This window comes from Neopsephotus bourkii, unplaced genomic scaffold, assembly GCF_033783945.1.
Source record: "Neopsephotus bourkii isolate Nb327-2 ecotype Australia unplaced genomic scaffold, CSIRO-AGI_Nbou_v1 NB_1572, whole genome shotgun sequence".
Classification (NCBI taxonomy): domain Eukaryota; kingdom Metazoa; phylum Chordata; class Aves; order Psittaciformes; family Psittacidae; genus Neopsephotus; species Neopsephotus bourkii.
In genome coordinates this window covers 8080727-8152552 of record NW_026902048.1, presented here as the reverse complement: position 1 = coordinate 8152552, position 71826 = coordinate 8080727, and the positions used below count along the sequence as shown (strand labels likewise).

Below are 71826 nucleotides of genomic sequence, written 5' to 3'. Positions count from 1 at the left end.
ACATTTAATCTGAGGACCAGACTAAATCTAGCCCAAAGTTAAACCATAGAAAAGTAGATTGCGTAGGCATGAAGATCTGAGAACAAATTGTTTTGATGTACTGATCCATTCCTATTGTGCCCCAAATTACTGGCTAATGTAGACATAATATATATTGACAAACTGGCAATTATTTGACTCTATTTTAATCTTTTATTCAGAGAATTACTCTGAACTTCTGCTTTGGTGCTTTCTGGTAGAAAAGCAACAACTACATCTGTTTCTGTGAACTGGACTGGCCATGCATTTGCTCTTTAGCAGAAAGTCTCCATTAGAAAGATTTCCGAGTCTCCCACCCAACCACAGATTCAGGAAAGGACATACCGAACCTGCCCTGAAATCTTGGATTTAAGTGTTTCATAATTTCACAGCTGGAAAGATAAACACCGGAAAGACACAGTGGAACTGTGTAATCCTCAAGATTCCCATACATATCACTCATTCCCCTACTCATCATTCCATTTTCCCTCACATTTTATGGTGTAAAGGTGATTCATTTAGACAGAAGAGAACAAAATAACCACTAGGCAGAAATCAATCTGTCTGCACAGAAGCTATTTTTAAAGCTGTTTAGAATAGCACACGCTTTTTCCTGAAATGTGTTCAAAGATCATCATTCATATGACAGAACAGTGTGTGTGCTCATGTAATTTCTGTTGGGTATTTTGGATTTCAGAGAAAGCAGGAGCTGCTTCAGAGCTAACAATTGCTAAAATGATCAAGATGCTATCATTTGAAGTCTTGAAAATGCCCATAAAGATGGCATGTCAGTAGTGAATTAACATTAAAATCTCTGGTATATAACAGGAAATTATGCTTAAATCTGGGGAAAAAAAACAATAGGCAGTAAGAGCTTTTGTATCTGGGAAGGATTTCCTTATTTTATATTTTCTTGTAAACATGACACGAATTCTGATGGAGCGTGGGGCAGTTTCACTGATTTACATGTCTGAGAACTTTTCTTGGTGACAGAAATAGCAGGAATTTTATTTTAAATACTTACATTAAATGCTACCTAATGTGATTGCAGGGGCTACCGAAACTTCTATTTCAACCTCTGCATTCAGATGTATTAAACTCTGATATTCCCCAATCAGATGTGTAACAATGCTGCTGGTTTTCAAAGGACAAAGAATCATAGAGGAGTGGCATACCAAACAGGTCTCAAGGGGCTGGCATTCTTTCTCACTTCTGAAGAAAATTAGTGATTATTTTAAATCTTACTCCTAAAATTTATCAGCGTGTGTGACCTGTTTGTGTCAGAACAGCAGTGGCTTGAGCAGAAGTTCAAATTGTCAAATCTTAATTCCCTCTGTCTCTGGGTACTAATTGAAATACTTAGGATATGCCATCTATTTCCATTAAAACTGTTCGTCTGAAATCTGTTTTCTGGTATAGCCTTGGATTCACTGTTCATGACTAGTTCTTTTCTAGTATAGCCTTGGATTCACTGTTCATGACTATTTCCTGGCAGTGCTATATTCTTATTAGCACTTTACCTTTTCTATATCATTATTAACATTCGACCTTTTCTGTCTGGCTACTGCAGAAATAACTGAACTGGCCAAACCCCTCTGGGTGACAGGTGACAGCAATATGAAAAAAAAGGGATTCTGAAATGAACATAGTGGAATGAGAAAATCCACGGATTGCACAAAATCACACCGAAGCCATGAATGGCTTCAACCAAAGGTCAGAAACTGCAGTGTAACTGAGTTTTACTTAAAGGATCTTTTCTAAATAATCACTTTTCACATACTTATTATTACAAAGTATTGTTAATAAGAATTACTGTGGATAAGCCACAGTCTCCAGGACTATCAGTGGTTTTCTGTTTGTCATCTTTATAAAAAGAAAACTGAACTTATTTTTTCAGTTTTTCAGATTTCATATTTTGTTACCCAGTGGTACAAGTACTTCCAGCCTTTTAAACCTGCTTTGCAGTTTTAGCTTAGTTTCAAGAAGACACTGATTTACTTATTAATGATTGAAGGCATTTAATAATGCAGGATTGCTTTGAGTTTTGCCAGCTTGGATCCTACCACCTCATATAGTAAGACATTATATCATCTGAAAAATAATTCTTGCACCAAGTACTGGAAGTGAATTATTAGTCTGAATTTCAAGGTCAATAGTACTTTTTGTGGCTAGACAACTATTAGTGCTTGGCACCACTGGTCTCTGCAGGGCAGAACATGGGTTTAAAAAGATATACACATGGTGACTGAAGACATGGTGCTACTCAGAAATTAATCCATTTTTTTAGTCCTTTCATAATTAGGTTTGCAGCCTTCAGGGAAGAGCTATGGTTAGGAAGATAGAGTACAAGTGCTTCTAGAAGGATGAAAAGGAAAGCCAGCCTTGAAACGTTTTCAAAATACATACAGGAAAAATAGCCATTAATTTATCAGCTTAATGAATATCTAAATATAAAACACAACCTGGCTTCTCTCTGCAGTATAAATACTCCCTTTAATGTGTTTTGTCTGCTGATAAGAACTAGAGGCCATGGAGGCAGCTGCTACACAGTCATTTTCATGCCACTCTTTCCTAGTGAGCACTAGTTTGCATAACAGAACCTGAAAGCTTCCCAACATGCTAAGCTCACTTCCATGGTGTGCTTTCACATGGAAGCAAAAAAAAGAAATCTCAGGAAAAAAAATCTCATCACAATGTCTGATTTCTACACCTAAATCTGGACACACAATGAGAAGACACCATGGATCTGTTACACAGGTTCCTCTTCACACAGACCAGTTTCAAAGGGTTTGTGCAAGGTAAGGGAGGGCTGATTAGGTCAGGATGCAGTGCAGAGCAGTATGATTTGCATTGTTCCAGCAGAGCAGGGTCAGCAGCCTAGCAAGCTTGCCAGACAGTATTTTCTTTTCCCAAGTTAGAAGTTGAGTGTGCCAATAGTGAGTTTCCTGGTTATTTCTGAATTGTAAATTGAGGGAGAGCCAGGTGTCCTGGCCTCATCCAGAGTCACAATAGAGCTAATCAGTGAGTCCATAGTATCTCACCACTGTCAAATTCAGTGGGAGCTGCAAACTGCTGGTTGCCATACAAGGAGGGGTTTGTCAGACAGTCATTGATAAGAGTACTGTAGCAGTCAACCCCTCTATTACAGCATCTGGATTTAAAAAGAAATCTTTGTTTTTCAAAAATCTATGTGATTAAAAAATAAACAAATGAAAGCTAAAATCCCAGCACTGTGGGTGGTTGTGTGCAATCTCAAGGAGGAAAAATGTATGTCATGTTTAAAAGTACCTTCTTACTTTGAGACCTCCTTCAGTGATGAAGAAAGAAGCAAATTAATCCTGATACTCCTCTGCTATTGGACGGAAACTTCAGCAAAGTTTCTTTTTCAGTTCTTGATAATCCTTCAGTACTCATGTTACAGATATCCTCAGCTCAATCACTATCAGACACTTGTTTTGTACGTGCACAAAATGATGGCTCACAATGTTTGGGGGTCTGGAATGAATGTTACGTGTTGCATTGCTGCAGTCTGCTGCTAATATTAGAACAGAATGAACAGCTCACTTCCTGTAGGCATCATCAAGCTTTATTTACAAATTTTTTCAGTGGTATCAGGCATATGGAATAAATTATCATAAATTGCTTGTGATTAAATATAAAGTACCAGAAGGATTTGCAATAGTCAATCCTTTTATTTCTGGGATCTGTGAAGAGCAAATTAAGCTCAAGACTGATACATAACTGGTTTTCATTAAAACTAATGCTTTTATATTACAGTATTGTTTTGTTTAATTATGGAACATAATTTTAGAAATTATAAGCTTTAGGAGTAAGGCAGGTGACAATGTACTGGCCTATAACTGCTGCTAGTCTGTATAAACCACAAATAGCAAAAGTGATAGAAACATTAAGACTTGTTCCAACATAATAAACTAAATCTTACTTTGTGGTAATACATTACATGGCTATGGCCAAAAGCAGAATTTCCCCCTAAATTCTGCTGAAAGGTAATCTTATATTTCCATATATTTTTACTTCAATCATTTGGGAGACAGTTTTGCTTTCCATTTAACTAAAATAGATGAATTTCTGATCAGAAAGGATTTCCTGAGGTAAGTGCAAGCCTGTGTTATAAAACCCAAACACCTCAAACAAAATGAAGTGAGATTTTGTTACCATGAAAATGAAATTACTCTCTTTCGTGGGAAGCCATTCTCCTTAATACTTTTTAAAGACATATTTGTTTGGGAATCAGTCTTTCTGAGATGTTATATGCTACACATTAACATAACTTCATCTGAAAAATGGTTCACTGGAATTACTACAGGTTGTGTGTCTAGTGTATGATGTAGAGCAAGACAAAGATGAAAGAGACCAGCAGAACCAGTATAGTGTATAGATTATGTGCTATGGTGTTCTCAGGTGCTCACTGATTCATCCAGCTGTCAGCAGAACATCCATTTCCCATGTTTTTAATTACAATTTCAGCTATTGTTTACTTCCGAAGATCATGAAATAGCAGTAGTTTCTTTATTGCCATCTCCGTGTATTTTAGTTACTGCCTGTTTTGTGAAGAGACAGCTGAACGAAGTGGGCGAACCAGAGAGAGCTGTTCAGCAATGTCTTACTCTAAACTGGCTCTGTTTTACTAATTAAAGCTATTTTTCAAACCTTTCTTGTTACTGAGAAGTCAAACCCTGAAGTAAGCCTTTCACAATTTATTTAAAGAAAATTTGCTTTGCTGTTACCACTTACAATGCTGAAATGCGAAGAGAAGATGAACAAACAGAGAAGGCAAGCAGAGTAAAGGACATGCACTTAGTTTCTCATTTGGATTCCTCTTTCTCCTCCTTCTCATTTTAGGTATCTACCAAAGGAACAGTTGCTCCTGATGTTTGGAATGTAAATACAGACATGTCTTGAGATCTGGACAAGAGGTGCTCTCAAGATGGTGTTCTCCTTCAGCAACAGGTGAGGGAGTTCTGAATTGCTGGTAGTTGTTCTGGGTCCATACAGCAGTCTGATCCTGCTGGCTAAGCACATTCTTTCTCCAGAGTCTCTGTAAGGATGCTGGGTTAAGTGTATTATCTACATGGCTACAAGAGTCTAGAAGTAAACCTCTAAGCCTGTGGTTCCATGAGGCAAGGTGAGCTGGTCTAGTAGCTCACAACTGCTGAAAGCTGTTCCTTTGCCTCCAGCTAACCACACCCAACTCTGTGTCTGGTCTAGCCCTTGGCAGACTCTCTCAGCCACTTCAACCTGCTCACCCAGGAAAAGGGCAGGGTTTTCCCAAGTTAATAAACCGAATTGTTTCATGCAAATACTTGATTAGTGCTATGACTGAGGCAAGGAGCAAGGGCAGGACCATAGCAGAGAAAGGGAGGAATGACATAAGAAAGGCCAAAACAAGAATCTTTGCTCAGTTTCTTGTGAAACTGCACCATGAGATACAGCTCTTGAGTTGTTTGTTTGATGGTTTGGGTTTGTTGTTTTTTTTTTGTTTGTTTGTTTTTAATTGAGGAGGAAAATAGAAGTGTTAATTCCAGGAAGCGGAAAATACTCTCTTGTTAAAGGGACAACAGAAGGTTATGAAAGAGCTCTGGGTTGGTAGTATGTTTCTTGTTTACCCTGTTTATAGTAAACATTCTTTTAAAATTGGTGCCAAGCTAATTAGGCAAGGTCTTTTCTTCAGTTCATTGGCATGATACCTTTGAAAGACTGACTTATGTGTCACAGGATCAGAAGTCTGACAGAAAAAGGGGAGGATGTGTGCTCACATCCTTCTTGACAAGTGAGAGGACTGGGATTGCAAGGAATCTCCCGTTAGGGTCTGATTTGTCTGACTTCTATGTGTATTTCTTCTTTTTCCATCTGGAAATTTGTTTGCTGGAGAAATTTGAGCCTTTTTCTACATTTGCCCAAGATTTATGGATGTTCAGTAAATTAGGCAGAGACACTGTGCAGCTTGGAGATTCCAGATACATTCATATTACATGTTCAGAACACAAGAGCACATCTGCAGTAAGTCAGATGGGGTTTGGGCAGCATCACAGATCTGGTTGTAGAGCTAATATGACTATTCTCAATAGTACCAGCATGATCCAGAACCACTGGACTGAAGTATTTCGTAACAATCATGTAGTTTTTACTCTGTGAAATCTTGCAAAATATGACAGCCAAACCCTGCTGTAGAGAACTGTGGGAGTAGGGAAGAGTGGACAAACCTCCTAGTATCCGTATGTGCAGTGAGCAGGATTGAAAACACAAAACACGCCACCTCTTGTAAGTAGAACTCGCCAAGGATATGTTGTAGGCTGTGAACATCAGTTCAACACAAACTAAGTTTTCTTGGAAGGCAGGATTTTTCCTTCTTTTCCACAGATTTTGCCCAATTGTCTGTCACTTTCTTTGAGCAGTTGCATCACATTTTCAGGCACTAGTATGCAGGTCAGTGTGTCTAAACCCGAGGGAACAGTATTTTTTTGCTGGTTTTGCTGCCCAGTTTCTGTTCCATGGCAGTGCACACATCCTTCCCCCCAGGACCCACCCTGTCTTACTGTTGAAGGTGGTATATAACCAGTAGCAGTCTCCTTCAGTCAAATGGGTGTGCTAATAAGCTAAAGACAACAGGCAAAGGAAATACTATTCAGAGACCTTGAGGTCCCTAGGGCTATGACTCAGATTTGGGACAGGGTGCAAAGAATTGCTTTATTTGGTATCTGTTGCCTTCTCAAGTGCAGCGTCATTGTTAAAAGTGAAAGACTGATGTACTCAGTCCTCTCCTTGTTTTTGAGGGTGAGGTATGTGGATCATACTCAGTTTCATACAAGGTTTTTCATGTTCTAGATGTAACTTGGCAAAGGCTGAGGGAGCCAGTGTTAAGACTGCTGTTGCAGATATAATTAACTCCAGTGCCAACAGCTACACAGTTCCATATGGACCATCCAGTGCCTACCGAGTTCTGTGTATTTGGTGAAGAATATTAATATTAAAGTGTTCTGATTTAGGGTCTGACTATATAAGTACTCCAAATGCCTGAAAAATTTCTAAGAATGTGGCATTTACAACATAGCAAAGTAGATGTTGGTGCTTTAATTGCAAGTGTGGCAGAAATGACCACAGTAATGTGGCAAGGGAAGAATAATCATAGTAAAATGAAAATCATAATCTTCTGACCTGGCACTGATTTGCAGAAGTATTGTGGCTCTTGTTCCTGGATTCCTGGCAAAGAATTCAGTGTATCCCAAAACCGTTTCTTTTATCAGATGCTACATGCTTTTTTATGTTATATAAAAGACTTCTTTATTTTTTTCAGTCCTGGGTTAATGTTATAATGAAGGAAAAAAAGAGCTCATTAACAGACAAAGAAATGTTTTTACACTCTCTGGTTTTCCAGCTAGTAGCTCTTGTGAGAGATAAATCACTTATATGAATGCACTAATATCCACTGTAGAGCTTGTAACCTACAGCAAGTTTTTACAGTAAATAAATTTAAGCTTTCTTCTGCTTTCAGTCAGGACAAGGTTTGCTAGTATCAGCACACCACGTGTTGCTGTACTGTTGTTAATTGTGAACAGGAGTTACTAAACAAACTTGAGGCAGAGACTGTGCATTTGGTTTCTTAAACTGCTCGCATGCACTAATGATCAAAATGGAATACTGGGAATGCTGCGTTTAAACTGAGTCTGACAGGAAGGATTAACTGAGGCAAATGCTGAATTGCACTTGTCCTTGAATGTTTCTGAAATATACAAGTAAGACAAGATAAATATTGAACCTGAGGGACATCCTGATCCTTTTATCTGAGCCCACTATAGAGCTGGGAGGGGGGAAGTTACTTTTACTTTTTGTGAATGCCCAAGTATCTGAGCATGCTCTGTTGAGCAGGATACAGAGCAGACTGCAGCTCTGTTCTGTGTCTGTTAAGGAAATGAGCCCCACCTCAGCTAAAATGGGCAAAACATCCTTGGTAAACAGAGCATTGGGCAGAACTTACACAATTAGCAATTACTCCATGAAACCCAGGCTGGCCACTGCCCAACTTTTATCCTCCCACAGCATTTTGTTTAGAAACTATTTTTATTTTTAAACAATAATGCTCACTAGCAACACCCATCCTGGAGGACATCAACTGCTCTGACAGCCGTCCCAACTCCCGCTTAAATTGAGAGCAGCAGATGCCATCTCTTCTAACAGAAACGATGCAAACGACGCAAAGTCAGTGACTAGTACTTCATGTCCTATACATCTTCGTTAATGAAAGGGAAACAAATTGCTTCTTCAGTGCTCTATTGTTAAACTCAGCCCTGCACAAAGGCTTCCTTACAGTCATTGTGACAGTAAGTTCTTCATGATGGGAAGTTATGTTGGGAATCTGTCAATCAGGGAACAGGCTGAACCCCTAAAATTGTCTGTCCTCAGACTGGATTCAAACTGTGTGTCAGAGAAATGCAGTTTTCTAATTTTTGCTGACTCCAGTTTATGTGAACAAGATTATGCCTTAGTCGTCTTCCAACAGTCAGCCTAATTTTGTAATTTGACAAAAAAAAATTGAAACTTTAGGCCTTGACTACTTCCAATAACAGCTTAGAGCAGCTCCTGGAGGTGGCCAGCATGACGAGTGTCCTGGGTTCAGCAGCGGCAGTCGTTTCTCCTTCTTAGTAGCTGGTTGCAGTGCTGTGTTTTTGACTTTCAGCCTGGGAACAGCGTTGATAACACCCGTGCTTTTAGTTGTTGCTCAGTAATGTTTAGTCTGACCAAGGGCTTTGTGAGTCTCGCGCTCTGCCAGGGAGGAGGGGAAGCCGGGAGGAAGCAGAGACAGGACACCTGACCCAAACTGACCAAAGAGGTATTCCATACCACAGCACGTCATGCCCAGTATATAAACCAGGGGCAGTTACTGCAGCATGACCGCCACTGCTGAACCCAGGACAATCAGCAAAATAAGTGCTTGCTCTGTGACAGTTGTGTAGTTCAGAGTAGCTGGGTACCTGTCCAATGTTACTTGAAACAGTTTTAACCACATGTTTCTCCAAATCAAGTACATTTTACCTTTCCTACGGGCATATCCAGCTCTTCACAGTCCACAGGCTTCGCAGCACTATTAGCTATAAGGCTAGTTATATTGCAGCCACAGCTTTATCTTTTTGAAAATAGAGTGGAAAGCACCACATATCAATAGGAAGTGATGTAGAGAAAACACGAGCATTGAATTTATTTTTGTTTCATAATCCAATTACTTTGTATACACTGAATCAATGGGGCTGCTCCAGCTCTGAGAATAAGGCCTGCTCATGTGAAAACGTGCTTAGAATCCCAAGCTCTGCCAGTTCATGCTGGCATGACTAAAGAGATTCCTGCTTCCTCCTCTCTCCCTTATTCTCCTGCTAGATGCTATCAGGCCAGTGGGAGGGGTGGCTGGCTAGGCAGTGTTACTGTCCTGAAAAGCCACTCTCTAGTGTAGCAGAGCAAGTTGCATAAAGTTCAGGTTTTATTTTCCTGTGAGCAGCAGTTACTGAAGGGTCTGATTCACAGCCCTTGATGGATTTTGACTTCAGCAGCTGAAAAGGTTATTATGCCACTGGCGCTCATAACTCCATGAAAAATTGTCATCAGAGCCTCCAATCTAATCACAAGCGGTTAAACTCAGTTCTTCAAGCTGTGAGCAGTATGGATCTGTCAAAGTCTTTGCTTACATCCAAGGTCAGTAAAATCACCTAGCCAATGTGTATTTATATACATAAACACACATGCTTTTAAATACACTGCTGCCAGATAATTGCTATCTCCCAGTGAGTGTTTGATTCCTATATAGTTATAAAATGAAGCTGGTTTTGTCAGCAGTTTGTCAGATCATATACTGACAGCTTTTCTCACCAAGAGGAGAAGTAGCAGAGCAGCACTGTGGAAAAAATGATTTATGGCACATATGTTATAAAGGAAGTTGCTCTGAAGAATATGTATAATTATGATTTAAATGTGACCTTCTGGGGTTTTTCCTCAAGAATGGAATAATAAGAAAATACTGAATAGATGCAGTTTTGCGTTCATGTGAGGAGCAATATTGGGTATTTTTTGTGGGAAAGTATGAAAAAAAACCAACAAACTATTGGTCTGATTTGGATAGATAATTTAAAAGCTATTCTGGGAGTATAGTCTCAAAATTCCTACCCTTTGGGTGTAAAGCAAGCAAATGTCTGGATTTGCTGGATAAAAATGATGCCAGTAGATAACTGTTTGGAATTATTTTGACTGCAACCAGCAAATATATCTCATCACTATGGTTGCAAAAACAAACACCCACCAAAGAACTCTATCTGACATGGAGAAAATAATTAAGGGAAATGGAACAATCTGCAGCCTGTATTAAATTCTTCACATTCCCTCACACGAATCAGTAGTTAGAAGTGGGAACTCTGACCTTGATGTGAATATTCTGTTTAAGTTCTTACCACTCTGACAGTAGCAAACAAGGCAAACATTACTTTAAAACAGAAAAGAACTTAAGATGTATCTTTCTACTCAAAATCATTCCACCCACATTTTTGATGATGAATCTGAACTCAAGAGTACAATTTTACTTTTGAGTCCAAATTTAAAATTTGCATTTTACCTCTCGTTTGGATATAGTTAAGCAGAACTTCCCAGAAATGCCATAATCTAAAGAGTTCTGCGAGTTCAAGTTTAATGGGATCAACCCATAGTTAAACAGGTAAAGCAGTTCTACACCACTAACATAAGTAATTTCCTGTAAAATATATTCAGATGGTTTTAATCCCAAATATTCCCAATTAAAAATAACAATAATAAAAGGAGAAAATAAAGGATTATATATCCAGGGTTAGATATCCGTAAATTCCATAGATTCCATAAATCCAAGATTCCATAAAAGGAATATAAATTCAGCACAGATTTTAGTACGAAGGGCACAGCTCGCATTGAAATGGCTGCTGTCCTTCCTTGATGTGTGGTGAAGCTACTGAACCATCAGCATTTACAGCCAGACTGAACATGAAATTGATGCTACTTTTTCATGGTTGGTTGTAAATAGCCACTTAGCATCATCTTTTCCAGGACCTGAGGTGACCTTTCTTAGCAGGGCAGTTTTGGAGGGAGCAGAAGGCAGAGTAAGAAATAATACATCTGTCCCAAAATAAGGCACCAGCTTTCACAAATCCAAGCTCTAAGATGAAGATGACACCCCTCCTCCCCAAGGCAAACAGAAAACCTCAAAACACCCCAAAATAACAGCTGTTATAAGAACTTCAATCCGCCAGTCTCTTATCTATAGTATTGTGCCTGAAACTGAGCTCAGTGAATCGTTCACTTTGCCATGAGTGATTCTATGAAGACAAGCTGTATCAGCAATTGTAATGTCCTTCCTTCTCCTTCTCTCCCTCTGGAAAGATCCAGTTTCCTTTAATAGTTCTGAAAGATGGTTCTCATCCATGGAACATGCATCCATTTCTCTGCTAAGAAGATTCAATTATGAAATAATACCTCTAAAACTGCAAAATACTGTATTAATTCTTTCTTCAGAAAATGTGAGTGCTCCTTCCCCACACCCCATGACTTGGAGAAGCTGAATCAGGAAGGCTGAAAGACATGTGAATCCATATCAGCAGAAGAGTTGACTATTAATTCCTGATAATATGCTTATTATTCCAGACTATGCTATCCAAAGAAAAACACTTTTATTTAACAGAGCTTACACTGCAATTGAATGATATATGCATATTTACAAAGGTACTGTACAGTTAAGAAATACAATGATACACTTCCAAAATTTTTTTGGCATCAGCTTATTTAAATAAAAGATGGAGCTTCATATTTACATTTCAGTTCACGATAGCCACAAACTTTACAGCAAACATTTCCTAGCTGGGAAGGGAGTGAGGACATAATTCCACCTTACCTCTTCTAATGTATTTTGCACCAGAAAATAGGTTGAAATTAACAATTTTCAAGTAGTTTATGTACCTTGCCTATGTATTTTAGAAAAGTAAATCATATAAATGCATTCTCTCCTCCCCCAGTCAAGCAGTAAGAATGACATCATCTAAAGGGAATGTACACAATGCCAAAAGTGTCCTGCTGGTTTGTATTAGTTTCTGTGGTCAGACACATCTTGTGTAGCACTAGTTAAGCTTTACCAGTTTGAAAATAGACAGTCTATTTGAATGAAGAGTTCCCTGCAGAAAAAAGCTTTCCTGAACCGAGCGAGGAGAGAGCAGAGATGTTAGAAACATTTCAAAGGTGGATGCATGTTTTTCCTCCCCAGGCACAAATAGGTAAGTGCCCTTTTGGTACAAATTTAAACCCTCCTCCTCCTCCAAAATAGTAATAACTGGATGAGGGGTAAATGAGATGGAAATTATTATAAATAGTCTTTCTAAATGACCCTCTTCATCCAGACAAACACTGACATGCTTCCCAAAACAGATGGAGAAACTAACCTGGGCACTAAGGCTAAAGTGGCTCCTTGGGCAAGGAGGGGGAAATAAGTGCTATTGTGTGTTTAGAACAAATTGTGGGCCATGTTCAGGCCTGGTAACAGAGACTTCTCACAAGGTTTGTTTCTGTGGGACTTTGCTGGAGCTTCTCTGCAGCTGCTGTTACATTAATGTGAGCACTATAAACACCTATTTCTTGTTATTAGTTGGAAAAAATTTATTTTGTGCTGAGAAGGGAGCATGGGGTGTCATTTCTTCCCTGGATAAAAATTCAGCTTCTCATACAGTGAGTAACAGCTGTGAGTAACTACGGAGATGCAATGGATGAAATGAAAGTCAACTTTAATATGTTTCCTTTTCCTTCCTGAAGTCAAGCAGCTATAGAATCCTTTCTAAAATATATGTATGCTACAATGGCAACTAACTTACTTTTTATTTTTATTTCATGAGGTACTCTTTGACTTGATGCTGGACACAGCCAAAAGAACTTTCTATTAAGTCCCTTATAGAATTCCTACTTGAATCCTTTAAAACATGTTTTTTGAGAGCATAATCTTACCCTAAATTCCTAATTCTTTTGGCAAAATTTGAGCAATGCTATGTTTGTGTGTCTGTGGGGGACAAAGGCAACAGCAGTTCAATGGAAACTCAGTGTGTGTATTTTACTTATATCTCTGCAGTAAACTAAAAATGGAGCTAATGTCCAGCTGCTGGTGATAATAAAGGTAGTAGTATCATTGTAGTTAATCAATGGTTGCTTTGAAAACTGAAGTTCTAAAGAAGATTAGAGAACAGAAAAAAAAAAGCAACCTTGTGTTTAAACTGTGTATTTACTGAAAGATCTCAACCCACTAGTAGGAGGTATATTGAGCAGATGGGTTGGCAGAGACACACAGACAGCTGGTTTTGTCTGGCATACAGGTGTTTAACTTGGCTGCATGTAGATTAGCTACTAGATGTCAGATTTTTTGAGGGGATCACCTTGTTTAAGAAAAACCGGCTCTTGTCCATTCCTACAGCAAGTTCAGTGAATGAGGCAGAGTGGCTATTTTCATTTCCTCCCTACTCACCCCTTCAACACAGTCCAAAAACCCCGTTCACTTTCTGCCAGAGTTGGATTTAGGTGGGAGAGTCTCTGTAGTTATGGTAGCATGATTTTGCCTTTTCTTGTGGCAGAAAGAAAGGAAGGAGTGAAACCAGATATTGATGATGTTCAATATTCAAACTATTGTTAATGTTTCAGCATTCTTTAGAGAATTCCTTTTGGTTTGTTTTTGATAAACTGACAAACATTAGCTATGTGTGCCTTTACTTGAGATAATGTTTTTCAGTAGTTCCAAGATGAGCTAGTACTTCATTGTAAGTATAGTGGGATTCAGTGCTGTGAAATTTTTGGGGTTTGTCCAAAAATAGCTGTATAATATCAGCAAAGCCAGTTTTCTCTTTTCCAAGTTGTAGTGAGCCATAACGTAAATGCAGTTTATGCACTGGTAATAGATGTCATCTGAGATCTTCAACTATGCTGTCAGATACCCATGATTAATGAAATGCTGACTACTAGAACACTGAGTGTCAAATGCAGACTTGATATAAGTAGGTCAAACAAATCTGCCCTGAGCATAATATTGTCATTGGTGTACTTTTCTTCTGATGCTAAGTGTGATTGCAGCTAGAATGATCTGAGACTGCTATTGAAGCCAAAGTTCTCTGGTTGCATTTTTGTCTGGTATTCCAACCTGACTGCCCTGTCAAGAGCAATCACTTGATTCCTTTTACAATATCTGTCTTTCTTGTATGGAATCAGATCTGTAAGAGGCTGGGCAACCTCACTTAAATTCACACATAAAATCTGACCATTGTGAAAGGACAACACTCAGAAGTTAATCTGGTTTTGTTATCTTTAATCAAGAAATATAAATATATACAGAGTGTAACATTTTGTTCTTGCTCCACAAAAGAAGGCTGGTTTTCATTATTTTAAGTTATAAGCACTCAAAATGCTATTAAAAAGCTCTAATATTGTGCTTTATCAATGCAAGCTGTGCAGTCAACTTCCCAAACAGTCCACTGGAAGTGTAATTCCTGCTATTAGGATGTACTTGGTCTGAAGAGCTTGTTGCAAGCTATATTTTGTGTTAAAGAAACCCATGTGAAAATTCAGCTTTTCAACTTAATCTTTTAGCAACAATTTTTGGCATGTGTTTGTAGCAGCAGCTACAGTCAGTTAACAGGTAGCTCCTAATATATATGTGTGTGTGACTGATTCAATAAACAAATACATAAATGAATTTTCTGCATATAATGAAATGTTAATTCTGCAGTAAAGCTGTCATATTACAATTTAAAATAAATCTATTGGGCCACAGTGATAGTAACTCTTAAGTACTCTATTTCTATGTGTTTGCTTGGGTTTTTTAAAAAGGAATCCTTTTTGGTTCGTTTGGGGTTTTTTGCTTTTTTTTAGAAAGGATGAGGTGTCAGATAACTGTAGGAAAAGAAATGTGTTTATATTTGAGATGAGCAATCCTATTTCCAAGTCAGCTTTAATGCAGCATGTTTTCATTATGTTTCAGAGAGACGGCAAAAAGGGGGGGGGGGAATCAGTGAAAGTGCAAACAGAGCCAAGTAAGAGTGAAATAAAAAATGAATCAAGAGAAGCCTCTGTGTAAAGAAGCGAAGTGGGAAAATGAAAATTTTAATGCAAATAAGTATCTGTGCCAGTCTGCTTTTTAGAGACTCTCTGTTTCAATAGAAGTTCAGTTAGTAGAAAACCAGGATTCTTAAAACTAAGAAAAGGGAGCCATTCTTTAAAAGTAATATGAATTTACCTGATGGAAGAAACAGGTCCATGAAGTGTAGCAAGTTTTATGAACACTAAATATAGATTGAGAAATTTGAAATGCTCTTTTAACTCTTAAACGGCTTGGTTTCTATTGTACACTCATAAATCATGACAGTACTCTCGTTATGAAATGTGTAACTTACTGAGTTCCTCCTAAAACTGCAATGCTGATTTTTTTTTAATGTCCTGCATATTTATATTTATTCCCATGTGATATGATTAGCTAAAACCTGACCACTTAATGATGTGTCTCAAGAAGTCTTGACCTATTATGCAACAGTCCAATAGTGTTAGCATATTTAACGATAACATATCTGAAGTATTTCAGCATCTGCCTTTAGAACAGGCATTCACTGTAAACGAAATATGGTATATGAGTTGCATTTTAGACATTCATACTGCCTGTTCCGAATTAATCAATCTGCTTATATCATGCTTAGTTACAATCATGTAGTGTTTTTTTATAGGTGTGGTAGGTGTGAAGCTGTTAGGTAGCAGCCCACAAATCCAGAGCAGTCACTGCTATACCATTTGGAACCTGGATGGACTAGTAAAGATATTATACAAATGTACTGGGTATTTCTGAGCGGATGTATTGATTTTTGTTTAGTGGATGGCTATTAGAAATGAAATTTGGAAAATACTGTGAGTCTGGACAAATTATCTCCCAAGTGAGCAGAGCTATTAGGACAGTGGCCTGCCTCCAGCCTGGATCTGTATGGGTGCCAGGAGTCAGCAAACCAAGGGCTCAGAAGAATTAAAGGGTAATTGTCCTTTGAAAGGCAAATTGTAAAACGATTGGCACCTTCTTTTCTCATCTGGCACTGGAGACTTACTCCAGCAAAGCCATCAGAAGACTGACATGCTGTCAAAAATGTGCAGCCCTGGGAGAGGATAAAGGAGAAGCAGCTTTTTACCACAGTCCAGCATCTTGGAGGAGTTTGCAAGTCTGTCACAGCTGGAGCTTGTACTCTCAGCCTGAGGTAAACCATGAAAGTTTGCTCCTGAACAGTCACTTTGCTGAGTGCCTCTAAATCAGTTTTTACAGTGATGCCAGTAACAAGTTGTCAGTCAGCTTAACTTAAACAGAGTGCAAGCTTCACTGTCCTTAATCCTGTGAGGCTGGTTTGGAAGGGATGGTGTCTGCTCCACCCTCCCTCTCTGGAGTACTGCAGCTCCCCATAGACCCTCAAATGATGGCTGAATGCCACAAGTTACACTTCCTCTGAATGTGTCATTACTAGTGTTTTACTGTAGTGACTGATTTATTATGCAAGTCTGTGGTTCCACTGTAATCAAAAATCTGTGTGGCTTGAGGGAAACAGGATAGGGTAACCAGCATTAGTGCAGGGTGGATTTGAACCTTTAGGTGTTGAGTTGTCACCAAAAATATTTGGCTTCCCTTTATGATATCATGCAATAGATTGCCTTCGTATTGTAAGCAAAAAATGATATTAATTAAAAGCTCTTGTTGTATATTAAAGAAACTCAAAAGACTTGAAAGAGGGGAACAAAGGGGCAGTCATATAGAACATGATATCCGAAACAAGAGCCAAGTTAAAAAATTATTAGCTGTTTACTGGCCAAAGAAAACAAGTCTCTGTTAGACCTAACCTGCCTACTCCTCTCCTAAGGCTTATATAGCAACACATGGGAGCTCTACAGTGGAAATTTACATTTAATTCTGTTTAGTTTTACTTGGCGATTGTATTCCACCAAACTTATTGATTTCAGCATTCAATATTTTAATACTGTGTCTCAATTAAAAATACCTAAGAGTACAGTCAGTCCTGCAAAATAGTACAAATACCACTTCCAGTTAATGACATGAGACATGAAAAAAAGGTTCTTTTCCACTATACTTGACCCATGAAGATCTAATTTCATGTCTCCACAGTAGATAACATGAAAAATGTAACAAGTAACAGTCATTAACTGACCATTACAACTACAGTCTTAATTCTTGATTCGGAACATATTCACTAATGAGCTTATTACTAGTACAGCATTTTTGTATTTGCATTTTTTAGGTGTAAAATGACACATGATTTAGTTTTGTTAGAAAATAAGAATGGCCTTACAGCCCATGGGCTCATCTAGTCCAACATCCTGTCTCCAAAAGTGGAGCGTTACAGACAGTTCTCTCATGATTCCTGGATGTGCAAACCAGCAGTATCAAAAGCTGGCGTAAAATCATTTTACCACCCAAGGTAGTGGGCCAGTGGTACTGAGGAAAAAAGATTGACCTCACCAAGAGAGCAGGGGAGCTGACAGAAGATAAGGAGGAGGATATTTTCACCAGTAAGCAGAATTCCTAGCAACACAAAATCTTATTCATACTTGTCCCAAACTCAGATAAATTTCTTGCATCCATGATATCCTTGTAAACATGTTAGCATGTAAGCATAAACATTCAAGCTAGGTTTACCAAGTTAGCTTATTTAAGAGTAATAGTTTAGAAATGGAGTAAGAAGTTTGTCAAGCTAATTTCCACAGCAAATTACAGCATTGACTAGACCATGACCATTTCAGTTTAGGACTGGCTTGAGTATGTCTACATTATGCTATGAATGTATATGAATGTTCTGTAGCTCTTTGAAACTATGGCATCTGTTTTAGAGAGCTCACTTTTTTTTTCAGTTGTGAAAGCAGAAAAAAAATGATCTATCATTTACTTTGATCCTTCACATGCCAAGCATCTCAAATTGAAATAATTTCTGTATTGTAGTGTCTCAGTCAGGAAACGCAGTGTACTTTACTCACATGAATGTTTTAACCATCATGCTACTTCTGTGAACTAGCAAAGTGTTATTAACATCACTTTATAGCTGAAAAACACAGAGATAAAAGAGACTAAAAACCACACTGTCAGAAATTCCCTTTAAAAACAGAAGTTCAGAAATTCAGTAGCTACTTTTTCAATTTGGTTCTTAGTCATTTCAGCAGTGCCACTTGGAAAATTTAGCAGTTTTGGCAAAGCATCTTCTGAATCTCGCTTTTCAAGTTTATTTGCGCCTTAATTTATGATTTCGAAATGAAAACAAACGTATACTTTACTTCAGTAGCAGTCAGATCTACCAAGAATAAATAATACAATACTGACTTCATCGAGCCAGTAAGTGCTGTGCTCCAGCCACTTATTTAATAGCGAGGTTATTTATAGAAATCTCCTTCACGTGATGATGTTGCCAGGAACACAGATGTCCCTTGAATGCACTCTATTTTAAATAAAGGTGAAAGGCTAAGGAAAACATAAAAGAACCCACCTTTAATATTTCAGTTCAACAATAACAAGCAGGGTGTGGCCAATCTGAAGCTGTGGCTTGTCGGATGCCTGGGAGAAGGGAAGGGTGGGAAAGCTCTCTGCTTAGCAGTTCCACAGTCCCGTTAGTAAAAACATATCTGACACCAGCGATTGTGGCCTGAAAGATACAGTGAGAATGGGTGGTGCTTTCGGTTATTGCAATGAATAAGTGTCTTGCTAGTATTTGGAATGTAGCCATGGAATAAGCAGTTTTAGGAGCTTTAATAAATGTTTGAGAATCTGTGAATGAAAACGTAGGAATTGTCACCTGTATGTTTAAAGAAAAAAAAAAAGTTTCTTTATACTGCTTCCCCCTACAAAAGAGGGCTGCAGGATCTTCATATAAACCTTATCCTGAAAGTTCCTTTTTCATGCTCTGTTTTCTGTACTTAAACTGGATATTTATATTTTCAGTGTTTAAAATGAGATTACAGGCTGTTAATTAAAGAAAATGCTGTCTCTCCCATTAACAGGTAGTTTGATAGTAAATGAAGTTCACTGGAATGTGGGTAGATAGAGACAGGAAAACACACATTTTACACATGGATAATCCTGGAATAACGTGAAGCTTTTGTTGGTTGTTTGTTGTGGGGTGGCTGGATTTTTGTTATTGTTGGTTTGGGTGGGTATTTTTGTTTTTGTTTGGTTTGGGGTTTTTATTAGAAAGCAAAAATCTGAAGTTCCTTGAACTGAAATTTTGAGGCTTCAATAATCTGTATTTAATTGGAATCAACTTAATAGAAGCTTAGAGGCATCCTAGTCCTGGAAAAAAAATAAAAAATCACATATACTTCTACCCAGAATAGACTTCCAGTAACCCACAATCACCCAGAAGCTGCTCTCCAACATATGAGGTCACCTGGAACAAGCACTTGCTTTTTTTGAATTCTCTTTTTTACTGGGGTTTATTCATTTAGTTCTGATTCAAGAGGGGTTAGAAAATAAGAAAAAAAATATTAGTGCTGTATAAAATCACAGCCAGCGTTTGCTCTTCCAGAAGACTCTACCAAATAGCTTCCAGTCTGTCTTATCTAGCTATGGAGAATTTTATTCTCAGAAAGGGAGTATTTTTCAGTGTGTGTAGCATGGTTGAGTGTCTGCCATAAAACAGACCGTTCACTCATCCAAAAAATGATACAAGCAGGTTGCAGTGAGCCTAGTATCTAGACAGATTTTGTCTGGGCTCAGTCAGCACATGGAAAAAGTATTTCATCTCATTTCTTCACAAGCTAACACCACAAAGCCATTTCATTTATTTTCCCTGACATGATGTTGTGGTGTTCAATACTGCATGCAGTCTCCCCTGACTTTTGAACAAGCTTCTAGGATTTAGCATAAACCCTTTCATTTTCACAGTTACAAGGGAAAATGAGATCATAAAAGAGAAAGTTAACTACCATATAATGATTGGGCTCCCTGTACAGCAACACCAAGCACACCTAACGTACATAATTTCGTTAAGGTTTGTTAGCCAGACACTATGCAGCTGGTTTTGCACAGGTACTGGGAAGAAAAAAAAAAAAAGGGGGGGCAAAAAAAGAAAAACAAAGCATCCTACAGCAAATTCTCATCTAGTTTTGGGTGTCAATGTGAGAAAACTAGCGATGCTGCTAATGGCACAAGTAACACTGCTTCCCCATCTCTGTCTGTTTTCCCTTATAGCAGGGAAAGCTCAAACCCTCTTCCAGAGATAAGCAGCACTAAGAAACTTGGAGGGAAACTAAATATTACAATTTTTTTGTTCCTGCAGCTCCCAATAGGAAATAAAAATAAAAAGCTTCAGCCAGCTTAGAGAAGTTGGTATTGATTCTGGATTGAATTGTAAGTGCAGGGGTATAAAACCTATTGCTGTCTGAGACAGGAGCCAGGCTTTACTTGAACAAGAAGAGACCTGTTTCAGAAGTCAATTTTGGTTGAACTATGAAGGTAAAAGGAGAGCAAGTTGCATTTCAAACACGTTCAAAAGGTGTGAAAAGCTTGACTTACCACTCCTTTTTTTCTGTGTGGTTCTCTTCAATCTGTCGCCCATGTTAGCAGGTAGGAATCAAGCAAACCGTTTTTACAGTGATCCAGCAAATGTTTGCTTATCAGTTAGTTTGTTCAAATCACTGCATAAGCAGCAGCTGAGAAAAGAAGTTGGGACACATCTGAGTAAAAAAGTAAATCAATTATGGGAATGTTCGGGAAATGCAATGATGACAGAGGATCCTGGTTAAATGAGAATAGAAAACCTGCAAGCAGAAGCAAGTCCATCTTAAAGGTGGAACCACCAGGGCTCCCCCTTCCAATGCAGTCTACTTTATGGGTGCTAGCAAATAATTTAAGGCTATAGCTCTTAACCTTGTCAAGGACTAACTACAAGTTATCACAGTTCCCATGAATTTACAGGTAGCAAAGCAAAGGTCTTTTCAAATGTATCTTATCAGAACTGGGACTGCTATTTGCTTGTGATTGACTCAAATGAGTGACATGGAATTACAGATCTTATGTCTTTTATCATCTTTTGTGAACTGAGTTGTCTGCAGATGCTTAGTTATCTGGGCCTCAAAAGTAATTTCTACAAACAAAAGTGTCAGTGAAATATGATCCTAGAAAATTCGTGCAAATGGGAGAGGAGATGGGTAATCTGTGGTAACTGAAATTTAAACTATTGTTAATCTACTGTGAGTTAGCTGTGAGTCACAGCACACCAGAGGTGCAACCATGGGCCTCAAGAGACCTGAACTGTTTCCTGCTCTACCACAGATTTTGCTCTCTGAAGCTGGGCAAGTAATTTAATCACTTTTGGCCATCTCCAGCATGGTAATGTCTGACCTTTTGCCTCTGCTGTCTCTCCAGACTAAAGGCTCCTAAAAAGTGGCAGTCTGTCAGTACAGTGCCTAAACTCTGAACAGCCTGATTAAACATGGGGCCCCTTGCACACTGTCATCTGGCAAACACCATAACACAGTTCATAAATAATTATGTTTTACAATAGCCCTTTTCTTCAGTTCCCAAGGAGAAGACATAACATATTGTGTTAAAGGAACAACTCTCATATGGTTATATTAAAACTGTTCTGAACTGCTCTCTGGTCACCCCAGAAGTCAGATAAAGTTGTGAAATCCCTTTCAACAAGTTGGTGTGATTTTACATGAGTTCAGGTCTGACCTTGGAAATGCCTCCTCGGGAGAGAATTCCTTTGAACGACTACGGTGTGAAATGAACTTCTCAAAATTATAGTGAGCCTTTCAGGGTTTCAGGTTTTGTTCCAGTATTTATCAATGCCTTTTGGCTTGCTAAAGCCTTTCTAGCTTGAGTTCATAATGTAAGAAGGGAGTTAAAAATCAGCTATTGCAAGTACGTTAATGCAAGGTGATTTATTGCATATGCACTGCAAAATGACAGCAATGACTCTCCGATCTGTCCAAGCACAGCGAGCTGTTTCTTTCAGATGCTTAGGGTATGACTGGACACATGCTCAGACTAAGATCTTTGTTTAGTAAATATTGAATATTCCCTAGTCCTTTATATCCTGTCGTCATTTCCTTTGTACAGCTTGCAGCTGTACTTTCAAGTCAATGTACAAAAGTCACTGGTTAGGCAGTGTTTCGTAAGTGTGTTTAATTGTGTAACAGAGAGATTTTCTGATGGTTTTTCCTCTCAACGAAGTCCTTGGAGTTCTGTAGCCTGCACCCAGAGTAGCCTACACCAACATTTTCTGTGTATAAGTTTTAATCAGTAGCTTCGCTCATTATCCATTTAAGAAGCATTAATATACTACAATACAAATACAAATTTATAAATATATATACATATATGTATAGATATATATTAAAAGTAAGGACAGTGGCTGCCATGTAATCACTTTATGGTTTTGAAAAATCACAAGCTTTAGGGTGGAGATAGCCATTGTATTACCTTAGTTATTTTCTCACAGCTTAAGAAGCAGCAGCTGGAAACACTGTGGTCCAGACAGTAAAATACCCAACAGTAAAGCAGTTCCTCCACATAGGCCCATGTCACCAGCCCTCTGAAAAGAGGAGGGTTGAAGGGGCTGATGGCTAGCTCATGAGTGGTCACTGGGTTCTGTGAGTTGGGAAGGAATGGGAAAAGGGGGAAATTATTTAGTGCTGAAGCCTTGTGATAAGGAGCGTACACTGAGATGTGTGACACAAGGGAAGGGTAGGAGGACTGTTTACCCTGTGTTTTCACAGGACTTGCTCCACAGTAATACCTATGTATGGGTTTGTTTTCAGTGCGGAGATGGAAGCCAGCAATATTGTGAGGCGTTTTTGTCAGTTTTGAACTGGGGGCAGAGTTTTGGATTCAAAATTCCATTCTTTTCCCCCTCCTAATTAATATTGAAATAGATTTTTTTCTGTGTATTTTTTTCTGTTATATTCTCCTCCTCCTGTATGTTTCTGTTCTCTGGGTTCAATGTGCAAGTGTTTAATGCCAAGACAGAGTTAATTAATTGAATAGTAAACATCTATGTTAGGGCTGCTGTCCCTCTAAGTTCTCGCTTTCTTTTTAAAACTCCTGCCTGAGGGCTTTGGCTGTGTAGAGCTAGACAGGAGAGGAGTTTGGATGTTGACACCTCTAAGTTAGGAGATGTATTGAAACTGTAAGTACTACTCAAGTATGCCACTGAACAACTCTTACATGGTAGCATGATTCAGCTCAGTGGCCTAGACCTGGAAAGCAGGCTATTATTTTTACTTTTTCTGGCTTGTAGAATTTATATGTGCTTCAAAGCCACAGGGTGAAACCAGCCAGTTTTGGAAATATTTAAACTCAGCACCCCTGTGAGTTGTTCTGCAAGTGATGCCAGAAAGGCCACAGAAATCATAAAGGGGCAAAAAGAACCAAACAACTTAGATAAGGTAGAATTCATGCTCAGTTCTCTGGAAGGATTCACAGCCTAAGCATAGCTATCCTGGGCAGGTAATGTTCAGCAGGCAGTATCCTATTTTCCACCCTTACTGACTCAGATTGTTGTGATCCTTCCAGAGATGTTTTTTTCCAGTGTTAAGACAATGGAGCAGCACAAGCTTTCATGAATATGGAAGTCAGAGCCTCTGTCTGAAACAAAAATGATTCTTTTGACAGAGTAGCAGAGGAAAGATGATAGCTAACGTTATCACACCATAGGAAGCAATACATTTGCAGTGTCCAGGGTATCAAACCAATGATTAGCTCATTCACTTTCAAATTAACCTCATTAGATTTTGTAAATGTAAGACCTCATTTGAAAAATTACTTCAAAACTGAACTTTACTCCAGAGAAACGGCTGGAATTTGACCTCTTTCTAACAGCTTTAATTTTCTTTTCACTTTTACTTTAATTTGTCCTGCTGTCACCAACAAATACAATAATGTGTCTTCTGCCAAAATACTTCATAAAATATTACCTGTCTTCCAGGGTAAGTGGGGAGTGGAGCTTGTTTCAAAATGAAGTGAATTGAAAAATAAAATGAAGATTATGTAGAACATGTATTTTATGATTATACAATCTTAGAGGCCACGTTAAGGATCAAGAATTGTTTTATTGGCCTTTCATGAATAATGGTTCTTGCCAATTCATTTACACTGCTAATTATCTTGCAGAAACAAAACTGCTTAATGAAGGCTCAGATCCTGGATGACAGCCTGCAGCTTCACAGTCCTGTCTGCTCATGGGAATTGTAGCACAATATTCCCCCAGGTGCTACAATTGGGTCAGCAGCTCCGCTGGGAGCTGGAGCACAGACATGGCTCTATGGGAGTTGGACAGCTTTAGCACTGCTCACAGCAGATGCCATCCAGGGTACAGGAAGGGAATGTGTATTTATTTCCTTCAGGCAGATTACGGAGTAGGACTAGACCCGTATAACGGTTTTTCTGCTCCATAGTTCCCAAGGCTGTTGCTCAGGTGGAAGCAAGCGTGCATCACTCAGCATTCCATCACTGTCCTGCAGTGTCAGCATCCTGTACACTGTTTGGATGACAAAACTGAAAGGATTTTGCATTCAGTTTCATACATGGTGGTGAACACACTTCACTGCCATTTCCAAAACAAAGTTTTGTCTGTGTAGCAAGGAGGGTAGCTCTAACAGCACAGATCTTGAGGAGCAATGTTCTCTGTCTTAAGACACCATGGATTGAGCTGTTCCTGTGTTATCTGTCTCCCACCTGCTTCAGCTGCACTGGCAGGGTTGTATTTAGTTTGCAGGGTTCAAGGTTATCCTGGAAGTTGGGCTCAGACCATGGTAAAGAAATGTAAACATGTAAAAGGCATGTGGTATGAACACAGTTGGGAAATGCCATATGGTGTTCTTCCTCCTCCCTATACTTCCTACTGAAAGCTCACTGGTACTTCTTTTTTTTGCAGTGAATTCTCTAGGAGAGAACAAATAAGCACCTACACAAAATTGCAGTATAGCAAGGCTCAAACTCAGATGAGAGTTTATCCCTTGTCTGAAACCCTTAATCAGGCAAAGCTTAAATGGGACTGGGGTTTGCAAAATTATTGTTTCTGTCTTTTGTGAATCGTGGTAAGAAACATCATCTTAGTTCTCTCAGAGATGCATCCAGGCTGCTTTAACCTGTTTATAGCATCTCTTAGGGTATGTCCGAGTTGCTTAGTAGATATACAAGTAGATGCTTGTGTGTATATGTACAAGTAAGCTTTCCTCAGAGCCAGAAGCAATACAGCTGTGTCAGTGGTGCTTTGCGTAAGACTAATTGTCATGTGCTAGTATGTCTGTGTGGCCATGCTCTGGGCGGTACAGTAGTTCTGCCTTGTTCAGGCAAATGGTGGTAGCACTCAAAGTTCTGCCTTATGGAGCACAAAGCTTTGCTATCCTCATGCATTCTTAGGATTTCTCCTAACTTCATTTTCTTCAAATGCTCCAATTAATTGTTGCCTTTCATTTCAACAGGAGACAAACTCAAATTTGTCCCACCAGAGAAATCAACCCTCAGTGTTGCTAGCGGTGCTGAACTATGGTCATGCGGTGGAAGTGCTGGGGATCTCCTGCTAATTCAGTTTCCAATAAAAGAGACTACTGTCCTACAGTCAGGTATGGTGCAGTGCTCATGATCTTGCTCTAGAGGTCCTATTCTGAAAGCCTCCAAAGCCCAGCATCATACCAGATTGCCCTGGAAGCCCCAGCATTTGCTGGGAATGGCTGCTCTCAGTCCTTTTCTCTCCAGGTACCCTGCTAATCCAGAACTTCCTCCTTTCTGCCTTACCACTTTCCAGAGAGTATCTGCTCTTTACTCATAGTGTGTTGTACGGGCTCTAAAAAGGGTGAGAGATAAACATTTCAAATCTATTAGAAGTACAGAATTCTCAGGACTACTTTTTGTTACATCTTCCACTGAATTCAGCTAGAGTTGTATTGCAGTGCCCAATTTCCAAAGCCATTTTACTTATTTAAGGGACTCAGTTCCACAACCAAGTCTCCTGTGCAGCATGTGACTGGCTGGATGGTACCCACACATGTACATTTTCCTTTGAAGAACTGGGCACCCATCTGTAAATTCTAAAAGTTTAAATTTTGTTTGCTATCTTTTCTTTGGTTCTCTTGCCTGAAAATTTCCCTAATAAAAGCAGTGCTTGCTCTTCCCTCCTTTCCTGCTCCCTCAAGTATAGTGGGGACACACAGGCCATTTGCTGCTCCCAGCTTTCCCCAGTCCATTTGTGTTGTACATCTTGCCACCCTGGTACATGTGAGGAAGTCACAGAGGTGATCCACAGTCACCTAAGTCAAGGGTAAAAAGTCTGTTTGTAGTCAGACAGTGCCTAAGGTAAAGCTCACTGCCTTTTTTCCCTCATTTCTGTCCCTGCTTCTTTTCTTTTCACACTTCCAGACACAGCTCTGTGAGAAGCTGGTTTCAGTGTTGATATAAACTTATAGAGCTTGCATTTGGTCTCACTTGCACTCTGCACTTCTGTTTCTTTAGCTGTGATCTTACAGCTGTGTGTGGGCTTGTGTTAGAAACTCAGTCACTGACAACAGCTATGCAGGTGGGGATGGGGGAAGGAAGGAAGAGAGCAGAAACTTGTTAAATTGGCTGCAACAAGTTCTTTCGGAGCATACATCTTTCTTCTCTCTAAGCATGGCTTTCCCTCCTTCTTTCTCTGCCTTTGCCTACCTGAGTAGTCTCACCTGCCACTTGCAGATCATGTTTCTTCTAATCAGCTCTTCACACCCTGTGTGTACAGATGTATATATATCGTGAACAGAGCAAAGTCTTCAGTCTTTTCACCAGTGCAGAGAAAAGTATACTTCTATTACTGAACACGGTCAATTAGCAGTGCGTCAGGTTAAACCAGTTACAGTTCTGATTGTAAGGATGATGTGTTCATGGGGATTTTCAGGCAGGTGACTTAGCCTCTGACTGCTTATGGGGATGCTGTGTGGTATAATGATAGAATTTTCAGTTGACCAGAATTTCATTACATCATTTGTTACTTTATATAGAATATGGCAAGGGAGTTCTACTTTATTTAATATAGTAACAATGAACATCTGTCTGCATTACAGTCCTCTGTGTCAGCGAGGATACAGTCAAAATATATTAGTGTAGTTTAAAACATTCAAACTACGTTTTTGTAGGTTGGCCAGCGTGCACTGTGAATGAGCAGAACAAGGAACAGACAATTCAATAGTGGAAATAAAATGTCAAACACAATGAGAGCCTGAGCACTACACAGAAGAAATGTTGGCATGAAAGGTGTTAGAAGGATTTAACCTATTTAAGGGGCATAGATTACAAAGGCATCTAGTTTCCAAGACTGCTCTGTTGCCTAACAGGAATTTAGGCCAAAAGTTATATATGATACAATGTTTATATCACTATTCTGGTAAAATTATGATTTTACTTGCCTGAAAGTTCCAGTGTTAAAAATGTCAGCTATTAGCTCCTTTCATGCCTCTGCGAGTTTAGCAGGGACATTTGATCATTCCCAGCTACTGGCACTGCCTGTTCTATGAGGGTTGTTCTCCACCACCTCTCCTCCCTTCCCTCCAGCCATATCAGAGAGTACTATTGCTGCTGCAGTGAGGACACTACTGTTCTCTTCCAATTTTTATATGTGTAGTATAGAGCAGTCTAGAACCATCTGCACACTAGCACTGTGTGATGGGTCACAGAAGCTGGTACGTGCAGTTGCAGTCTGTAATGACTAACAGACTATGCTATGTTGCCTCTTCTTTCTCATTCATTCCTGTGTGGTCTTCATCAAGTTTTCTAATTTTCCTGGGTCTCAGCTCACCAACTAGAGAATTAGGTTTAAGCATAATTTACTCTTGTATTATAACAGATGGACAGTGTTCTGTGATCTATTCCATAGCAAAATATAAATACTCCCATTCTTGTGGGATTTGTAGTGAAGTTTACTGAAGTACATACAGTATTATACAAGCTAATAATAGGAAGAAGGGGATTTAGACAACACTTCTTGCCAGTTTGTGGTATTAACCGCAGACCTTCTCAGAGCATTTTGCAAATGTAGGTTTACAAGCCCAAAATGTCATTGTGTTCCCACAGTTGCTATAAGAGATGCTTCTGTGATATTAAAACTTGGGATTAACAGGAAGCTTTCTCTGATGATTGTCCTGACTTTTTTTTTTTCTTAAGTATGCATGTCCATACCTTGGCATTTGTATTTCTCTAATAGCTGATAGAATAACAGTCATTAGGTTTTCTTGCCATGAGGCACAACTAGACATGTTCAGCGTGCCCAGCCTTACAGTAGCCAATTTCTTTGGGCGTCAATTGTTTGCACTGCTTTGTCAGAAGATCCTGCAGCTCACCTGTTATTGTGCTGTGGAGACACATGGCCAGAACAAAGGGTTTCCAGATTTGGCCCTACAGATCTGGAAACCCCCAATGAACAACCAGCTGGGATTTTGTTACACAGTTTAATGTAGCTGAGACATCCTCAAATGCCCAGATGAAAAGGGATTCAAAAGTGGGAAGGGAAAAAAGAAAAGCAAGATGCAGCAAAAGCCTTGGGATATCGCCTTCAAAGAATGTTTTCAGGCAGATGTCCCAGTTTAAGGTTGAAAATTAAAAAATAGTGAACAATATTTTACAGGTTGGTTTTTCTTTTTTAATTCAGAAACAGTTTCTTATCTGAGAGAGACACCGAGGGCAAAACACCCTCCTCAGCCCCAACTGAAGTGAAACAAAATCCATCTTCACAGTTCCTCTGAAACAAATATAAAGAGGCTGACATCTCACATCTTAGGCACTGATGGGGAAAGTGAGAACTGAAAGGTGGTAAGGGCCTATGAGATCTGCTGAGCGCAGAGACTCTCTGCTGCTTGGGTCCATAACTGACAATAGTACTTCTGGAAATGGAATGGAAAACACGATATGCAAAGGTCCCACCAACCTTCAGCAAGGAAATCACATGCCTGCCTTTTAAGCAAGAGACATTGAAACACAAAGCTGCTGTGAACACACCTTCTAGTGGAGAGGTGTTAAAATGGTTTATTTAGCAAACACAAACATGACTAGAATCTCTGTGAGGAAGGTGCCTACTACCTGTGGAATCCCGGCTGAGGGGGCATTCCCAACAGTAGGAAATGCATGTAGTGTCTGTTAAAGGAGGGAAGAAAATGACTTTGTTTGGCCTCTTGATTGGAACAAGTGAATTAGAATAAGAGATGCAGTATTTCATGTTGGCTCAAACATTTCAAATGACAAATACACAGAGGACATGTAATAAATTTTATTGTCTTCAGATTAACAGAGAGATTTATTATGGCTTTTGTGTGACAGCAAATGATGTAATTAAGACTGCACTGTAATAGCAACTGTGACAAGAGCTATTTTAAAGGTCCTCAAACTCTGACAAATTCTACTTTTAAGCTTTCTTGCTTTATGCAATAGGTGATTAAAAAAATCATATAAGCCCTTATTAAGATTTAAAAAGAAATGTAGAAAACTAAATATCTTGATTCTAGGTTTCATGATTTAACAAAACTAGGTTAACTGTAGGGTTTAATGGAAAAAAAGTAGTGATTTCTATGCTTATTTTGTTTGGATAAAGAATAGTTTAACACATTTTTTTGCCTAAAATTACACATCCTAAATATCCCTAAATATTCCAGCACTGAAAAGCTAATGTGTATTGCTTGATAATTCCAATTTTAACAATTTAGCATTGCTATTATATTAAGGCTTTGATGTAGCATATCACTTAAAGTCATGCTTCAGTATTTGCTTAAATGAATGTTTTGCTATATAGGGACGAAGTTAAGCATGTGCTTAATTGATGTGTTTTGCTCCTGAGACAGTTTCTCAGTCTGCAGTACTCCTGTGCAATGAAATGCCAAATGGACACTACATGGACACTTTAGTCTGGGGCTTTTCTGGTGTTCAGCAAGAGTTTACAACACATGGGCTCTCCTATCTGCTGGGACGATACACAGTAGTCAGAGCTGTAGCGCTAAACAACCTGCAAGTACATTTAATAAAGCAAACTGTCTTTAGCCTTCATGTTTTCATTATAACAATTTTCCAGATACCAGAAGTTCAGTTTATTTCTTTGAAAGAGACACCACAAGTATAAACTCCAGTGTAATTTTTTACTGTTTGTAAATGTTACGTGTTTCATTGCTGAGGAGCAGTATCAAACTTTACACAGGATATTGAATTTAGTGCTGTTAAGGGAAAATGATCCATCTTCCCTGTGCAGAAAGCATTACGTCACGAAGGGATGGAAACAAAGAGCTCTGAGGGACTGGGATAGGCAAACTTCCCTCCTTTCACAGGAAATGGGTGAAGCCTTGCCTGAAATTATTATTCAGACGTTTTGTGCTGTGAAGGAAATGTCTCCTGATAGCACAAGCTATTGGTTTCCTGTTGTGAACTAACACTTTTGGCATAACCAAGAATGGACAGGAAGGGCAAATGATTGGGGGTCATTTGAAGAATGTGTTTTAATGAGAAGACCAGCCCAAGTAAGCGGGAAGAAATTTGGCCTGGAAAAATTTGAATATAAAAGGGGAGGGGAAGAGAAAGGAGATCACTGCTCATTGCTATGGTATCTCTGTGGAAATAAGTAACAATACAAAAAATCCCATATCACATTTTAGCAGGATTCACAGGAGGCAGGGGGAACGCCGTTGTCAAGCAGGAAGTATCACGGGGGGAGAAAGGCCTTTGTATCCTACCTAATTAAGAGCCTGATTCAACAAATATATATCCGGTTTCTGCACTAAGGAAAGCAATTTTTGTAAGTTTTCACAGATGCGGAATTGTTTTTTTTCAACCAAGACCTTTTAACAGAGGCACTCTCCAGTGCTATTTTTCAACCACAGTGTATAAATAGTACTGCCAGCAGGTCCCTGAAACTGCCGTAGCATTGGGCCATCTGACTGCTCGTCTTCCACTGTAAGTTAAAGCAAGCAAAGGGAAAGGCACAATGACATTTTCCTTCCTCAGGCCTTCTTCCCAATCTATTGTGAGTGCAGCAAGGAGGTGGCTTGCCTCATCTTTTCCTGAAGTCCCTGGGGATCTGTGCCACCTTCATGGCTTGCTAATGCAGCACCAGGACTGCCCTCACATTTGCATCGTTGTCTTGGTCATTTTGGCTCTTGCTCTTGATGGGACTGTACAAAACCGGCTGGTGCCTAATGCCTGGTTATAGCTCCAGGGGTCATTCTGCAACGTGTAATGAATGATGACTGCACTGCAGCCTGTGCCCTCCTTTGCTGTGACAGGGAACGCTCCCTAAAGCAATCTGTTCTGCTGCAAGGCAGTTGCAGAGTTTCCTAGAGAACTGCATTTTCAGGAAAAAAAAGAAAAATGAAATTTAACAAGCCCCCATCAGTGTTGCAGACTCCTCTTTAAAATGGCAATGAAAGTTTTGTTTTAGGCATTCAAAATGTTTAAAGGCTATTTCTAAAGTAAATAAAACCTCCTTGGATTTTTGTGGTACATACTTTTGGAAGCAGCCACTTTCACCCTTGCAAAGATTATTTTCGTTGTATGGAAATTCAAGTTGTAGAAAACATCTGCCTATTTCAGACAACAAAACATAAAAGGAGACACTTCATGTTTGCAGATTCTTAAAAGCCCTTCCTTAAAGTGTTCCTTATGATGCCAAACCCACAACAGTTTGTAAAACTGTGCCTGAATTTGTCTGTGGATTTCATTTAGATCAAATTTTTAAAACCATAGAAAAAATATTCTGCTTTCTACTCTTAGAAAAATACAAATTTCAGTCACATTCGAATCATGCTTTTTTTTTTTTTAACATCTTCTTTTAAATATTTTTGTTTCCATTCAGGACTGCCAGCATTTCCATGGAAACTCCCCAAAATAAAGACTTTGCCAGCCTTGTGAGAGCACACCTGCAAGAGCAAGAATCGCCTCTCAAAACTGACTCTCCCTCTTCACCGGTGTCACCTGAGGATGTTTTTGTGGTCAGTATGATTTGTTATCTCAGAATTTGTTTCAAAGTATATTCTGAATTGATACAATTGGGAATCTTTTCCTGGACCAGTAACAAAAGAATGTTGGTACCCAACAGCCTTCTCTTCAACATTATCTCAGTTTCAAGAAAAAAACAAAACAACTGTTCACAGGGCTTACAGTTGAGACTGGAAAGCCTGAAAAAAAACCAAGATGAAATAAACACTCATCTCAGTGAGACAAACACATGAAAAACAAAGCCCTAATAAGCTGTCTTAATATAAATCTTTCCACTGGCTTCAGACGGACTTGGATCAGAATTACAAAGGGAATTGCAAGAATTCATCTGCTGCTTCCTGGCAGAAAGGTGGAGCATATTTACTAGTGAACAATTGGCTACTATGCAAACTGATTTGCTTCAGCTTTTCAACATTGCAGATTTTGTATATGTATACTTTTTAGTTACAGAATTAAGTTTTAAGGAGTTTGATCTGAAATTTTGTAATTGCAACTCATTCTGTGAGGTTTTCCAATTACAAAATTAATAATTTCGATAATTACAATGTTTTAACATGTATTTTTTTTCCAAGCAGAAGGCAGCTTTGGTGGTAGAACTGAATTCAGCTAATCTGGCCGTTTATATGAATAATATTTCATATGCATAATGTTCTTACATTTCTTAAATTATACTAAACCCCTTCAAACTGACAAGATATTTTCATTTTTTTGGTGCTTACTCTCTGTTCTTAACTATCTGAACTGTATATTCCACTTGCTAAATTGTTAAACTTCCAGTATATGAACGCTTTTGATTTGCGTATCTTTCTGCAGTGTAGTCACAATTTGACAGCAAGTCTGCATCAGTAACAAGCACCACTGGGAAAAGAGAGATTTTCTGTTTCTCTCTTTTTACTAGGGAAGGACTTTCCAGAGATCTCAAACCTAATGAAAAACTGAATTTTAAATAATGTTAGAAATACACCTTTGTGTTATTAACAATAATACAGGGAAATTATCTACTTTTTTGTTGTTGTTACTTAAGCAACTGAAAAACTTAATTTAAATGTATTCAGGTCTCACGCATATTTGCTTTTCACTGCTGTTTAATGAGCAAACTCCTTGGCAGAATTGTTTGTCAGCACAGACAGACCTCAGAAATGCTCATTAAAACATTTGCATGGTATTTCTAATGCCAAATTATCCTGTTCAAATTAATAGGGGAGTTTGGGAAAATAGATGGTATTTCATATGGACAGGAGTATCAGATCTCACCTCTCCAGGAGTATTAAAGAACAAAAGGAAAGAACAAATTCAGACCTCAAAGTGTTTTCACTATGGAGCCGAGTCTAAAGAGAGATTAATTCAGGCAGAATGTGGAAACTGTATGTGACAAATCAGTGTCATGACTGTTGTACCATCTCAGACTACACTCTCATCAGAAAATACAGATTTTGCAGGACTGGAGCTTCCTGTTGTACACATGGAGAACTTTCAAAGAGAAGTAAGCTGGTGTTTACGAGGAGAAATCTTCCCCGAAGTGCACAGGTACTGTCAGCAGGAACAATGGTCGTTCTCATGTGGCCAGCTCTCTCCAGCTATTAACAAAATCGCTGTCCTAATCCTACTGCTGAAGTTATTTTTGCTGAATATAGCAGCTTTGAGGACAATACCATCAAAGTTCTGGATATTTGCAGTCAATAAGGTTTCTATGTCACAAGAGAAATGTTTTCCCAACAAACCCTGATTCAAATGTTGTACATTCCCACTGCTCCAATTTTTGCTCTAGGCCAAGTATATGATTATGCAGTGTTGCTACAAGCTGTTGTATTACTTACGCTGCTCACTGAAGAGGTGGTTGTGTTTCAGCATTAGGTGGGGGGTATTCCTATGCATGCATCTGTGCACAGCCATTTCAGAAGATTTGTTGCATATGTTCATTGATACTCTTTAAGGTGGATTGGTGTTGCAGATGGGAGTAAAAGCTAAATTTCCATGTGAAAGTGGGTAGGAGCCCTAGTGGCAATCAGATTGAACTAGAAAAGCATTATATGTATTTTGAGTTCTTCAGTGGCAAATACTGTGAAAACTGTATAAGGGTTATCATGTGAGGTTAATTTTTCAGGAATGAAGCAAAGAAATCAAATTAATCGTAGCAGAAGTTGTGAACTGGCATAGATTTTAGCCCAGTCATCATAAAATTATTCCTGTTCCTTTGCTGGATGCTCTCTGCAAGCTGCAGTTCCCGCTCCTAAAGTGTTAAAGTCACTCCTTTTCATTTGTGCATGCTTTCTCAAATTGACGAGATTAAAGAAGCTTAATACTACTTCAAATCAATAAGGACTGATTGCAACTGAAATGCATTTATTTACCTGGTGTGAATCATTCTGTAGTATAGATATTTCTCTGTCTTTTAAAGGTTTACTTAAAGAGGAGAGGAAGCGAGAAGTAGTCCCTGGCACTAGACATTTAATAGCCACAGTTTTGTCTAAAAATAAGGCAGATGCCTTATGGAGAAAGTTGTCTCTAAGAGAACTGGTGAATTGTGGAGAGGATAACTTAGTTTTATGGTAACCAGCTAGATCTGACTTTGAACTGTATTAAAAAATAGTGCCACATTAATGACAACTTTCAAAAGAAGAACTCAAGAACCATAGCTGTTACAAAAGTAAAAAAGAAAAAGTAACATTTTCATTATCCATTTTCGTCTCTGACTTTTTAAGTTTAAACTCTGCCTGTTAATCTCATAGAGACATGATGAGCAGAAGCTTCATTTTTCTGTTTATTGCATTTCCTTCACCTGCTGCTTAATCTGACTATCCTCCATCAGGTTGGCTTATGTCAGTGTGAACTAGTGATTTTTGTATTATGACTCCAGGACCCCTCTCCATCTCCTTGAGTTTTGCCTCTGAAGTAGAACCAGGTTTGCTTCCACACCATAGGAGTCAGGTACTGTTCTCAATGCTGGTCTGAGGAGCAGAAATGGTCACAAAACCCTGCAAATTCCATTACATTTGTAGCCATGGACTGACTTATGGGAAAGGACATGCTCCTCGTGCTCCCATATCCTCTGTGTGACAGTGACTTCAGGCTGACAATCCTAATGCTCAGTTACTGGGAGGGGGTTTCTTCCCCAGCTGGCCAAAGGCTCTCACATTAACACACAGCAGCTTCAGCTTTTTTAAACTTAGCTAACAGTTCAAATCAGATTCCTTTATTCTGATTTATATACATGCCGATCATTCCAGGATGAACTAGTAATTGTTCTGTAGGAAGAGAACGTACATCTAAAATTGTTATTAGATCAATTAATACCATTGGAATGAATAGGCAGGTTTTTGCGTTCAAAGACCTTTCTCTGGGCCTGAACAGGAGTGTCAGAATCCAAGGTTGGCTCAATTCCTCTTAGTTTAATCTAATTATGTTAGTTAGGCCACTTGACAGATAAGGGTACTTAGCATGTGTAGAGCAAAGCTCCCTTCCATATTACAGCAATCATATTCTGCTAGGAAAAACTTATGTTGCAAGGCGAGCTGAACAAGCTTGTACATCAGTTTTCAGAGAGACCTCCTGGGGTCCTTAATTGCTGACACACATTTAGCCATACTGGCAGCATACACAGCATTTAAGCCCAGCCACTTGGAATACAGGATGTGCAGTGTTCAAAAATAAGGTCTGTTAACATCATGATGTGATGTTTGTACATAGGGCTCCACTGAACCTGTGGCTTCATCGGTGGCTGTCTAACTGCTGAGGAGGCTGAGTCTCCCTCAAGAGGCTGAGCTCAGTGCCTGTGATTTTGGGACCTCCTTTGGGACTACTCTGGAATCTGTCTCTGAGCTGGTGCGTGGATGAGATTCCAATGGGGCAAATGGATGGATTACCAGTAAGTCTTGCTGTTCAGCCATCTGGATGTGCTGCCACCAGGCTCATTTCTCAGCCTGATGACCGTAGTGATTTTGGCAATGGTTGTGGCTGCTACCATTCATTCTTTTAACATTTCCATTACCCTGGCCAATTATTTTCGGGGTCCTGGCCTCTTTGAGAGCTATGTGTTTTTATGTTTCAAGATCTCTGAATAGTGATTTGCACAACTGTGTCCCTTTGTGGTTGCTCTTCATTTTCTTGGAGCTGTTTTACATACAGCATATGCCTTTTGAACTAGCTTGTGACAAAGTGACTCAGACATTGCTGCTCTAAATAACCTTCCATTAGACAGTGAGTAAAAAGGAGACAAGCATCAGCTCTCCATTTTGCTGGACAGGGCATGCAAAATAAGCATACAGTCAGACGGGAAAAAATGTGGATTTAGTAGTTTTGTCAGTAGTAGATCCCAGCTGTTCCCTCTGATACAGCACACATAGGGACTCTCCGTACAGGACTGGGTTCAGCTGCATTCTACTCTATGGCTTTGTTGATCTTTAGTATTTTGTCAGCCCCAACAGGCTGAAAGAGGCATCATCTTGCATATTTTAAGCTGAAAGAAAAGTCAGCAAACAAATACTGAGAGAGTCTATACAGACACCCAGAGACAAAGCTAGCATTATAGGATATGCAATCACTTTTTACGCAGCATTGTTAAGTCTTATTGTCTCAGATCCATACACACTGTCCATACACACTGTCTTGCATCTTAGCTCTCTGGGGGAAAAAAGTTCCCAAACGTGCTTGAAATACTAAACTAGTCCCAGGAGGGAGAACCTAAACAAACACTATTCCCCTGCTGAACACACCCAATCCTTCCCTAATCTACATAGACACTGACACCACTTTCTGCCAGCCACTCTTATTGTTAGGAAGTAAGGCTTATACTGCTTGTACAGGTTTTTACCACCTTTGTACACTGACAGCTGTGTGCTGCTGATTCTTACAAGGGTGCTTACACACAGAAAGGGATTCTGTATAAAAACTCTGCTCCACTAGGACTAGGTGGTGACTAGTGGGGACTGGCCATTAGGTCACCAGCGGTGACTTGTGGTGACTGGTGCCATCCATTACACAAGGGGACAAAGAGCAGAGATTTTGGCAGAATGGCTTCTGAATGACACACTTCCTGTTATCAACATATACGTGTGTGTGTACATATTGCAACAGTATAGACCAGGTATCTCTAATTACCACTGCTAATTCACAAAAGTAGGGTTGGCCAGATTAGACTCTTGATACAAGAATTTATAAGAATCAAAGTTGTACATGGTGAAAATCATCAGTTATCACTAGAAATAAAAGCACTTCAGATGCCAGTTCCTTGCATATATGCTTAATAGTTTCAAATCATTGACAGCATGTATCAGCTCCTCCCCATTACACAGCTGCACCGACTCCACAGCCTTTGGATTCAGTTCAAATCTTGTTTTCAGTATGACACAAACTTTTGTCAACACTGTAGTTAAGCAGCAAGAAGAATGTCAGTAACAAGACAGACAAACAGAAATACCTTAGTAAGTAGGTGAAGATCTAAAGCCTTAGAAAGACTGGGTAAGTTTTTAGCACAAACAGGACCATAGCTATAGCCCTGATTTGCTTAAACTGTACCTGAGACAGCCAATTCTAGGAAGAGGTTTTGAGACACAACCCAACTTCTCTTTCCAGGTGGCCCCTGCAGACAGCTTGAATCCAGACTGTCCAAAGTGCCATGTGTCTTCACGACACTATGTTGGCCCTCATCAGAAAGGCTACAGGACGTCTTGTCTTTCTAGCCTCAAACATATGGTCTCATCACAAAGGCAGATGGGACGCAGGGAGGTGATGGGGACAGGTAATGCTTAGAGCCTGCTATCACCACAGGGTAAGGGTCAGGTGCTTGGGGCAAGCTCAGGTTTTATCTGAGTATGCCATTTAGCTCATCAGTCCCAAACCTGATCCTGGGACCTGACTGAGAGTTTAATTCAAAGCAGCGTGAAGTTGTTCTTCAGGCTGGATGCATCTCATTGAGCTTCCCTACACACTGGATCAAGGCAACTCCAAAAAACTGCACATCAGGTATGCAGTTTCACAGCAAATGCAAACACAGACATGAAGTGTCATATCAGTATAGTGCCTTGCATTCACAGCATGCTGGCAGCCTACTTAAATACCAGCATTTTCTTTTCCTAAGCGCATATGTAGTTTATAATGTCCAGCTAACTTCAGGAAGTTCCTTATGCTCTAAGGCTGAAATACTTGTATATACATCACTACCCCAAGGACTAATAGTAAAATAGGAAAATTCATTCCCTGCAGAGAAGACTCCTAGACTCCTCTAGGCTTTAAGGACATATAACTTCCAATTAAAGCTTTACAAAAGGGCTGATGCATGGAACAGCTCAGTACTACCACAATATATGTCTGTCTGGTAAGTTGCCTATGGCACTGCTGTAGCGTTACAAACAGGTACCAGTAAATCCACCTCTGAATGCAGTTCACCTGTCTTGGGAATGAAGTTCATCTTTCACAGCACAACATGGTCTTCTAGAAGAAAGAAAAAAAAACCATTTATCATTCCTATGCCAGGCAGAGTTCAACTTGAAAGAAATCAGATGAAATGTGTATCATTCATCTAAGGAACAAACCCACATTACAGATTTGTCTGAGAGACGTGTGAATGCAACCCAAAAAAAGCTATCCATTTCAGAATGGGAAGCTTGAATTCAGTCCAACCAGAAAATGCATGCTGAGTAGCATCCATTTATTCAGGGGAGTAATGGTTTCTTTCTAAAAGCACGCTGCCTTGTGTTAAACATGGCATATGTACCAACAGAAATCCCCATCTTTGTGAATGCAGGCTATCTGCCAGCTCCACAAATGGATTTTTTCTTTTCGAATAGCTACTGCAGTGGGGCTGTTGCCTGCAGAGCAGGTTTTGTATGTTCAGCCTACTGCAATCACCAGGTCTGAGTGCACAGTAAATGGAATCTACAAGCCTTTCCAAGTCACCTCCTGTGTAAAGCCCTGAACAGACAGTCCCAGAAGTGAAGTAAGGAACAACTTCTCTCCGCCCCTTTGGGCAGCTCACATACATGCTTTTAGCAATACCCAAAACAAGAAAAACACCTAGCTCTACTTCGATGGGATTGACAGAAACAGAAAGGAAATGAGAAGCTGGTTAAGTGGCGAGCCAGCTTCCCATGCAGAGAAACTTCCAACTTTCTTTCCTAATGGCTTTTTTTAAAGCGCTTCATTTTTGCCTGTACTTCACTTGAAAAAAAGAATCTTGGCTCACAAGTTCTCAGTGCCTACACAGATGAAAGCTGTGAGAGGCCTTAAATGACTTCAGCAGGAAACTACTGGGAAGGGGAGTGGTCTGTTTTCTGACAGTCCCATTACACATTTCTAGGAAAAATCTTTTCAAGTTCTGCGTATGAAAATGAAACAGGATTACAGCACTGCCTCTCTCCTGAAGACAATCGCAACAACACTGTTCTTGCTCCCATGCTGGAGCAATGCAAAGTAATTCCCTTCTTTTTCCTCTCTCCTTCTCTCTACCTCAAGATCTTAGACACAGGAATAGCACTTTAGATTGCAGAATTTTTTAGAATTGATGCATTTAAAGTCTGCTCAGATAGGACCCATATCTACTTCAGGTAACCCTGATGAATACTTTGTTCTGCAATTGCATTCATAAACCCTTCTGCCATTACACAAACCTCCCACAAACTGTTTAGTGAGCTCAGGAGTTCTCCACTTAGTAGCGATGACAAAGCACCGGACTACTGCGAAACCCATGACGGAGAAGCTGAGCAATAACAGACGCCAGCCAAAGAGATCACTGGGGTGGAAGGTCATCCTCAACAATATTTCCATTTTCCCCCTCTTGGTAAATTGCTCTGGGAACAATCCTCTTTTCTAGCATAATGTAATCAAGAACTAGAAAGTCACCACCACTTATGCAGAGCTGCAATTCCTGGCCTGACTGGCTGTGTTGGGAATTTTAACTGATGTCTCCACCCAAGCAGCATGTGGAACCAATGTAATGGCTAACACAATTCAGAGCTTAAAATGGAGCGATGTTGCAGTTCCAGCTGGTTTTGTAAGTGAGTACAAGAGATTTTTGGAAGCATTAGAGGAGAATCAGAGGTGAGGAATGGCTCCTAGCCTGATGATGTGCGCTAAGGAGTATGTGAGTGACAATGCAAAAAGCAAGACAAAAGTAAAAGCATCACTAGACAGTGTTACACTGTGAAATGCTCAGGACCAGGACAGCAGTGACTGGTGGGACACATTTTATGGGAAAGAGGTGCATTATTTTTTACCTGTTTTCAGAAAAGGTAGAGCCCTCTGCATATGGAGAGGTGAAGATATGTAACAGCCTACAGGTAGACAATAAAGCTTTCATTCTGATGAAGAAAGGATCACTGTAAGTAGACTTGGCCCAAATGCCCTTAATAGGTACTGTGACTCACAGTGCTCCACAAATCCCTTAATTATCAGAGCTGCATCTCCCTATCCACTAGCTAAATCCAAGCTAATTCTAGGATGTTTTTCTTTCCTAACAACTGATATATATTTTTTAACAAAACAAGTTTCCACCTTATTCCCTAGTCTTAACATGGAGAGACCCAAAACTGTTGGCAAGGCATGAGGATGACAAACATTTACCTTATTATTAAATATATTTCCATGTAGGTCCCTGCTTATAAGCAGAAGTTCTCAGCTAGGTGCTAATTCTGATGTAGTTTTTTAGCAATTTATTTAAGTAGTATTTAGTAGATCTGCTGTCTATCCAGGGCCCCTGTTTAATGATTAACTGTCCTTCAAGCAAACTGTATTCCAAACAGTACTTACTATTTTGTAGAGAAGTGTGTGGGGAAGAAAGGTCAAGTCTTAGGAAGGAGTCCCCTTTGTATGTATGTTTATAGCTGTATACCTCATACCTGCACCTACCACACCTGATCCCTATCTGTCTGAAAGAATCCCTATGGCTGCATCATTTACTGAGATCAAGGCAAAGTTCATTGTTTCTGGGGCTTTCACCCATAAAAAAAAAATTAAAAGGCTGCTTCTAAAAAATTAAAATCCATGTTTCCCTGAAAAGTCACAGATACCCCGATCTCAGGCAATGTAGTTCTTAACTAGCATTAAAACAACCCCCTTACAACATGATCAACCTGTACATCCCAGTTTTGTACCTGCAGGTAGAACCTACCCTGCAAAGCAGATCTAACTAGGATCACTTTTGCTAAGTATGGTCTAAAAGGCTTTAATTCCAAAATAACCTGGTCTGGGAGAGGTAATTCTGTACTCTCTGGAATAGTGATAAAATTAAACAGTTTGAAAATAGTATGCTTCAGGCTTGTAAGAGTCCTCAAACACACTACTACAAATGCAACAGCCTTTAGAATTACTAGGTTGAACTCTCATCAATCTGACTTATGCAAAGCACTAGTTTTTCCCCTTAGAAATAAACATAGTATCATTTCACTCTGTCATTAACAAGGATTATTTGGTTCTGAGGAAGAATTCATATACTGTCAATATGACTGAAGCACATAAACAAGCTGAGCACTTTTCTAAAATGAAACTGTAGGATGTCAATGCACATCAACAGTAAAAGGTATTTTAGAGTGCAATAAGCAGTGGGATAACTTAGTTACACAGCATCTAATGAGCAAAAGGGATATTGATCGGTTTGCAGTCCACTTCTGAAAACCAAAACAGAGGCTTTCCTTTTTCCCTGCTGAAAAAAAACCCTGCTATTTTTTGGTATAAAAATACATTTAAACTGTTATTTTTAGACAGACCGGATAGACATGAACAGAAGCAAAACATGAAGGAAGGCTTTCACACGTCATGTACGTTATCAGGTTTTTCGGCAGCTGAAAATTCTTTAAATACTCTCATTAATTTCCAATTCATAATCTTGAGGAAGAGGGGCTAATTCGACAGAGTTGAAAACGAGATGTCCGTCTTACAGACTTTTCCTGTAGACATGGTCTGAACATTCTTTATGCTTTATTCTCTCAACAGGAATGATTTTCCCTGGACATTAGTGATTCATGCGAACTCCAGATCACATCAGTAAAAAGAAGTCTTACAAGGAAGGACATGCAATACCTCACAGATCACAGCCTTAAGGATCCAGGACCAGTCAGCAACTGCATCTTCTGTAAGTGAAATCAGTCAAACTTACAAAATCACTTCATAGAGGAGCAAATGTCCAACAATAATACAAAATGAATGTAACAACAAAACCAGGTAAAACTATGCCTAAAGAATACTTTGGGAAAAATCTTTGAAAAACTACTTTTTACTTTTTTAATCATCTCTCTATCTGATAAGCTTTAAGAGTCTGTTTTACTCAAGCTTCTGAGCACCAATGTACATTTGCAAAGCGTATTTATCATCCAGGGAAAGTCTTTTTTCAAAGGAAAAGGGAATAATACAGCAAAGTCTTCAAAGATGTGAGTGAATTATATCATCCCTTTACAAGCCCAGCATGTGCTCTCTCTTCTGTAGTGACACAGTACAGAAAACAAGATGTAATTAATGCAATTCCTTTGCCAAATGAGTGGGATCTTATAAGGAATTGGCACATAATTCCAATTCGAGCTTTCTTGTCTTAAACAAAACCAAACGTAATACAGAACATTATAATGTACTAACAGGGGCCTTCAACAGACTTTTTTTTTTCCCCCAATACAAGCAACTGCAAAGTGCTGGGCCTGTAATCAAAAGGATACTCAGTGCCTAGAACAGCAATATTGATGCAGCCTGGCATTTCTGTATACTACAGTACAATCACGTAAGTGCACCAAACATTTGGCCTTTTGTTATCTCATGTACCAAGACAGAGAAGCATGCCTTTTCTACTCTTCTACCCCAATGAACAGATGTGGTTTTAATCACGTACAAAACAAAATGCTCCCCAGTTTCAGACTATGACTTTGAAATTTAGGAGTAAAAGTTTTTTTCAAAGAAAGTGATTTCTAATAATCCTGAAACTGTAGGTAAAAGGAGACGTGCAGGGAATTGGATAAATACACCAGGGTTATCCAGGGTTTTGTTTGTTTGTTTGTCCCCAGTTGGAGAGAAAATGAAGGTAATTTTGATAAAGAAAAAAACTTGTGGCAAGACAAGAAATTTTAAAAGAAGCCGCAGGGTCCAATTTAGAAAAGTTACAGGAAAGTCATCAAAACAGATTTTACAGAGGAGTGTAAATCCAGATGCTACTTCCCTGTTAATTGAGTTGAACTTCAAAACTGCAGATTAATTGAATACATAATGTTAGCAGAACAAAATAGTTAAGAGACAGAAAATGCCACACAAAGCCCAAATGCTACTCCACTGGGAAATGGGCACCTAGAGCTGCTACAAATTTAAGCTCAATACTAACCTATGTCTCACATTATCCAGCTCGCCCACCACCCTCCCTAACTAAAAACCATCTCATAAATACCTGAAGTCATATCACCCTTTCTTCTGAATCTCATTAGAGCCCTTTGATGAACTGTGTGTAAAAGAGTCCAAGGAACATGGATTACAGGCAGCTCTTCAAGACCTGTTTTGAAAGGATGTATGTGATATTGAGGTAGTTGGAACCTGCATACAAAGAGAATAGGTACGTTCCTGATGCAATCTGGACCTCAATTAGCATGAACTGTCTTTATCTGTACGGCCTGTTGAGGATAACATGAACACAGTATAAAGGGAGCTCTGTGCCACATCTGGGTGTCAGTTGCTGCTGTTCAGCCTGGAGAAGAGAAGGCTGCGTGGAGACCTCATAGCAGCCTTCCAGTATCCGAAGCAGGACTATAGGGATGCTGGGGAGGGACTCTTCATTAGGGACTGTAGTGATAGGACAAGGGGTAATGGGTTAAAACTTAAACAGGGGAAGTTTAGATTGGATATAACGAGGAAATTCTTTCCTGTTAGGGTGGTGAGGCACTGGAATGGGTTGCCCAGGGAGGTTGTGAATGCTCCATTCCTGGCAGTGTTCAAGGCCAGGTTGGACGAGGCCTTGGGTGATATCGTTTAGAGCGAGGTGTCCCTGCCCATGGCAGGGGGGTTGGAACTTGATGATCTTAAGGTCCTTTCCAGCCCTAACTATTCTATGATTCTATGTTCAGTATGGTTTGCAGACTCTGAGTCACGCACAAGCCATCAAACATCTGTGGGGATCACGTACCAACAACTCTTTGAGGTGCAGCCAGTTAGGAGCAAGTCGCACCAGGAGCAGAGAGTGGAAGGAAGGAGGTGAAATCTGTGATTCTGATATGAAGGTAAGATGCACGATGCTGGCATCTGGCAGCCAGAAGAGACAAATGAGGGAGAGCTGGGCTTCTGGCTGCTTGTCAGCCAGGGCATAGGCAAGGGTAACAAGAGCTTTTAACTCATATGGAAAGGTCAGGATGGCAAGAACAGAATTATGGCCCATGTTCATAATTCAGCTGTGAATTTTCTAGCTTTAGAGTTACAGTAAAACTCTACCACAACATTCTATAATTAACCCTAGGCATTCAAAGTTCATCACAAATGACCAGGTCCACAAAACATCTAGACATACAGCTCCCACTGAAAATCAATGGGACTTAAGCCCCTAAATACTCTTACAGTTCTGACCAAGTTAATTATTCCCCTGCCCCTTGAAAACCATAAATTGTGCCCACACTGTGAAACAAACCTCCCTTGCTCGTAGCTTTTTTCAGCCCTGTATTTCACTGTAACTCCTCAGGACTATTACATCCTACAGTGCCCCAGCCAGCAGCACATAGCTGTGAAGTTTCAAAGATAGTACTCATGTCTCTGGAGCTTGTACCACTCGCTTCAACAACTGCTCTTCAGTCTGTTCGGATGCTATCAGCTCCATTTACAGGCTGTTGGGACAAACTGCTCTAATACGACAGCCACAAGAGTAGGCAAGATTACAGACTCTGAATGAGCTCATGCCTAAAGTCAGTAGTAAGGAAATTTCATGTGGATAGCTTCACTCACAGATTTTCTTGCAATGCCTAGAACCAATCCCAGTTTCTAAAAAGCAAGTTTTTAATTATGAGCAGACAAACAATGGCTCATTTCAGCATCAAAAAGAATACACCCAGTATTTTTCCATGCTCTGTAATGTAAAAATAGGCCGACCCGTTAGCTTTAAAGCTCTCAAAAATATTAAAACTGAAACACAGGCATTAATTTCCTTTGTTTCTTTTTTTTAAGACAGACCCAGAGACTGAGACATTTCAGGCTAATGGCTACTTTAAGATGATAAAAGGGGATAAAGTTTTTGAACTATGAATCTAACATTGCCAAACATTGATCACATAGTATTTTTTTAAACAGAAAGTAAATTTTTAAACATGACTGCATTTGAAGCATTTAAATAAGAACAGTGTTAACTGCATGCCAATTCAGAACTGCTACAGGGCCTATAATCTGTCACACTGCACGTACAGATCTACCTGACTCTTCTCATGTTTTTCCCCATAGTGTGCACGTTCAGAAAGCAAACGGGCCAAAGTACACCTGAACAGCATGCCTACCAGTTCAACACACTTCCTATATTTAATGTAAACCAGACAGAATAAATAGTGAAAAAAAAAATGACTAGGAATTGACAATTTTTTTCCTCTGTACTTGAAAACCGTAACTCTGGAGGCGAAAATTACTGTCCTGACCATTGGTTATTGATGACAAGATAATTATGATTAGTGGGACACTGACTCCCAGCGTTTCCAAGCACATTTTGCATGAGCTGGAGGAACATTTTGTATACACTGAATATGGCACAGAAGGTCCCTCCGTTCATCAGCACCACAGTGCCCAACGGGCTCTGCTCTTTTAAGAAGCATTCCTAGACCTCAGCAATTTACCTGAGTATCAACCAAACAAAGCCTCACAATTGCTAAAATCCAGATAAAGGCCAATGAGACCTGGCCCAGCTCTGCTGCTGATGCTCCACACACTAACACAGCCCCTGTGAACTCAACCAACTGAATGGGCTGAAAAGTGACACACCCCAAAGATTGGGGAATAAAAGCAGTTTCAAAGCATCCCATGGTGAGGTCACCCTGGTATCTGTATGGGCTTACAGTGCCAATCATATGATTTCTAAACAGAGCAGCATGCTGGTGATGGAGAACCTGATGTCAAATCTTTCCTCCGCACTGCTTCACCTAAATGTTCAGACCAAGGACGTGGGAGACACAGAAGCTACCGCAAAGACTCCCGGTCATCCAAAGGCTGGTTAAGCTAATTCAGGGATACAGCAGCTCGCGGCATCCCAGCATACCAATGAACCACACCCCATGAGTTATTTCCAGCAATACTAACAGCCACTGCAGTCTAAGACCGCCTTGGGGTTTTCGTCTGAAGTTCAGACCCTGCAAGAAACGCTACTGCAAGATTCAAGGCTGTGTTTTCAGGATTCACTGTCCTCAAACTGAAGTTCAAGTTCCTGCTGCCCAAATGAAGCTGGAGAAAAACCACTGAGTTTAAAATAATGGTAGGTAAGTCAAACCCCATCAAACCTCTCCTACTCTGATGCATCTCATACTTGCAGTCATTTCACTTCAAGCTAATTGATTTTAAAACTGAAGTTGAGCAACTTGTTAGTAATCATTTTTCAAGTATTTATTTATTTTGCTGGAGGAGGAAGGGAGGGAAGGAGGGAAAAGTCAAGCTATTTAGCTTTCCAAGTATTTAACACAAAACCCAAAAGTGCTCCATCTGGCAACCAGCAGGACTTCTAAATAATCTAAATAGTATCTACATAAGAACCAGGCTGTCTATGGAGTAAGACAACTCCAACTTTTACAGCCACAAGAAGCCTTTATTAACATAAAAGGAAATTATAAAAAATTAAGTTAGAACAGGAACAAGAGCCTGGTGAGCTGCCAAGAGACCCCAGGAATCTCTGCACTAATCTTGAAATGCTGCTTTTGACTTGGGCGGAATATAGCATCATACACTGTGTGGTTTTAAAAAAACAAAACACTTAGGTTCAAAGGACTCTAGTGCAATAAAACCAGTTCCAGGAAAAGATCCAGATTAATGAAAATCAATATATAACTCCTCGCTTTGCAGCACAAAATGACCCCCTAACATTTTAATATCACTTGGGGAAAACATTAATATTTAATTACACAAACTTCATTGAGTTATGGATGAGGCCCTGCCTGTCCACAGATGTCCATCTTCATTAAGAAAATAGTTCAGATTAATATACCTTCAAACTACTATGTAAAAATTTTGATAATTCATAATTCCCAAGTAAATAAACACCTCTCAGAGGACACAGTATTTAATTTTCCAAGTTATTCACATGAAGGATTTGGCCCTGCACTTCGTACCTATTCTATGTATTTTTTTGCTTGTTTGTGGGTGAACCAAACCTGGTGGTGGTTTGGTGGCCTATGTGAAATACTGTAATGGTCATGATGCCCTTGTCAAGTTGCCACTGGGGTTTACTGTCAGTTTCTTGGAAAAAGTCAAAAGAGTGAAACCAGTGGGCCCCCAAAAAACACAAATATTGTCATGTTAACCTGATCTCTGAGGACAGGGCAGCCTTGAAGCTCTCCATTTTTGCTGTCCCTGGGCTACAGGAAGAGAATTTCTATCTTTATCATTGCCCATCTGGCACCTTTCACACGCAGCAAGAACAAAGAAGTAAAATGTACTGGTCCCTGCCATCTGCTTCTGCTTGTAAAATCTAGAAAGAGCCTAATAGGAAAAAAAATAAAAAATAAAACCCCAAAACATTAAAAGCCAACTCCTTCATTTCCCACCAAAGTGTTGCAGCAGTTTGTACCGCAGCAGGTACACAGTTCTGCCTGTACTTCTAACATATATCAGGGCAACCTGAAGCTTTCTGTTCCCTACAGCAATACAGCCGCTCACTGCTGAGCATCCCCGACGCTCCTATGCCCCTCCTAGCATCTTCTCTCACAAGCATCTTAACAGCCCAGAAAGAAAGGTTTCGTTGTTTGACATTTGCTTTACTGGATCAGACTGTTTCTCTAGAATAGGAAAATTCCTGCGGGTTTAATAGGAGGTACTACCCTACAGATTTTTCTCTGGTTCCACCTCCTTTCCCATCAGCCACATCCCCTCTTGCTGCAAGGCTGCATACACCATGTGTTGGCTAGACCCCTTCTGTCTCTGACAGAAGTTTGGCCAAAAAGAGCAGATTTTCTGCTACTTTGATCATTTCCTGTGGTAAAAAGTGAAGGGAATTATCTGACCCATGGTCTTTTTTTCTTAGCTTTGAAAAATAACATTTGCAAGTTCCCTTCAGTAATGTGTTTGTTTTTCAATTGCATTTTGCTGCTAGTTTACTGGTTGTCTTACAGAACTTATTTTTTTTTTAGAACCAGAAAACACATTGGTCTGATCCTAAACTCAAGAGATTCAACTGCTGTATTAGATCAACAATGACCTTCACTAGGATGAAGCCGCAACCAAAAGGTAATACCAAATTCACAGACAATACAAAAGTGACAACTTCTTCCCTGTTAAAATAATTCTCACACTTAAAAAATAAGTTTAATTCTCTTTTGGTGGGGATTGTGTTATTTTTGGCTACAAATCTGCATTGCACAATGTGTTCAGAAACAGGTTAACCCCTTTATTAAACACAGTTAGAGCAGATCTATGACATATGTGATATAAACATCCTAAAATACTAAAGTTTTCTCAAAATCACCAGAGTTTCAGATCAGAAAACACGTCTCATGCTTGTCTGACCCGATGTTGAAATAGTGACACTACCTGTTGACCTACACGGTATAAGCATTTGAGCAATGACAGCCTCAAGTATGACACTAAGTGATCATCAGTGACCTCGATGTGGCCAGCAACTAATCCATTAAGGTTTTTTTCTGTCCCAGAGAGTACAAAGTGAATGAACATGAATATACCTACTGAAATAATGTCTTACATTGGAATTAATACTCTCTAGAAATACATTCCGAAATAAATTATCACAATGTACATTAAGTCTTTGCAAATGTGGCACTACAGCATTTAAAATATATCTATGATGTTCAGTGGGACCACACTCTCAACCCAGAAAATCCCACAGCGTTCATATGTATATACAGGCTTTTTCCTGTTAATTATTTACTCAGAGTCCACAAAAATAGTTGTATTTGTTTGCATCAAAAGCCTTTTCTTTTCTTGAACTTTGCTGCGCTTATTACACAAATGGCACGGATTTTGACAGATACTCTCTTGAGCTGAGGTCAGGGAACGCAGGGCTCCCTTTGTGCGAGTTCTATTCTGGAAACGAATGATTGAACTTTTTGAAGTGTTAAAATTACTGTTATTTTAAAATGTTACAGTAAGTTTCTTTGGTGAATTTACCACTTGTGTATATTTCTTTTCCATCAGCCTGCTAGCTAAAATCATGGCCTAGCTACCGTTCACATTTGATTTTATAAAACTGAACACCCCCCGCCCCCAAACCCCACACTCCTCAAAAGCAAAGGGAGATCCCAAACAGTTTGCTTTCCTTCAGTGTCAAAAAAAAAAAGGGCAAAGATACATACTTAGTTAGTATGTATGCATGTAGTTCATTTTAAAACATAATTAGAAAGGGGGGAAGAATCTGCAGTATCCCTGTTAAGACAAAAACTGCACTAAAGCACTTAAAACAAAATTTTACCACAACAGAAATCGGCGCTACCACCATTAAGAATATATTGTCTTTCACAAGCAGAGGTAATAAGGAGGCTGCATTGTTACCCATACAGCCTCAATAATATATAAATGAATCAAAAGGAATCTAATTAGTTCAGCAGCACCAAAAATTAAGTAGAAACATCCAAAAAGCCAGTGGGACGTTACTTTTTTTGTCTCTGTCAGACACGCTGCAGAGCTGTCCTTCAGAATCCTCTGGTTTATATCTGGAAGCAGGCCTCCGATGTAGGTCATGGTAACTTAAAAAGACCTAGAGCTGAAGGATGCCGCCCTAGCACCGGTCCCCTCCCCAAACAGCACTGCCCTGCAGCCTCCTCAGCACCATCTCCGCACATCCCACACAAAGCTCTGCACCATCCAGGATCTATGCAAAGGAAGGGTGGGGCCAGTTCCGCATCTCCTGTCTGCAGCCACAGAAGATAGTACATCCTGAAAGCATTACATTCGCTGCAGTCCCCTTTTCCTCCTTCCCCTCAGTGCAACTGCGGAAAAGAAGGACGGGTAGATTGGGACGGTATCTCGGCTCCCACGGGGACATGCGACAAGGGAGGGAGATACAAAGGGTAGTTGAGCGGACAACCGCAAGCACTGCAGAGGCACAGGACCTCCCTGTAGATGTCCTTGGCCTCCTACAAATCCTTCCAGAGTCCTACAGCTGTTTCTGCCATCCAGATGCGAAAACGTGTGTCCACACACACATGTGGAGCACCTCTGAGGAAATACCTGTGGAGGCATCTAAGTCAAAGGTAGGACAGCATGTGTATGTACTTATGTATGAAAAAACAGGGAGATAACTGTTCTACGTGACACAGACATGGATCTCCAGGCCTCTGCAGCATGTACTGCCAGGCATACACTCCATCAGAGACAACGTCGTGAGAACGTCATACCCCAGAGCAATGCAGCTTGGGTTGAGCTTTTTACAAAAAAAACCTAATCATGCAATTTACTGAAGTCAGGAAAATCTCATTTAAAAATGAACAAAACGTAGTACTGGGGTCCTTTACACTTAAAATCAATGATTATTTTTTTTCTAACCCTTAAGATCTAGAAGCTAAGCTTTGTCCACTATGCAGTTTGACTTCCCTTTGAAATTAAGTAAAAGTATCATGTGCAAGAGAAAGAGTAACACTATAAAAGGAAGTCCTTTTGCTACTCCAGGACTGTTCCATATCCACACCCAAAAGGTTTGCTTCTTCAAAGGATTAAACAGGACAATGCTTCTACAGTGAAGGTTAAACCATAATAACATTTTACAGGTACATTCTCCAACAGCATTCAACATTGAACAATCTGCAGACTTATAAAAAAATAATCCAATTATGCAATGGAGCTGAGCAGACAAACAAAGCCAAAGAAGACCTGCTCTTCTATTTACTTTTCATGGAACATACAGAAGGCAACAGATCCCACAGGTCAACAAAGACTAGGCTGAAAAAAAACCTATTATGGGAACCATGTACTCCAAGGTCCACTCAACATTCCCAAAGAATTCAAACGGAGGTGGCCTGGGCCTGGAAAGCTAACTTTTCCCACTATCTCTGTCATCAAACTCAAACCACTTTGCCAGACATCCATACCGAGGAGCTCCAACACAAACCTCTGCAGAACCAAAGGTCCCGCTTTGGCAAAACTCCACAATCCTAAGCAGACACGCAGAACAAGCAGGGCTATCCAGCAGGGTCAAGTTCTTCAAGAACTAAGTTAACATGGAAACTCACAGGCTTAACACAGATGGCCCACAACATCTGCCAGAGTTAAAACACAAAACCTTCTCACAAGATAACACAGAATGCTGATAGAGACATCACCAGCCAGTGCCCTGCTGCAGCAAGCAGACAAGGCAATCCCAACACCTGCAGCACTGTCCAGGTTCCCATAAATACAACTACAGTATCTCTGTCAGAGGCAGCCAGAGGAGGAGGAGGAGGGTGGTACTAAGGGAGGGACACTATTTATGAAAATAAAAGAACTGAATTGAAGCCTCTATGCTGCTGTCTACAACTACAGTTACATTTGTACCACCCATTCCCTGGGGGAAATGACATACAATGCAAACAGGCCTGGCTGTTCAATTATTCAAGTATTAAGAGATTCACGGGAAGACATCTGAGAAACATAACATTTTAATAGATGAAATAAATACTCCAGTACATGCAAGATAAAAACTGACATTGCAAAAAAAAAAAAAAAAAATTAAAAATCACTTTTTGTTATAGTGTAATTTTTTTGTTTGTTTAAACACTCACAGTAGCTTTTCCCCCAGTTTGGAAATCAACACATGGAAAACATAATCACAACCTCCAGTCCTTCCACTCCTACACACCAAATGCACTTCTAACCTAACACTTGATGCAAAATAAAAAAGTCATACAAAACGAAAACAAACAAAATAGTAGCTACATCCATCCTCTATGTGGTGGTGGGGTTTTAATCATTTCTCTTTTAAATGAGTGAGAACTGAGGTAACCTTTTTCCTGCACAAACAGTAAAATTTAGAGGGGAAATTTTGGAAGACGAGACAAGACAAACTTTAAAAACCGCACCCAGCGCGATTAAAGCTTCTTTTTTTTTTTTCCTTTTTTAAAGACACCCCCACCTCCCCAAATAGAAAATACTTTTTAAACAGCTGATATTACTATTGGTGTGAAGATCTTGGTGATTAAAGGACAATTTTATCTGCAGATACTTGCTGGACTTAAACGTAAAATAAGAAGCCCAAACCAACTACCTTTATTAGTACGCATAGTTTGAATATGTTCTGCTTCTTCACCACACGAAATCAAAGGATTGGGCTCATCCAAGCAAATTCTTTGGTATACAAAAAAAGGGGTGAGGAGGTGGGATATTATTTTCCTTTAGCAATGACTGGGATCTAAACAGAAGATGTGGGGGTTAATTCACAGAATTGGAGTTCACTGGCGGTAAAGTCCTGGGTGAAGATCTTTCTCTTAGTGCCTGAGATAACAGGTTGCAACCATCCGAGACGGCGCAAGCGGAGTTCCTCAACCTTTCCCTGTAATCGCTCATTTTGGTGCTACTTTCGGGGTGTTGGGCTATATCCCTGAGGCATTGGGTCAGGAGCACACAAGCAGATACCACACTCATGGCTCCTCCTAAGATGGCAGTTTGCACAGCTTTGCCCTCTGGATTAATGGTGGCAGCTTTACCCAAAAACTGGGGCTCAGTGGCAAAGCCCACCAGAGCGTAGACAGACTGCACCAAAGGTCCACTGAACAAAACGCACCGGTTCCTGGTCAGCTCGCTGGGTGAAGTCTTGACCTCCTTGACACATGCCAAGAGAGCTGAGGCGCTGGTGCTCATACATTTGACACTGAGTTTGAACTGCTCCTTAGCAAATTTATCCTTGGATTTCTCACTGGCCAGCACGCAGGCGTCTGTCAGGAATTTCAAGTTCTTGGACATGTTCTGAGAAACCTCCAGCAGGAGCTGAGGGCTCATATCTGCCAAAGGGGTGGTCTTCAAGACCCCACAGCCGTGCTCCACCTCATGCCTACATCGGGTCACCTTGTAGCGATCCACCAAGCCAGGCATGGCAGGCTGGGCCCCCGGAGTCTCCACTGCAGCCAGGTAGGCAGCATGGGCAGAGCACTCAGTCAGGGAGACCACCAGCTCCCCCATCTCCATCAAGCTTTCCCCCACCTCCCCGAAGCGTCCCATATTGAGCTGGCTCTGGACGTCGTGGGTCAAGATGGAGAGTCCTTTGGTCCTGGCGATGATCGTGTCCCTGCACTTCTCGAAGGACTCACCAAAGACAGACAGGCTCTCAGTGTTCACCGGCCTGGTCTCGCTCGACAGCAGCAGCAGATCGGCCACCAGTTGCATCTTGATCTTGCAGTGGTCGCAGATGGAGACGAGCTTCTTCCTCTGCAGGGAACCGCTGCTGGGGATGCCGCCGCCGGACACCTCGCTGCTGGACTTGCCCGAGCCGCCGCTAGCCATCGCGCCGGGGGGGCACTCGCATGCCGCTCGCTACCCCGCTGCCGCTGCCTCTGCCGCCCGCGCAGTCCCGACTGAGCCCGGCAGGATCGCTCTGCCTTTTCCGCAACATCATTCCATTAATCGCCGGGAGGCAAGAGGGGGCTCTGGGCGCCGGGGCCGCCGCTGCTGCGGGGAGCGAGCTCCGCCGGGGCGCCCGCCCCGCTCGGGCGCCAGCCTCCGCTCCTAGGGCGCTCCCGCGGCGGGTCGGCGCACGCCGGGAGCTCCGGGGCCCCGCTCCGGCATCGTTTAGCTAAAAAAACACTATTTTTTTTTCTTCCTTTTTTTCCTGCTCCCCTTTCGCACGTCGGCTCCGCTCCCTTCCACCACCTCCTGCTCAAAGTTCCCCTCACGGGCCGGAACCCCTCACTGCTCGGGGCTCACCCCTCCGAGTCGTTACCGTGCCTCGGCTCCCCCGGGCGGCAGCGCGGGCCGGGCGCAGCTCGCAGGGCCGAGGGGCGGTGGCGGCTGCGCACCATGTGCCGCCCCCGGCGCCCGCCGCGGCCCCGCGCCGCCGGCTCGCAGGAAGCGCCGCGGAGGGTGTGGCCCGCCCCGAACGCCACAGCCCGCCACAGCCCCGCCGCGGGCCGGAGCGGGGAACAGGAGCAGAGGGGAGGAGGAGAGGGGCCGCCGCGGGGAGCCGGGCCGGGGTGGGGGGGACAGAAAAAGAGGGGATAAAAGCAAAAAAAAGATCCACCGGATCCGGGTGCTGGGGGCGGGCGGGATCCGTTCCCCTTCCTTTGCCGCTGCCTCACTCCTTCCTGCCTCGGTCATTCACGCGGCCGCTGCGAGCTCGCTCCCCGCCGCCGCGGCCCATGCCCCTCCGCCCGGCTCCCGCTGTGTGTGTCCGCTGTGTCGTCCGCTGCCGCCGCGCCAACTTAGGCTCTTCCCGCAAACAAGGGTGGTGGCTCCGGGTTGCAGCCGCGGATGCTGCGAACCGCTCGGCCTTGCGCTGCTCCTGCCATGTTCGGCCGAGTCGCCAACTCCCAGGAAAAAAAAAAAAAAGAGAAAGGAAAAAAAAAAAAAAAGGAAAAGAGGAAATCTTGGTTTAAATTCCCTTTCTCAGGCGTTCAAACTATTGGGAAGACGCGGCTGCGGCGGCTCCGCCAGCCAGACGCTGCATGGCTCTGGGGGAGGCTCCCCCCTCCCTGTTGCCTTCGCTGTAACCTCACTTAAGCCTATCGAAATCTTTTGTGCGGTGTCACCGCCCTTCGTTTAAATCCTGCCCTCCCCCCGCCGCCCCGCTCCACGCCCGCCGCCCCTCGCTCCTCCCCGCCCCGCCGGGGGACAGCAGCGCCGTGCCGCGGCCGGACATCGGGCACTGAGCGGATGCAGAGGTGAGGGGGCCCGAGGAGCCGTCCCGGTGCCGCTGACCCGCCGGTAAGTTCGATGCCCGGTCACAACTCGGGGTCTGGGGGGAGCGCGGCTGTCAGCGGGCGGAACGGAGCGACGGCGGCTCCGCTGCGATGAAGCTCGCTGGCCTTCCCCAGGCTGGATGCGCTCCCGTTTAGTTTAACCCCGACCTAATGATGCTGTAAACACGGTAGGGGCTGTTACTACATCTTTATTTACATATTTCCCTCGGCGCTGGTCTTGACCCATTTTTTGAACCAATGGGAATGAACTTGGCACGTTTCTCTCGTGTTTCTGCCATTGCTTTTGAAGGCTGGTTACCATTTGTTAGAATTTAGCAGGGAAAATGTAAACCTACAGACACCAGCTGTGCACGGAGAGCCTCTGCAAGGACCGTGTTCTCCTCTGGTCCGCTTCCACTGCAGCACACCAAGAACTTTGTTAGACGGGTCTTCAAAAAGCAAGACATTGCAGTCAGTAAATCAAATGCCACTGAACAATAATAAAACTAAAATTACTAATTGGGCTGGAACAAGGTATAAGAAGATGGGTTTAATGCTGCCTGGTATGCTACTAAAGGGAGTATATAGTTTGGGAAATGATTGTGATGAAGATATTTATGTCCCACACATCAGATTCTCTCTCATTAAGCAGTATCTCCATTAACACAATCCTGCTAATCAAGAGTTTATGTTGAAACCACACCTTACATTTGTAACATTTTGCTGCAGCTTAAATAATAGCATCCTCCTACTCTTTCCAGCCAGCCTTCCCTTTTAAAGTTAGCCTCTTAATTTTAGGCATTTACAGTGCATTTAGCAGGCTACAGAAATCCAGGAATACATTTGTCCCAATTCACAGCTCCATTAACGTCCTGCTGCATCCATACTACGTACTATAAAAGTGACCTTGAAATAAATGAAAATTGGAACAGACTCCTCACTTGCAGACCAGCGCCAACAATGTCCTGGCACCAGCGGAGCCCATTTAAAATGCTTCGGACAAGTTTATTTGTACATGTTCTCAGCCATTAGCTAGAGGAACCCTTGCCCTTCTCTACAAGCTTGTAAAGCAGAACGTGAGTGGCACAAATACATATGTGAAAGCGGAGGGTTAACAGGATGTGCACTTCTGGAGGGCGGGGGAACCCTTGCCATGAAGCCAGGCTTGAGGAAAGGGGCAGATACTGGTCTTTGGGTGTGTCAGAAAGATGGCACTTCTCCACCCACCCCTCCTCAAAGGAACCCTGTGAGGGAAATCGTGGTGACTTGAGTCAGATCATTGCAGTTTACAGGAAGGTCGTGATCTGGGCCTAAACAATTTTGGCTCACTGCCAGCAACTTTTTTTCAAAACTATAAATAGGGATGATTTCAGAGTGCTCAGAAAACTAAAAATCAATGGGCTGGAGAAGCCGATGGAATTGTGTTTCAAAGTATTTCCAGTTATGTCCTTAAACAAGGCACTGAGATATTATGTAGCACAAAGAATGCCTCTCATAAATATTAACCTAGTTTATTTTTAATGAGGATTGACTACATTTAATTAGGTTTTGAAAGATTTCATTTTGGAGAACGTGGGTCTCACCCCTGACTAGAAGAGGTGTTAAATGACCTAATAATGTTTTCCATTTTTAGGTGCTGCTGCCCGCCATGATGCTCCATGTGATTTGTGCCATTCCCCAAGGACAAAGTGGAGAGATACTGGGTTTGGACAGTTCCTGCTATGGCTCCTCCACCAGCCTTCCTCCCAGCTGCCATCACCAGCTAGGCCTTAACCCATGGCAGCTCCTAGCAGCTGATAGGGCCACCAAAGTACTTAGTAACTGCTGTAATACAAAGCAAATATTCTTTGAGCTCCTTTAATCCACTGATCCTGTTCTTATCAGACTCAACATTAGCAAGGGGTGAGACCAGTCACCACTGTAGTCATGTAGTAGGTGTTGCTTGTGGACAATCTCCAGGGCAGTCTTGGAATTATAGAATGTTTTGTGTTGAAAGGGACCTTAAAAGATCATCCAGTTCTAGTCTTGCCAAGTGTCATTTTCCTCCAGTCCTTGCTGTGCGTGTTCAGCTCTTCTGCATATGAAAGGCATGATGAAGACTGACCTGATATGTACTGTTTGAAAATATAGTGTCAAAAATACCACCTTAATTGGTCATTTGGCTATGGATGATACATTTCTTGTAGCAGCTGCCTGTTGGAGCCTTCCTGCAGGCTGCGTTGGTGCCTTATACATACAAGATCACTGTCAATCTGGGTTTACCATCCTTACTATTTGACCATAAACACAGAATCGTACTCTAAAAGGCAGCCTTGAAGGCAGATTCTATTGGGTAGAATGGAGGATCAGCTAGGTACGTGCTTTAAAGTTCCAGTTGATGTTACCTGTGGGATTTAGGAGGAAACTTTTACTCAGTGATGTTTGGGGTGGGTATTTCTTTCATAAGTCTTTTGTCCATCTCTTTCAAGGGGAATGCATGCATACCCATTTACTTCCTGGCTGCTGAGTCCAAAGGTGACCTGCAGGACTCAGGCAGCAATTTGAATTGGTGTAGAGGCTTAGAAGACATGAAAATCAGCTGTCCATGCTTGGCTTTAAAAAGATTTCACTGACAGAGTCTGAATGAACCAACTCGGGGGCTCAAACCAGCAGGCACTGTCAGATACAAGGGATTAAAAGGCTTTTTAATGTGGCTTAGTAGTATACAGAAGATTGGCTTACTTGTATGAGCTCTTCTTTCGTCACATTGATCTTTATTTTGCATTGTGCTTAGTACAAGAGAAACTAGAGGCCGAAGTCTTTTTCCCTAAATCACCTGACAGGACTTGGCCCTTTTACTGCTCTGTAAAATCTGGGGGTTTTATTGTGAAGAAGGAATTGATTTTGCCAGTGTTGAGTAATAGCTGAAGAATACCAAGTTGTAATAATTTTATGAACTCTGTATGTGGCCAGGTTCGTGAGAGGAAGTTACTGTGGAATGGGTTATACTACTTCATATTACTTTCCTGTGTAGACATATCGATCTAACTTAATAGGGAGCTCACTGATGAAGGAATAAAAGGCAATTTGTTCCCCTGTGTCAGTTCTATGTGGCTAAACCCATGAGGTGGTAATTACAGAATGATAGCTCCAATTCCAAGGGATGCAGCTGCTTTGTCAGGCTGAGAGATAAAACTCAGAGGAGGATAAAGCTGGCAGACTGGTGGATGAAATAACACAAAGGCATACTTTGCAGAAGGGGCTGTAAGAAGCTGGGCCACCCTCTCTGCAGCAAGGGAATGGTAAGTCAGACAGAAGGAAAGGCAAGTGTGTTGACTGGTTTATTGTTTTTAGGATCTATTTAGTCTTAAATGGTTTGGTGCTAAGTAAGTGTTTTGTGGTCAATACCTACAGGCATTACTTCAGGAGAGACTGAAACTGTGAGCTCTGGGTCTGTCACAGGTCTGCAGAGGTAATTATGGGTAAGTCGCTAGGGATGCAACCTGAGACTGGGCTGTGTGTGGCAGAAAAAAAAACAGCAAAATGCAAACACAGTCACAACGTTTATTTTTTATTCTTTGAAAATGACTTTGTTTAAAAACAAGTAGCTTGTAGAGTAACAGGTGGGCTTTCACAGACAGGTTTAACCCCAGTGTTTTGATAGGTTTCATTTTATATATGGCATAATCAAAACCACAGCATCAAAGGTAAGAAAAAAATTATTACACAGATACCAGTAATGTAAATATGTCAGTTATGTCTCAAATACTGGTCAGCTCCAGCTGCTCAGTTGAGAGGTAATACAGCAGAAGTGGGTTTATTTTGTTGTCCTTCTATTCACCATTCATTGTACTGTTGTTTTCACCGCTTACCATATATAATTGATTGGTTCTCCCCTGCTGTTACCATGGATATTTAATACATTGACACGGAAAACAGACACGCTTTTATGGAAAGGAAAACAGCTACAAAATTCCTCTTGCACAGAATGGAAGGGTCTGCTGTATTTGATGTTGATACAGCCAGTAGTGGCTTTCTGCTTCATGTTCTTATCTACCATCTACACATCTGGATGTCCATCCTATACCTCATGTTTCATGGGGCTAGCATCCAGGAGGGCGTTACATGCAGCATGGCTCCTTGTGTCCATTTTCCCCCCTGAACAGGCAAGAAGGGCCAGGCACAGGTTTGTAGGTCAGTCAGCTTGAAACTGAAAAGCAATTGCTTTCAGAGTGGTAAATGCTGTTGATTAGAGTGGTCCACCATAAACATGAATCCAAGACCCTCCCTTCAGGCTCTTAGGTCTGGGGTTTTTTGAGATCAAAGGAGAACACAGTATTTTGAACAAAATGTGCAAGGGCCCACCCTTCCTGAGCTGCTCTTCTGGTAGATGTTCTGTCCTGCAGCTGCAATACTCCAGAGAAGCGTTTGCTTCCTCCTCCCCCTCCTTTTCTCTTAAATATGTATCATGAGAGAAATTTAACAGATGTTTTCCTAGGAGTCTGATCCTACACTCATTGTGCCTGTGTGTTCTATGTGGAGAGCTGCTGATTTACCAATTTAAGTAAGTCTAGCACCTTTAATTCATCAGAAGGTCATGTAATATATTACTTACATTAGATGTAGGTGTCAAAACTGACCTGTAAACCTAAAATTAAGTTGGGACTACAAAATTAATTTCACTTAGATTGTGGAAATTAGACTATAAACGGAATTCCTGTGGGAACTGTGTAAACCTTCTTTGACATTGATTTAATGTAACGTTGTGCAAGCAGTACATAGTTTTAACCAGCACAGATTTGTAGCAAATCTTGCAGTAAGATGAGCATTAACAGGAACATTCTGTGGTGTTTCTGAATTTAATGATTACAGTGTAGAGCTTTATTACAGCTTTACTGCAGTCAGGCATTGTACTCCCTTCCCAAGCCTGAGAACACAGGTAATGATACAAAGCTGACATGTAATCTGTCAAATACCTCCATTCAGTCATTAAGCTTTAATTTATAAAGTGCATATGCACAGGATAGTATACAGTTAGGGTAAAGATTTATTTTGTGGTCAAAACTGAATTTGGAATCTGAATGTCAATACCTGAATCAGAATTTCATGTCCAAATCGCAGTAATTAGCCCCTAATTTGGGAAAATTTGAAATCAAAGACTTGAATTTTTCAAACTGGACTCTGGAATTCAAGGCCTGATCAGTCCTGGGACAAAAATCTGTTCTTTTAATAGATGGTAAGTGAGTGTGCTTTTTTTATGCATGCAGTTAATTTGAGGACTGAAATTATTCTGAATCACTCAAGTGTTCATGCTCCAGATTACAGCAGATTTTCCTTGCTATGCTTCTAGTAACAGTACTAAAAAGCATATTTTTTCTTTCTTGAGATACAGAAAGACTCTGGTTTTTAAAGATAACATGTTCAGGTGTTCTCTGAATGTGACGGCATTCAGAGGTCTGAATTCATGCATGCACTGTCTGCACAAGAGCTCATGCATGAGACTGTTTCTTCAGGTGAATATTTAGGGTACTTAATATAATTTGACCTGTGAAAACACTAATTTTGAATGTTTTACTGAAAATAACTCAGAATATCCTAAATTTCTGTAGAATGTATGACAATGTTTTTAAACAGGGTAAGGATACTCTGAATTCTGCAACATCTCAAAACTAGCATCAAGTTCTCTGTGATCTGCAAGCCTTCTGCATTGTTTAACACAATGTTGTCCCGGTCCCTTAATAAACCAGTAAATGTGAAAGCAATTCTAATGCTGCCAATTGGGTTGTATGTATAAAGAGCACAGCTGTACACCAGACCTCACTCATTTCAGATATGCAAAGTAATCCCTAAAAGGCTGCCTTTTGCAACACCTTAGTCATCTAAGCCACTGTTGAACATCCTCTTGGATTAGTAGAGTTCTCAAAATGAATCAGTTCTTCCAGATGCAGCAGTGTTGATAGCAGATAGCCTGTGCATGTTCTTCTGCATGCTTTGGGTTCATCTTCTGATTTTATTAGTTTAATCTCTTAATTGTCTGTATGTCCTTCCAAGAAGGCACTGCCCTTTCCTTGACAAAGTCAAACTCCTTGTTCTTTCCAAGGAATGTCAAGGGACAAGCTTTAAGAACCTGCTGTACTGTATTTGCAGAGAAGTAAAATGTGATGAATGAGAATCTATCTTACAATAGAAAACTGCATCCAAACCCCACCACCAGCAAAGACGTGAGAGACATTTTGGCAGCTAAAATATATCCACATTCTTCTTTTAGCTCATAGAAAATAATGGTATAGGAAATATATTCTTCAGAAATACAGTTCCAAAAATGCAGGTTATATTAAAAAAAAAAAAAAAGAAAAAAAAAAAAAAGAAAAAGACTCCCAAAATCCTAACCTTAACAGAAATTTATAACACCCTGAATCCTCTCATATTTCAGCTTGACCCAACCCTACTGAATAATGAAAACAGTTTACATTAACAGGGGGAGGCAGATTTGCCTTTCTGATAAGGTGTAATTTTATTATTGAAACTACTACTATTAAAACATGGAAGTTGCCCAAGTAACAGCCACATCTTGAGGCATTCCCTGGCATTCCCTAGATGGGATTTTAAGCTACAAGATAAAAGTTTTAAACACCTTAGTTTTGCAATTGACAGTGCATGTAGACAACTAGTTTCAGATACGTTCTGTATGGTAATCATAGCAGTGTTAGCTGCTAGGACTATATGAACTGTTAAGGAATGTGAAAATGCTTAAGCTATATAAAGCATATTTGAATCATTCTGTAGATACTTGAACAAAACTGTGTGCTTCAATAAAAAGAAAATTAAATTTAATTTGCCCCTGTCAGTGATAGGTATTTCTAGCTGCACTGCTTTTGTTTCTTGCATGGGAAAAAAAACAGCAGAATAGAGGCTTGGTAGATGTTTGTCCTACAGCTGATACGCAAAGAACAGGCATTGAACAGCTTCTTCCTGGACACAGAATTCTGCCTGAACAAAGACAGTTGCAAGGTTACAGCCAAGCATGAAAAATATCTACCTTTTAAATTAAAGCTTTTCTATACATGGCAAGGAAATGTATAGCATTGTTCAGTGCAGTGCTGGATATAGTGAACAACCTGCTCATTTACCAGTGGGAATTGGATTACTTTTGAGATCCACATCTGAAAGTAGCACCAGATATTAAAGTCAACCTTGACTTGGTTTGTTCTAATAAGAGAAAACAGGATGGAAGAAAGTATTTCCCAGTAGAAACTCAGTGAAAATATTTTATACTGTAAGTCCAGCTTTCCAAAATTGAATCTTTTGTCTTTTTTTTCCAGTGACTGTATGCATGTTCCAGTAATAACAGAAGTTACCAGAAATGTATTTTAGTAAAACCTCATTAACCAGGGCAATGTGATATAGTATATCTGATGTTCATTACATTTAATGAGAAATCACTGAGCAGATGTGCTCATTAGTGACTTTCTGGACAGCTTTGTGAAAAATACTTAACTAAACCCCTGTTTCAGTTACTGTGCATGTAACAAGCCCCATGAATAGCTATGGGCTAACTGCTTCCTGTTTCTCAGGCACACTGGCAGTGCCTGAAATGGTATCAAGCGATAACCCTGGAGGCTGCAGGCCAGACGGGTTGTTTATGAGAGTGCTGAAATTGTGGATCCCACATCCTCCTCTGCTGTTTCCCATGCTACATGTGAGTTTGGCAACCTGCTGCTTCATGTAGCATGTCACCCTAACACTCACAAGCTATGTCAGTGTCTTTACTGTTTGAAGTTAGTTCAGGCTTCAGAAAGCTTCCCAAACCCACACCCCTGCCCACTGACTGCTTCTGGTCTGCATTTGTATGCTGTGCCTCTAAGGTTCTGGTGAATCATAGGACTATGCACAGCAACACAACTGGGGTTGAAGTGCTTACTCTATGCTGTGCTCTGAACCTGCTTTCCTTCCAAAGGTTCCACTTGAACAGAAAAGCACCCTGCTCACTTATGAGCCTGACCACAGCTAGTTATCTACCAGGATGCAGTTACCGTGGCACTTCCTTAAATTCCCAAGTTCAAACTTCTTGGCAGTCGAAGTCTAAAAGACAAAAGAGAAGATGGCGCTATTTATAATTAAAACAGCTTCCATGAGCGGGCAAATAATAAAGACTGAAGAGTGAAATAAGGCCATGCAGGCACCAGCCTGTGTTGTTTGGTTTGGAAAATGGAAACGTAATCTGTACAAAGACAAAGCTATAACTTAATTTTTTGTAGTGTCCAGATGTTCTGGAGTTGTAGTAATGAACAGCTTCATTTTTAAATGCCTTCTTTTAAGAACCTTAGTAGTTAAAATGAGAAGATGCTCCTATGAGCCCAGTTTTTATCTCACAGCAAACACAGATACCTATAGTCCTGCTTTAAAAAAGCAACAGGACATCACATAGTTCATATTCCAGGAGCTGGTCCATATACGGGGTTATTTAAAACCACCCTACAATGTCCACCTTTAACAGCCGTCTAGGACAAGGTCTGCGGGGCCTACACCCAGCGCGACCCCGACTCCTCAAACGGCCCATTGTGCCCAGGCTGCGGCATCGCGGGGAGCAGCACGAGGAGGAGCAGGGCGGTGTTCCCCATCCCTTCCGTCCCGTCCCCCCTCGCCCCCAGCTCTCGGGCATGTGACAGGGAGCACCGGCCTTGCCCACGCCTCCTCCCCCGCTGCCCTTTCGCCCCTTCCAACTCCTCCTCCTCCCCGCGGCCCGAGCTGCCGCTGCCCCCGCCCCTTTAAGGCAGCCGCGGCCGCCTTCCCACGGCGGCTGCGAGGTTTGGGGGAAACATGGCGGCGGCTGCTGCTGGCTGGGCTGTGTTGGGCCTCGCGCTGTGGCTGTGCGCGGCTGCCGGCGACTCGGAGGGGAAGCAGCGGGCAGGGCCGGCCAAGAAGAAGGACATTCGGGACTACAACGACGCGGACATGGCTCGGCTGCTGGAGCAGTGGGAGGTGCGGGGCCGGGGGTATGCAGTGGGGACCCCGCGGCTGTGGCCGGCGCGGGGGGCGAGGGGGACAGGGGCCTCTCTCCCGGCTCGGGGCAAGGCGGGAGGTTTGGTGCCCGCGTCTCGGCCGCCCTTCCCAGAGCCTGGCTGCGGCCTTGGTATGGAGCGGGTGGGGGGATCCTGGGCCTGGTGGCGTTGGGGTGGCGGGAAGCCGGTCCCTTCCGCTGAGGGCTTCCTATGTAGGGAGGTTACAACATCGGGGCGAACAGGCACAGAGACGGCTTCTGGGGAGCTGCCGTGCCCCCGCAGCCTGCCCTGCTGCCCCTACCCTCTGGAGCACACGGTGACCATGTGTGCCACAGCCTGGTTTGAGTATCTGCTGTGTTGGTGTATTAAGGGCCTTGCTATCCATTCTTTGGTCATGTTTTGTGACCAAAGTGTGGATAGCAGGAGAAATGCTTATTTCAGGTTTCCAGAGTAGGTACATGGTTGGTGTTTTCCTTCCTTGCCACTCATCATGGTAATGACTTCTAATTCTAGCTCTGTTGCCTCCCTTTGTCCCTATCACCCTGCTGCCTTAACTTCCTTTTGACATTTCCCCATCATTCCTCTGTGTGGTTGTCATGACACTGTTCGGTTCTTTTCACTATTTTTCTATTCCATCATGTTCTGATAAATCCCAGAGCACTCATCAGTGTCTTCTACTCTTTCCCATGGGGCTGTTCCCCAGAATGTTTTGCACAAGTCCCTAGGGAAATAATGGAGTAAAAGCTTCAGTCTCTTGTGACACCATCTACAGCTGTAAGTCAAGGTGGAGAAATACATTTTGTATGTGTAATAAAGTAACTTTTGTGAGATGTAAGGATGTCTGCTTTGGGCCTAGTTGGCAGATTATGGACATGTTCATCCCAGGGACTATTACTGTGTATCTCCCTTTATGAAGAGAGATTCTTGGAAAACTGAGTTAAAATTCTAAATAAAATTATATAAAATCTCGAAATTCACCTTTCCATAGGTGGTATCAGACAAGGACCAGGTGGTCCCAGATGGTAAAAAAATCAAAAGCTTAAATGATGATATTGGCCAACTTCAGTGAAGTTTGGCATTTCAGGGAAAATCTTAGAAGATTAACATCTCTGAATTGGATGCCTGGATGAAAGGGAGACTCAAGTTAATGCTGTCATGACTCTGGCCGTGTACTCTGTTCCAGCCATGTGGCAAGCAGGAGGCTGTTCAGGGTTTTTCCTCTGGAGCAGGTCCCTGATCCATTTCACCATGTGCTGCACAAATGCTTGTAGCTACATTGCATGCAGATGTGGCTGAACATCTGGGGACTTTGGTGCTTGGGCTGGCATTGCCACTGAGTGAATTAGTAGCCAGTCACAGCTCTGGAAGAAAAAAGTTACTGAAGCAGTGGCTCAACAATGAGCAGTTGTTGGGTCTTTGGGATGGTCAGCTGTATGGCATTTTGCCTGGTGGTAGTCAGGACTCATAAAAAGAACATGAAAAGACTTAAGGGGGTGGTGGCTGGAGGATAGAGGAGAAGAAAAGCATGAGTGGATTTGATGGGGTGGGATGAGAAACAAAGGGGCCATTATGAATTTGGATAAGAGCAGGAATTATGCTCTGGAGCAAGGGGCACAGGGCCCAGATCTGTACAGAATCAAGTGTCATTCATCACAACTGAGATGACGCCTAACGCTTTTTATTTCTCTGGCGATTAGTCAAAAGCACTGGAGGATGGTGGCTGTTACATCCTTGGGTTCAGCCACACGCCTGGTGAGGCTGAGGCCATGGCTCCAGCAGCCTTCCTGGAACAAGCAGCCACCTCTGTGCAGGCTCTTGTGCTGCCACTTGCCCTGTGCTGGTGCAACCATGTGCGTGGATGCCGGATGAACCAGGGGAGTGATCTGGCAGAAAATGAGGATGGGGAACTGAGGTTTCTTCATTAGATCAGTTGCATAACTAGAGCTTGAAGCAAACTGCCTAGGGATTTCCCTCATGGAAAGGGACTCTCCAGCAACCTTGGGTCCAGAGGAGCTGGAAGCAGAACTGAGAATGTGGTCATTCTGTTACTGAAATGTCCTGTTCTTTAAGTAGTTCATAATTGTTGTAAGCTCAGGATTTCTTGGGCTTGACTGTGAGCTGAGCTTGTTGAATAGGCCAAGGAATTAGGTGACATATGTTGCTAATAGTTTTTAAAATAAAAATTAAGGGCATTGATGAGAAATGTGTGAGAATGGGAGCAGAGGGGAGGAGAAAAAGAAGGAATACATAGAAAATACATAGTTATTACTGTATTGTGTAATGCTTTCCCTCTGAAGCCTCATGTTACAGCTTCAAGGAATGAATCTGCTAGACATTTCAAAGCAAAAGCTTATACTTTTCTCCGGTCTTTTGCTTAATAGATATAGATACAAAACTGCACGATAGTTTGTACAGGATCAGGAGGAGAATTGTGGTATAGGGGAGCTTTTGACTGCTTTTTCTGATATTTCTATTCAAACTGCAACAGTACAGCTTTACAAGCATTTAGCTGAATAGTTAAGGGAAAAATAGGTTAATATGTTAGGTTGTGCTGTCACTAAATTCAAAGTCAGTTTCTGTATTGCATAAGGACTATATGGAAACATTTCTGCCTTTCCCTTTCAAAACTGAAATAAGCTGGTTTTGCACTAGGCAAACTGTTCTAAAATTAGGACTGTTTTGCTTTTACTTCTGAAGAACGTTTTTCATTGGCTTATATAAGTTTTTGTATTTTCACTGTGCTTTACCAATATGAGCATTTTCCAGCTTCCTCCAAGATTAGTATCGTTCCCCCTTAGCGAGGGCTGTGGGACTTCCCTGGGGCTCTCCTTTGCTCTCAGTTCACTTAATAAGGAGTTTTCAAAGGGATGCGAACTATTTGAAAGTGTCCTTGCAAAATCAAAGCAAATGTAGTTAGTAAGGAAAGACAGGATAAAATCTAAGGCTTCTACAGCTTCTATTCTGTGCTGTTTTCTAAACTCCTTTGTCAGAAAGACAGCGAACTACGTAATTGAGGTGGGAATAGAGGTCGCTTGCATGGAACCTTACCTTTAAAGGGTATGGGATGCTTAGTGTAGGGGGATGTTGTCAAAGGGCGATGTTGAGTTTGCATATAGGCATGTGCAGGGATGAGAAGTTAGTGCATACTTAGACCTAAAAAATAAAGCTTGGCTTCTGAAGGGAGTTATCTTTAGATGCTGCTACAGTTCATGCCCCTGATGGAGTGCTGCATATTTTCACAAAATACTTGGAAGTCAAAACAACACCTGAAATGTCTGCCTTAATTCCTACTGATTTACTAGTGCTTGGGTGGATGCCAGTATAGGACTTCTGGGGTTTTATGTTGTATTTTTGTATTAATTTTTTAATATGATACGAATACTGTTGAAGAAATCAAGCTCTGGCTGAATGTAAGCTGTCACTCTATTCACTCCTCTCTCTCATGAGCTGTTTTAAGGGGCAGCAGTTTGAATTCTGCCTTTCCAAATATTTAAATGCCTGTCAACCTCAGCAGAGGCATCAAGAGTTTTTTTCTTTATTCTAGAAGTAATTTACTCCTGGTGATTATGTTGTCAGACTGTGAGCTGCAGCTGTGCATTAGAAAAGTCATGAAGCCTTTAATGTAAGTTTTCCTGTGGCATGAGCCTTGAAATTCTGAATTTTTGTGGATGTTATTTGGTAAAGAGGCAAAGTCAGGAAAATTGAATTTTCAAGTGATCAAATGAGTCCTAGAGGTGAGTTTTGACCTCTGAAAGCAATGTGCAGGTGAGCACTTTTCTGTGTGTGTCTGAAGTACCTGTGTGGAGTTGTACTGAATTAACCTTGAGGCTGAACTATTTCTCAGTATATGGTAAAAGGAGAGTCTAGCTGTCAGAATGAAAATGTGTTGAGGGGAGGGTTATAAACAGAAGAATACTCTTGATGAAGTATCCTGAAACAAAACTCACTATTTGTTTTGGTTTGAGAATCTCCGTTATCAAGCTAAAAAATACTTCATCAAAGTGGGAAATTTCAAAACAGAACAGCTTTGTGGAACAGTTGAGTTTAATGCCTCCTTTTCCTTTTCAAAACAGAAAGATGATGACATTGAAGAAGGAGATCTTCCTGAACACAAGAGGCCTCCAGCACCAATAGATTTCTCAAAAATTGATCCAGGCAAGCCTGAAAGTATCCTGAAGCTGACGAAGAAGGGGAAGACTTTGATGATGTTTGTCACAGTGTCAGGAAATCCCACAGAAAAGGAGACAGAAGAAATCACTAGCTTGTGGCAGAGCAGTCTCTTCAATGCAAACTATGATGTGCAGAGGTAAGCTGTTATACACAAGGATGAAGTTTATCTTTTTACAGAAGCCTTGTTTCTTTCCTCCTGAGAATCTTTTCAACTGTTCATGCTGTGCCCTTCCCCAGCTCAATCATCTGTCACTATTTCTGTATCAGTTTCTATGCCAATTTGCTATAAGCCATGCTATAAAAATTCTGGCATGGTGCACAAATCTTTTTAACACTTACAAATGATGTATATATAGCCTCATTTGTTTTCATCTCATTACGTTTCAGCTATTTATCAGTTTTAGTTGCAGTAGTTTGCCTTTATGTGCTTGATGGAAAACATCACACTTGGAAGACTTGTCGCCACAGAAGGCTTTTTGTTCCCCTTGCTAAAAAATGTGTTTCTGAAAGAGAGAGGATCAGTTTGAAACACAGGAAGATTGTGTCTCTTGTACTGAGGCTGGAAAGGGTTATAGTAAGTGTATAAAGCAAATATAATGCCCATTAGTGGGTTTTACATAGTGCTAAATTAATTCCTAAGTTGTCTTTGTATTCTTGCTCCTCCTTGGTTATTTGCAAACTCAATACATGTTATTCTTACATATGCTAGAAAATGGTTCTCTTGTCCTCCTCCCCAGGCAACAAGATCAGCTCCATCTCTGGGATTGTTCAAGGCCAGGATGGACAGAACCTTAGGCAACATGTTCAATCATAAGGCATCCCTTCCCATGGCAGGGGGGCTGGAACTAGATGACCTTAACGTCGTTCCAACTCTAGCCTTTCTATGATTCTACGATCCTTGCTCTTGCATGCTCATGCCTCAGTCATGGAGGTGCTCTGAATTAAGCAAGATGTACTGCTTGAAAAGCACAGAGCTAACAGAAATTGTATCTTTCCTCCAGGTTTATTGTTGGCTCAAATCGTGCCATCTTTATGCTGCGTGATGGTGGGTACGCTTGGGAGATCAAAGACTTCCTGATAAGTCAAGAAAGGTGTGCGGATGTTACTCTGGAAGGTCAGGTTTATCCTGGCAAAGGAGGAGAAGAAAATGAGAAAATGAAAAACAAAACAAAACCTGAAAAAGCAAAGAAGAAAAAAGACGCAGACAAGAAATCTAACAGCGTCAAAGAGGACAACCGAGCAACCAAGCAGAGGGAGGATCTATGATGGATGTGTTAACCAGACTGAATACTGTTCCTTGAATGGAAACTAAATTTCCATGCAATTCCTGGGTTTACTGGGGGGAAGAAAGGAAGCAGAGGTTACTGAGGTTAAAAGACTTTTATGTTGGAATTCACCAGTTTACTTACTAATGTTGGCCATTTATTTAGTTGCAGGATAGGTAATGTTTAATACTTTAGTTTGTAATTTTGTATGCTTTTGTGTTAAAATTAACATACAAATCTGTGTGTCTAACATTGCAAATTTAAATTAGGTGGAAAATTAAAGAGTCTCATAATACATTGATACTCATCTTTAGTATCTACATACATCTTGGCTGTTCAAGTTGGTCATTGATTTGTAACTGCTGATGGACAGCAGAATGCAGTACTAATAGATTCTCTTGGAAGTCAGTTTGCTAGAGTCAGTTGCAAAACTGCATAAAAGTACAAAGAATAGTGGTACACTGGCCAAAGATGCATGAAATTACGGGGTTTAGGACATGTCTGTTTAGGCTGCCTGTTTCTTTAAAATAAACAAAACCTCTTCTGTTTGTCCCAAGAAATCCATGGAAATGCTTAGAAGGATAGAAGCTAGGCAGATAACTCAGCTAATTCACTCCAAATCAGTGCAGAAAAGAGATTCTGTACTGTTCAAAGTGATGCTGGGCTGTTAATGAAATTACAGCACCTTCATGAGCAGTGTCATGGCGAAAGGAAGGTCAGATTCATGGCGTTCAGGTTGCTGCTGCTGCCAAAGAACTGTGCCTCTGGAAGCAGATGTTATGTATGCCCTATTATCTAGACAGTAGATTTTAACTGGGAAATTAATTTGGTTTATTCGTTTAAGGGTTTGCTTAAATCTTTGAAAAAGCACTAGGTGCTGTGCAGAGCTCAACTTTGAGTTAGACATATCCCTTCCTGATGTTTAATAACCAGATTATTATTTTTTGTTTGGGTACAGATTGCCGACTGACATGGTTGATTGTGGAGAAAAAAAACCATTGATTTAAATGCTCTGAGGTTTGATGTATGGGATCGAATACAATTTCTCCTTGACATACTCATACTTTGTATAATTGGGAATGTTTTTTTATTATTCAGATTGTAATCTGTTGAATTCATTACTTAGAATTGTTGCCCTTCTGCCTTACTGCTTATTAGGGACTAAATGTACCTTGTATGTGTGGTCCACATCATTTTCCAGAGGATGAGCAGAGTATTGTCTGTCTTCATTCAACACTACTAAGATGTTACTTTGACTCTTTATTTAAGGTGCTAAAATCCAGATGGTTTGGATAAAAGGTCCTAACTGAACCATAATGGTTAATCTCATGGAATACTTCAGTAGCAAAAGTGGGAAACTGATCTGTTGAGTACTTGTCCTAAAATAAAAGATGTGACTAAACTTACTGTTTCACTGAGTAGTAAAGCCTTTTAAATAATTAATGCATTGAGTTAGGTATTCGGGAAAGACACAAATTCATCTTTGGTTTCTCTATATAAGGGCTAAATGATGTTGATGAAGGTTCCAGGTGATTGGGTTTATTTAATTTTAATTATATTTGTATGAGTTTAGGATTAAAGAAACCTTTCTGGCCACACTTCGTTAAACAGGTCTGTGCCTGTTTGAATAGAAAATGAAATAATGTATTTCTTCAGGATTAACTGTATTACTTTTAAATTGTGCTACTAATCCAAACACGTAATGGAGTTGAGAAGAGTCTCAGTAGATGCTTGGATATTGCATTGCATCAGGATGTGCAGTCCATTTCTTGTTCATTACTCATTTATCATTTTGTCAAGTGTTCTTGGTTTGCACCTGCCCTTTTTTACGGAATGTTGCTTCTCACCTTTAGAGATGAACAAAGGTCAGATGAAACAATAAATACAAAATATTAATGGGTGGTTTTCTTTTTACAACTTAAATCTGTGGTATAGAGGTGACAATTCAGATCATGATCAGAAACGTGGAAATGAAGTTTCTGTAATTTTCCTAATCTTAGGAAATATAACCCTGATTTTTTAGTCAAAGTGAGTTCTTCCTGAGCTAAACAATGAAGCAGTGTAAACCAACATGCGAAGGCAACTCAGCCAAGGAGGAGAAAAAATTTACTACACTATATAGCTATAAGACCAGCTTTTGAGAAAGATACTTGTTTTAGTCATCCGTAAATCCACATTTACAGTAGGTTGGAGCCCTTTCCCTACATGGTTAAAAGGAGGGAGGTAATTTCATTGAAATTCAGCCAGCCAATTGACTGGGTTTTTTGATTGGCTGTTCTGAATTGTGAAGTTGCCTATCCCAAATGCAGCTGTGTTTTGTGCATGCAGTTCAGTTTAAATTTTAAAGTGTGTTTTGGTTTTGGGGGTATTTTTCATTATTTTTTTAATAGGAGTAGTGACTTGAGAGTTGCGTTTTGATACAAAACACAAAGTGTGGC

General features: G+C 40.9%; 2 protein-coding genes and 2 long non-coding RNA genes across 6 annotated transcripts; 3 read left to right on the top strand and 1 right to left on the bottom strand.

Annotated features, from left to right (window-relative positions):
• Positions 1 to 1594: 1594 nt before the first annotated feature.
• LOC133221894 (uncharacterized) lies at positions 1595 to 7256 on the top strand. The gene is made up of 3 exons (XR_009728100.1): positions 1595 to 1731; positions 4882 to 5011; positions 6865 to 7256. It is a non-coding gene; the product is annotated as an uncharacterized LOC133221894 (long non-coding RNA).
• Positions 7257 to 37529: 30273 nt separating this feature from the next.
• LOC133222033 (uncharacterized) lies at positions 37530 to 46888 on the top strand. Of its 3 annotated transcripts, XR_009728159.1 has the most exons (5): positions 37530 to 39573; positions 40253 to 40378; positions 41957 to 42095; positions 42633 to 42731; positions 46345 to 46888. It is a non-coding gene; the product is annotated as an uncharacterized LOC133222033 (long non-coding RNA). The 3 variants fall into 3 exon arrangements; XR_009728157.1 differs by lacking the exon at positions 46345 to 46888 and having other exon boundaries at positions 42633 to 43308; XR_009728158.1 differs by lacking the exons at positions 42633 to 42731; positions 46345 to 46888 and having other exon boundaries at positions 41957 to 42201.
• A 4840-nt stretch (positions 46889 to 51728) lies between these two features.
• On the bottom strand, positions 51729 to 54793 carry TLNRD1 (talin rod domain containing 1). The gene has a single exon (XM_061371391.1). It carries the CDS (start codon positions 53579 to 53581, stop codon positions 52514 to 52516), a length of 1068 nt encoding a protein of 355 aa, XP_061227375.1. The 5' UTR covers positions 53582 to 54793; the 3' UTR covers positions 51729 to 52513.
• Positions 54794 to 63632: 8839 nt separating this feature from the next.
• Positions 63633 to 71284, top strand: MESD (mesoderm development LRP chaperone). Its single transcript, XM_061371392.1, has 3 exons — positions 63633 to 63933; positions 68027 to 68259; positions 69125 to 71284. Exons 1-3 carry the CDS (start codon positions 63772 to 63774, stop codon positions 69387 to 69389), a joined length of 660 nt encoding a protein of 219 aa, XP_061227376.1. The 5' UTR covers positions 63633 to 63771; the 3' UTR covers positions 69390 to 71284.
• Positions 71285 to 71826: the final 542 nt, after the last annotated feature.

Coding starts and splice junctions, on each gene's coding strand:
- MESD (XM_061371392.1), top strand. CDS start 63,772: ATGGCGGCGGCTGCTGCTGGCTGGGCTGTGTTGGGCCTCGCGCTGTGG. Junction 63,934..68,026: donor GGCTGCTGGAGCAGTGGGAG/GTGCGGGGCCGG, acceptor TTTTCAAAACAG/AAAGATGATGACATTGAAGA. Junction 68,260..69,124: donor GCAAACTATGATGTGCAGAG/GTAAGCTGTTAT, acceptor TCTTTCCTCCAG/GTTTATTGTTGGCTCAAATC.
- TLNRD1 (XM_061371391.1), bottom strand. CDS start 53,581: ATGGCTAGCGGCGGCTCGGGCAAGTCCAGCAGCGAGGTGTCCGGCGGC.